General features: G+C 35.9%; 1 protein-coding gene across 1 annotated transcript; it reads left to right on the top strand.

The window, feature by feature from the left end:
* The first annotated feature begins 43,422 nt into the window (after nt 1–43,422).
* LOC127119003 (phosphoenolpyruvate carboxylase 4) lies at nt 43,423–69,944 on the top strand. Its single transcript, XM_051049215.1, has 20 exons — nt 43,423–43,699; nt 43,889–44,052; nt 44,116–44,230; nt 44,447–44,524; nt 44,655–44,723; nt 44,806–44,884; nt 45,179–45,255; nt 45,345–45,440; nt 45,895–46,033; nt 58,952–59,077; nt 59,596–59,663; nt 59,747–60,016; nt 64,417–64,542; nt 64,620–64,721; nt 64,783–64,929; nt 66,043–66,141; nt 66,498–66,586; nt 67,802–67,928; nt 68,017–68,223; nt 68,804–69,944. Exons 1-20 carry the CDS (start codon nt 43,544–43,546, stop codon nt 69,626–69,628), a joined length of 3,159 nt encoding a protein of 1,052 aa, XP_050905172.1. The 5' UTR covers nt 43,423–43,543; the 3' UTR covers nt 69,629–69,944.
* The last annotated feature ends 2,145 nt before the right edge of the window (nt 69,945–72,089 follow it).

Below are 72,089 nucleotides of genomic sequence, written 5' to 3'. Positions count from 1 at the left end.
CATCGTACCCGTGCCGAAGAAGGATGGTAAAGTCAGGATGTGTGTTGATTACCGAGATTTAAACAGAGCCAATCCGAAAGATGACTTCCCATTACCTCACATTGATGTATTGGTCGATAACACTGCTCAGTCCTCAGTTTTCTCTTTCATGGATGGATTTTCTGGCTATAATCAGATCAAGATGGCGCCAGAAGACATGGAGAAGACGACATTCATTACACCTTGGGGCACGTTCTGTTATAAGGTAATGCCATTTGGGTTGAAGAACGTCGGTGCTACCTACCAAAGAGCTATGACGACTCTCTTTCATGACATGATGCACAAAAAAATTGAAGTGTACGTGGATGATATGATTGTGAAGTCTCAGACAGAAGAGGAGCACTTGGTAAACTTGCAAAAGTTGTTCGAAAGATTGAGAAAGTTCAAACTGAGGCTGAATCCAAACAAGTGTACGTTTGGAGTGAGATCCGGAAAGCTGTTAGGTTTCATTGTCAGTAAGAAAGGGATTGAGGTTGATCTAGCGAAAGTAAAAGCTATTCAAGAAATACCTGAACCAAGAACGGAAAAGCAGGTTCGTGGGTTTTTAGGGAGGTTGAACTACATTGTGCGGTTCATATCTCACCTAACAGCTACGTGCGAACCGATACTTAAATTGCTGAGAAAAGATCAAGCAATCAGGTGGAACAATGATTGTCAAAAAGCTTTTGATAAGATAAAAGAATATTTGCAGAAACCTCTTATTCTTATACCTCCAGTTCCTGGGAGGCCTCTGATAATGTACCTTTCAGTAACAGAGAATTCGATGGGGTGTGTATTGGGACAGCATGACGAGTCTGGTCGAAAAGAGCATGCAATATACTACCTTAGCAAAAAGTTTACCGACTGTGAAACAAGATATTCGCTGCTCGAGAAAACTTGTTGCGCTTTGGCATGGGCTGCTCGCCGACTAAGACAGTATATGTTGAACCATACTACCTTGTTGATTTCTAAGATGGACCCAGTAAAGTATATCTTTGAAAAGCCGGCTCTTACCGGACGAGTGGCTCGTTGGCAGATGGTTTTGACAGAGTATGATATCCAGTACACGTCGCAAAAGGCCATCAAGGGTAGTATTCTATCTGATTACCTTGTCGAGCAACCAATTGATGACTATTAGCCGATGATATTTGAATTCCCCGATGAAGATATCATGTACTTAAAAATGAAAGATTGTGAAGAGCCTCTTGTCGAGGAAGGACCGGATCCCGATGGAAAGTGGACACTGATGTTTGATGGGGCGGTAAATTTGAATGGAAATAGTGTTAGGGCAGTACTCATTAACCCTAAGGGTGCACACATACCTTTTTCTGCCAGATTGACTTTTGAAGTAACCAACAATAAAGCTGAGTACGAGGCCTGTATCATGGGGATTGAGGAAGCCATCGATCTAAGGATCAAAACTATGGATATTTATGGAGATTCGGCTCTAGTGATTAACCAAGTCAAGGGAGACTGGAATACTCATCAGCCGCATTTGATTCCTTATAGAGATTACACTAGAAGGATCCTGACTTTCTTTAAAACAGTAAAGTTGTATCATGTACCCCGAGATGAAAATCAAATGGCTGATGCCTTAGCCACATTGTCTTCCATGATTAAAGTTCATTGGCAGAATCATGTGCCACACGTTGCTGTGAATCGACTCGAGAGGCCTGCGTATGTGTTTGCAGCCGAGTCTGTTATTGATGAGAAGCCGTGGTTTTATGATATTAAGAATTTCCTCAAAAGCCAAGAGTATCCTGAAGGAGCGTCAAAGAATGACAAGAAGACACTGAGAAGGCTAGCTGGAAACTTTTACTTGAACAAGGATGATGTGTTGTACAAGAGGAACTTTGACATGGTTCTGCTCAGATGCGTGGTTAGACACGAAGCAGACGTGTTAATGCAGGAAGTGCACGAGGGATCTTTCAGTACCCATGCTGGTGGTCATGCAATGGCCAAGAAGTTGTTAAGAGCCGGTTATTATTGGATAACCATGGAATCTGATTGTTTCAAATACGCTCGGAAGTGCCACAAATGTCAGATATATGCGGATAAAGTGCATGTACCACCAAACCCTCTGAATATTATGAATTCTCCTTGGCCATTCGCGATGTGGGGCATCAATATGATTGGAAAGATTGAACCTACTGCTTCTAATGGACATCGCTTCATCCTAGTCGCGATTGATTACTTTACCAAGTGGGTGGAAGCAGCTTCCTATGCCAATGTTACCAGACAAGTGGTTGCTCGATTCATTAAGAAAGAAATTATCTGTCGTTATGGGGTTCCTGAGAGAATCATCACTGGTAATGGTTCGAATCTCAATAACAAGATGATGAAAGAGCTTTGCAAAGACTTTAAGATCGAACACCATAATTCTTCTCCTTACAGACCAAAGATGAATGGTGTTGTAGAGGCGACAAACAAGAACATTAAGATTGTGCAAAAGATGGTTGTGACGTACAAGGATTGGCATGAGATGTTGCCTTTCGCTTTGCATGGGTATCGTACCTCAGTGCGTACGTCAACCGGGGCAACTTCGTTTTCACTTGTGTATGTCATGGAGGCGGTCTTGCTAGTAGAAGTTGAAATCCCTTCTTTGAGGGTGATGATGGATGTAAAACTTGACGAGGCTGAGTGGGTTCAAGCCAGGTTTGATGAGTTAAATTTAATTGAGGAAAAGCAATTAGCAGTTGTGTGCCATGGACAACTATATCAGAGAAGGATGAAGAAGGCCTTTGATCAGAAAGTGCATCCTCGAAGCTATCAGATAGGTGACTTAGTTTTGAAGAGGATCCTTCCTCCCGGTACAGATAATAGGGGCAAGTGGACTCCGAATTATGAAGGTCCATATGTTGTTAAAAAGGTCTTTTCTGGTGGAGCCTTGATCCTTACAACTATGGATGGTGAAGATTTTCCATCTCCTGTGAATTCAGATGTAGTCAAAAAATACTTCGCATAAACTGACCCGCTGGATAAAAAAAAAGTCTGGGCAAAAAAGGGGCATCCCGGCGAACCAAGAGAAAAAGAAAAGAAAAAGGTTCGGGCAAAAGTTAGGGATAAAGGATAAAAATATTATGTACACCCGGTGAGTCGAAAACCTGCAAAGGCGGCTTAGGCAAAAATGGGTATCCCGGTGGATTGAAAACCTGAAAAGGCGGTCCAGGAAAAAGAGGGATTAAAGTGAAGACTACAGTCTGAGTTATCTGTACTTCATCGCGTTTCAGTGTCTACCATCTTGAAGGATATGATCGGTCCAATCACTCTTCTCAGAAAGTAAAGAATTTGGGGGAAAGTGAAGATCTATGAGTCATAACAGAATTGGAAAATAGTGGAATGCCGTGTTCACATTGCCAATAGGATAGTTTATTTTCTCTTTTGGCGCAATTACCTCTTCCTAGGAATTGCTTCCTGATGTATTTTCCTTTACAGGCCATTTTCAATCAATAAAAGTCGTTATTCAGTCAAATTGCTCTCTTGTTTTTTATTATTCTACTGTTTTGTTTGCAAAAAAACGTCCGAATTTTTTATAAACATTGCATCTAAAAAACATGAAGGCTAGACAATGACGTGCGGAAAGATAAAACATCTGAAAATCATTTTTGAATGTTGAGTACACTTGAGTATATTTTGTCCATACGATCCCCTGGGGCATGTATGTCTGGCCGTTTTGCAGGCTACTATCTTTGATTGATGGCTAAAGCAGATGAGCCAAAGTTTGTTCGAAGGAAGACCATGTTGTTTCAACACTGTCCAGTCGTGTAAGAAGTTGGGTCGTCTAAGTCGAGTTCAGAATTTTTTTCCCCGGCATGGTCGAGAGGTTGGTGTTTTCCCAACAAGTGACTCCCCAATTGAGTTGGTTTCTCTACCTATCCGAGAATAGTATCCTCAGCAGAATTGTTGTATGTCCCCATAGAGTTGGAAGATCGAATCAGAAATGGTGTGCTCAGTAAAGTGATCATTTGCTTTCCCAGCAGGAGTTTTCCTCCCTTTGCATCTTGCATATAGTAATCATCATTTGCATTCGCATCCTCAAATCGCGTAGAATTTCCATTCAGTATGGAGCATTACGCCATAGAAAACTCAAACATATGCATACATGTATTAAACCAGATCGGATCATATCTCCGGAAGAGACGGATCATGTTTCAACGTCTGCGTAGCACATTTGCAGCAGTTGCTCTTGGCAACATTCAGAACCGATAATCCCCGTGAGATTTATTTTCCCACCAGTCCGTGAAAGGAAAGCTTGATTCTCTTCAGATTTAGTCACCAGTAAGTGTCTGCCTTATTTTGACATATGTAAATGTCATCCTTGCGATACCGGTAAGTGTCGTATTGATCCCCGTAAATGTCTGTGCTTTTCTTTGATGTCGGCGAACATCGTCTTTCGATGTCGGTAAACGTCGAATTCCAATCATTGGCCATCAGTAAATGGCATGCCTCTCATGGTGTCAACAAAAAAAAATCGTTCTGTCAACACCCGTGTGTGTCCTTTCCTTTCTTTGGTGTAGGTAAACATCATCGTTCGATGTCGGTAAACATCAGCCGCTTGTTAACCCTTGGTAAATGCTTTTGTCGTTTAAGATTCCCCAGCAGATTCGCTATCCGTAAATATCGAGTGTTTCATTTTCGCCATCGGTAAATGGTTTCGTTTCATAAGTGTATTCTTTCCTTGGTGTCTGTAAACATCATTGTTCGATGTCGGTAAACATCGAGTTCCTTCCCAGTCATCGGTAAATGTCTGGTCTTGTTTCACTTTTAAACATCATTGATCGATGTCGGTAAACATCGAGTTCCTTCCCAGTCATCGGTAAATGTCTGGTCTTGTTTCACTTTTAAACATCATTGTTCGATGTCGGTAAACATCGAGTTCCTTCCCAGTCATCGGTAAATGTCTGGTCTTGTTTCACTTTTAAACATCATTGTTCGATGTCGGTAAACATCGAGTTCCTTCCCAGTCATCGCTAAATGTCTGGTCTTGTTTCACTTTTAAATATCATTGTTCAATGTCGGTAAACATCGAGTTCCTTCCCAGTCATCGGTAAATGTCTGGTCTTGTTTCACTTTTAAACATCATTGTTCGATGTCGGTAAACATCGAGTTCCTTCCCAGTCATCGGTAAATGTCTGGTCTTGTTTCACTTTTAAACATCATTGTTCGATGTCGGTAAACATCGAGTTCCTTCCCAGTCATCGGTAAATGTCTGGTCTTGTTTCACTTTTAAACATCATTGTTCGATGTCGGTAAACATCGAGTTCCTTCCCAGTCATCGGTAAATGTCTGGTCTTGTTTCACTTTTAAACATCATTGTTCGATGTCGGTAAACATCGAGTTCCTTCCCAGTCATCGTAAATGTCTGGTCTTGTTTCACTTACAAACATCATTTTCCTCCCCAGCGAAGCCGCCATCGGTAAATGGCCTTGCTTTCTTTGATATCGGTAAATATCAAATTTGTTTTGAAGCCGCCATCGGTAAATGGCCTCGCTTTCCTTGATATCGGTAAATATTAAATCTGTTTTAAAGCCGCCATCGGTAAATGGCCTCGCTTTCCTTGATATCGGTAAATATCAAATCTGTTTTGAAGTCGCCATCGGTAAATGGCCTCGCTTTCCTTGATATCGGTAAATATCAAATCTGTTTTGAAGCCGCCATCGGTAAATGGCCCCGCTTTCCTTGATTAGTCACCTGCAGAGTGCAAATTCTCCGGTTCTTTTGGTATTCAATCCATATTTACCTTGAAAGTCTGATAGCCGCTGCTTTCATCCGTTCAGGTTCACAGTTGATTGAATAGGGTTAGCTATAGCACCTCAAATTTACCCTCCTCATTCATGCATTCAGTTTAGGTCATTTAACATTTCATATTGCATTCCATCATGTCAATCAGGATTAGCTCCAAGAGTTTATCTTCCAAGAAGCTCGGATATCATTCAAGTCACTTTGTGGGTTCTATCTGAAGGACCAAGCTTAATGGGCTCAGTACAGTTCAAAATTCAACTATGAAGCCAAAAGTCAACTGTTGGTCAACTGAAGGTGAAATGGCCAGGGAATGACTTGAGTCACTCCCAACATGTTCAAATGGGGTCTATTCATCATTCAAAATGTTAATCTTGAAGGAGCAAAAGTTTGTTCATGAGCTGTCATGCTCGCTAGGCGAGCAGAATGGTTCGCCTAGCGAGTCCCAAGAAGAGCCACCAGAGTCTGAACTGTCATGCTCGCTAGGCGAGCAGATTCTTCGCTAGGCGAAGCCCACGCGTTTTAAGAATATAACAGAAAAATCTTGGACTTGGACCTCTCTCATTTGAGCCCACCAAGCCAAGAAAATCAGGTTATAAATTCTAAAAATTCAGTGGAAAAACCCTAGAGATTCTAACTAATTCAGAGCAGCCTCCAGACACTGAAGAGAAAAAATTCACTCGGACTCTGAGACTTTTCACTCTGACTCACACACTTTTCACTTCCATCTCACACAAACCCTTACATTGCTTTGCAAACCCAACCGTGCATTTCAATTTCAACCGATCTCTCCAATCAGGTTTGCCTTATTCCCATTACTTTACGCTTTCAATCTGAAATTCCTGAAGCATGAGGTATTATGGTTGAATCCGGGAGAGTGGGTATAGTTAGGTTTTGCATGTGGGTTTAGATGTGTATGAATGTGTAGAACAATACCTTGAATGTTTAATCACTTCGCTTCTGAAATGGGTACCATAGGATTTGGGGTTTCGGAAATCGTAATGTTATCAAAGAAGAACCCAGAACCCGCAGGCATTCGCTAGCACCTCGCTAAGCGAACATGTAGCAAAGCTTCGCTAGCATCTCGCTAAGCGAAGCAGTAGCGATGATGACAGTAGCTGTTTTTTTTCTATTTGCTCTCTAATCCGTCTTGTGTTTGTTGGTTTTTCCTGTTTTCTATTGCATCCGTGCACTGTTTACCTGACACTGTTGTTGTTATATTTCTTTTGTGCAACTCTTGATTGCACCCCATCTTGCCATTCTAACTTGTTTGTTGAGTTTTTGTGAGGGCTCATATGACTCCGGAAGAGATAGCTTACTTGGTATTCCACTTTATTTGTGGTATACCATTTGGGAGATTTATTCTGATTACCTTGCTGACCTGTTTTCTTTGATGGTGCCAGCTTGAGAGATCACCGGGTTTCTTGCTTCTTTAGTTGTTATTACTTTAGATTTTTATCCGTGTGGTAGATCTCCTGATCCCTTTATCTTTCCCATATTTTACCGCTTTCTTAGCTGGAAGACCTCGATAGGAGGCGATGTTTTTGTGTGTTTATTTTTGTGCCCAAAGACCTCCAAGAAGAGGCACCAGTGCTAAAGACCTCCACGAAGACGCAATTGACGGATAAAAGGGATTAGTAGTCAATCCCCCGTTATTCACTGTGTCGTTCTTTATGCTCGCACTACATGTCGATGCTTCAGAACAAAAGCCCAAGATCTTTTGTTTGGTCAGTCAGTGGGGAGGGTTCCACCTTTCTGAATCCCCACTTTTTGTCATGAGCTCACCCTGTCCAGGGTTAAGAGCTATGAGGTCTTATCCTCATTACCCTTTTGATCTGTTCACCCTGACGTTCAGTGTCAGTGGTTAAGAGCCTGTTTGATTACCTTTCCATGGCTTGTTTGTCGAGGTTGATATGACCCCTCTTGACTAAAGCCCTACCCACGTATGTTTGAGCCCCCTTGTTGGCGTGTTTACTTTATGCATGTTTGTTTTGTATGGTGTGATCGTCTCCCCATAGGATTGCTAGGCTTCGTATAGTCTCTCGTTTGCATGTCAATTAAGGTAGCACGGTTCCTTTGTTTAGGACTTCCTTTTTTGCATGAGCATTCCTAAAACACAAACAAACTCATTGATTTTTCTTCTCCTAAGAACACGTTAACTCCTTCTACTACAGGCGATCGAGCATCCGGTAGATTGCGTAGTAACGTCGTTTACCTAAAAAAAACACAAAACAAACAAATAGGTCAGCCGAGCTACGAAGATTCTGATTCTCATATTCAGATGAGATACGTATGTAGTGGATGCGACATCCATGCGAGTCATTTTCTTTTGACCCCTCTTTTAGTAAATAGTACATTAGATAAACCCACACCCTTTAGACAAGAACAACAAGAGTGGATCCCGTAGAGTACTACGGATGCGTAGGGGTGCTAATACCTTCCCTTCGCATAATCGACTCCCGAACCCAAGATTTGGTTGCGAGACCTTGTCTTTTCCTTTCCTTTTTCCAGGTTTACTTTGAGCGTTTCCTTTCCCGCCTTTGGGATAAATAACGCACGGTGGCGACTCTTCTGTCCTTTCTTCTTTCGCCGGTTTTTTTTTTTCGCATTCCTTTTTTTAGGTTGCTACAATGATCTCTAACTTGTGTTTATTTGCCTATAGTTTTATTGATCGGCCTCAGATAGGTGTGACTACTACATTAGTCAACTTACGATTGCTTAACATAGCGCTACATTATCTTATGACAAACTAACATAACCATACTAATTACTAACTTTAATTTAAGTATTTAATTTTTTGCCCTTTACTTTAATGCCATTTATTTCTTGCTCATTTATTCATATTGCTTTTCATATTGCTTTTCATATTGCTTTTCATTTTGCTCACTTGAGCACATATTTTATGTTTATGTCATTTTCCTTTTTCTCATTTGAGCTCATTATTTTATATAAATATATTGTTGTCTTGTGATTGTTTTGTCTTTGTTTTGTGTGAACCTAATGCAAAAGGAGAAAGGACTTAGAATTAGGACAAACCCATGCTTAAAGGAGTTCAAGAGCAACTAGGCCCCATGCCTTTAGAATGCTAAATTTGTTGAAGAGCAATTAGGCCTCATGCCTTTAGAACGCTAAAACTTCAAAGTTGACTTTAAAGGACTTCTCTTCCAAACTCATTCTTTGTCCATTCCTCTTATTGTGTTGTGAACTTTTTGATGTTTGCTTTTGTGTGATAGGGATTCCATCTTGAGATAGTAAAGAGGACCATTGTCATGAGTAGCCAAGTTAAGAGAGGCAAGCCAAATGGAGATCCTAGGAGCTTGAATCTAAATTGTTTGATTGCTTGATTGTGTGCTAAGTCCAAAGGAAAGGAGCATCTTGAATCATCTCTATGATTTCAAGAAAAGGAACTCCAAGGGTTTTATCTTCTCCCTCTTATCTTTGCATTGCTTTAGGACTAGCTCTTCTCTTCTTCTCCCCACTCTAACCCAAGCCAAAATCTTTTCTTGCAAACTTTGACTTTGTTCCAAATTAGAAACCTAGGCCTTATGCCTTTGACTTTTCAAAACCATTTTCATTAATACTCATTGTGAATAAATCTTAATCCAACTTTGACTTCATTTTGTAAATAAATTTAACTTATGAATACAACTCACTTCAAGTTGTTTTTGTGGTTCCAATGGCCACCTTATTAAAACCTTTTCATAAACATCAGTCATCGATTTGAGTTATCATAGTGGTTGATGTAAACCTCACCTCATCCTTAGTGATTAGATTATAAGTCTTCCATACTTATTATAGGGTTAACCCCTCACTAGTATGTTGAAGTCTTCCTCACATGGTGGATTGTTGGTTTAGGTTGAGTTTTCTCCCTTTGATAACAAAAGACCTTAAGGCTTTTGGTCAAATCAATTCACCAATGTTTATGATTTTTACCCCGAACTACGAGGTTTTGATCCACCTTTGTGATGGTACGTAGGCAATGGGTTCATCCATTCAAACAACAAAATTTGTAAATATAATCTATTCTCTTCTCATCCCTCCAATCTTTTGCACATATTTTCACAAATACCAACCTACAACACATATTTTCAAAAAGGGTTCCCTTAGACTACTAAGGATGTTTTGGGTGCGTAAAACCTTCTCATTTCATAACCAACCCCCTTACCCAGATCTCTGACATTTTTATTAGTTTTTGATGTGATAAAACTTCTTACTTGGCTTTTGTTCGCTTTTTAGCCTTTCCTTTGGAAAAATAAAAGTGCGGTGGCAATTCGAATTGTATGTTTACTTTTGGTTTAGTCAATAAACCTAAAGGTAACGAAAACCCCGCTACACCAGGTGAGATCTGATGGCATGTTTCCGAGCGTGTGTCAGAGTGAGGTAAGCATGATCAGAGTCTTCAGATTTAGAGTCTTCAGATATCTCTTTCCAAAGTCTTCAGATAGAGTTCTCAGAATTAGATCATCAGAGCTTGAACTTCAGAGTCAGATTCTTCAGGTGATTGCTCCTCATATGCATTATGTTCAAAGTTAGATGTGATTTCTCTTTATGCTAGGTCAGCGCTTCTGGACTACTTCTGGTGCCAAATATTAGTTTCTTAAGAATCAGAAGGTGACTTATCAGAGTCATTTCTACTTAGAATCCTTTACACTTAAGAAAACTGTTAGGGTACCAAATTGTTTCATTCTTTGTTATCATCAAAACTCAGAGATACATTGCAGATTCAAAATCTTATTCTAATAGATTCTCCTTGCTGACCTTGTAATGAAAAGTTGCTTGTGAAGAAATACTTGACAATCATTCTATTCAAATTATGTTAAAATTTATGAATAAAGGTGAATACGATGAGCAACTGGGTCATTCATCCCGTATCTAAAGATATTCAGAATGAGGATAGAAATTCTCCACTCTCAGTCATTATCTATTGCTTAAGGATCATGGCACATAACTTGAATCATGAATGACAAGTATTGATATGCCTTTGTTGTGCTTGAACTGAAGTCCACTATGTCTGCAATGTGAAGGCCTTGTACTGACTTTGAAGTCTTGAACTCTTGGTCTTGAGCTCTTGAAGTCCAGTACAACTTGAATACAAGGGACTTGCCATATCAAGTGATCAATGGTCTTTGATCACTTGAAAAAGCTTGGGGAATTAAGCACAATGCAATGGATTTGGTTGATCAAAGTATACTTTGATCAACATAATCACTGGGGATGAAAATCAATTATGAACTATGTACAAAGGATTTCTAAAAAGTCTAAATAAAACTCTAAGAAAATCAAAGCTAAACAAGCATATCAATTTCTAAAAATTAATCTAAAATTAAAGTGAGCATATGTGTATTAAATTCTAATCAAATGGACTAATTTAGAATTAATCTTAATTAAAATGTAATTAACTGGCATGCATTGTTACTATTTTTGATTTAATTTTCTAAACATTTTTCATGTCAACAATATGTGTAGAAACAAGTATTAACATGCATTAAAATGAATTAAAGCATAAAAATGAAACAAAAGAATTAAAGAAAACAAGCATTAATTCAATAAAAATAAACTACCACGGAGGGTTGTACATGTCAGAAGGGAGTGCGGCTTAGAAATAGAGGCATTGGGCATAACAGATTGAGGCCCAAAGTCAAGTGTGGTTGTTGGGTTTAGAAAGTATGTTGTTGAGCAAAGCAGAGGTGCAAAAAGTAAAATATTGGGCTTAATGGTCTAAGCCCAATAGAACTTGCAAGGAAATGAGAGAAAAATTCAACAACAATGATTCATCATCTTTACACACCATATTAAGTTTTCATGTCAAAAACCACCACCACCGGAGCTCCGGCAACACCGCATCGGAGTTGGACTAAATCAAGAAATAGCACCATCTTTCTACTCATCTCAACCTCATCTATCCTAATATCTCATTACTTCTAACCAAGAGTTACTAAATTCTAAAAATTAGAGCATTAAAGCTAAGAATCCTAAGCACACAAACTGAAATTAAATGAAGATGAAGGAGAATCAAGCCACAAAACCATGGGGATTTGATTCTCCAATGCATAAACTACACTGTGGTATTAAAAATGCAGCAAACAAGGAAGGATAAAAAGTCGCCGACCTGCAAGATGGAGGATTGTCTTGGAACTTGCTGAATTTTGAAGGTGATGAAGATGAAGAAAACATAGGTATGCTTCTTTGATCTTCTACTTCCGCTCTTTAGTGATTTAGCTTTGAAAGTGTTGATCTGAATTATTGTTCTTGATGTTGATTTTTGTGAATATGAGTTGTGTGGAATGTAAGAGGTTTAGCTCAATTGATAACAAGATTCAATGTGAAGCTTGCCCCAATGGTGAGAAAGAAAGCTTTAGTGTAAGTTGAAGAATTGGAGAAGATCAAGTGATAGGAGAAAAGTTTAATTTGCAATGAGTGATTTGAGAGTGATTCTGATTTTTGGTGATTGCTAGCTCATTTTGATGAGAGTGATGAGTTGATATAGATGCAAGTTCCAACTATTTCGGTCAGATTTATGGGCGGCGACGGTTGAAAGTTAAGGCAGAAGTTATGGTTAGGTGATTCAATGAACAAATTGGTTAGTGATGTTAACATTGTTAGATTTTCTGTTAAGTGTTAATTGGGATTGTTATGAGATGTTAGAGTAGCTTAAATGTTTGGATTTTGATGACTTGAATTGTGTTTGGAAGTGAGTTAGTGCAGGGTAATTTTGCTGCATAATTGGATGCAAATTGTAAGGTGTATTGGACTTGGTCTGGGAGTGAATTGGGAGTGAAAACAATATTCTACAATGCTGAAAATTGCAATACATTTGTTGTTATCCCAGGTGTAACCGGTCATCTGATTTTGTGTAACCGGTTACACACTTGAAAACTAGTATAAAAATTATGATCTTTGTTTGTGTAATCGGTTACCTGATTTTGCATAACCGGTTACACACACGAAAACTTGTGTTTCTGGGCTGCTGAAAGTATTGAAAATGTATATGTAATCGATTACCTGATTTTTCATAATTGGTTACATACATGAAGATTTTTTTTTCTCCTTTTCACTATTTTGTGGCTGTAATACCCCAATTTTAACCCTAAGATCCCTCATGCTATCTCATCATTTGCATTGGCTTTGGGATCACACCTTGGCATCCTCCTTACCCCTCATTCATTGGGTTTGTATTGGGAGAGATCACCAAGAACATTTGATTGTATCATACTTTAATTTCTTTTATTTACTAACCAAAACACCAAAAATATGTCCATGTATAGTTTTGTTTCTTTTGTAGGTAGTGTGTGCATCCACATGTGCCCTACCAAGTTCACAGCTTAGGTTTGAAGCCCTCATGATAAGAGATCAATCAAGGAATGGTTCACAATGGTTCTAAACATTATATATGGATCCCAATTTTCTTTATTTATTATTTTGATCAAGAATTCATCAAGAGTTTGAAGCTTGTTTTCCTTGGAAGCCCTAATTTATCTGGGTATCTTGTGTAACTTCCTCAACAAGTTTCTTCAACAATTGGTCAAATATATCAATGGATACTTCATTATACACTATATCAAGCATATATGACACTCCATGAGCCATAAATATTAAGATAACTTCAAGTTTGCAAGTTGGTTCAAAGAGGTTGACCAGAGAAAGTCAACTGGTCAAAACTGGGGTTCCCTAGACCCTATCTCCTACAATTTTGGTCATATGAAAATGATTCCAAGAGAAAATTTACTCTTTATGACATTACAAACAACTTTCATGTTGGCATCAAGAGCTAATTTTTTTAGAAAGTCATTTTTTATGGTGAAACATTATAGGTCATTTTGTTTGTGCTCTAGTTAGGAGGTCAACTCCCAAGGACCATAACTTGCTCAATTATCATGATATGAAGGTCGTCCAAGTTTCATGATCAATTTCAGTATGTCTTATCCAACTTTTATTCTTTGCGAAAGGTCAAATTCAAAGAGTTTCTTTGAGGTCCTATCGAAGCAACTCAGATCATACACCTCAAACTTCAAGTCCACGTATCTTTCAATATATTTGGAATTGGGTGAAGTTGAGGCCAAATTCGAGCTCCTGAGCATTTTCTCTATAAAATAGTGTACTCACTTTTTATTTTAAAGGTGGTTAGTGGTCGACCATTCCTGTGAGGTCCACCGGAGAAGAAGATCAGAGATAGGGCGTCGGTGATCTGTTGGCATCTTCCCAACCACTTGATCATGTTCAAACGTTTTAATCATGGCCTTCGCTTCTCATTACCATGCGTGTGCACATGTTGACTGTGGTGCATGATGGAGCACGCGTTGTGACCATCAGATCTGCCACCTCAATTAATGAGGGAGATCTGATGGCCCTCGTTTTTTCACTTGTTTTATAATTTCCGATTTTCGGGTTAATTCATTTATTTTGTTTAATTCATAATAATTTCATTTTTAATCCAAAAAATATGGGACTTTCACCAAAAATATTTAAATATTTTCCTCTTCCATATTTTGAATTAAAATTATTTTTTGAATTAATTTTGATATTTTTCATGAATTAAATGATTTTGTACATATTTTTAATTATTTTAAAATACTTTTGACTTTCCAAAAATCATGAAATTTTTTGTCTAAGGTCCTTTGACCTCTTTTGATCTATAATAAATCCCTTGGCCATTTATTTGGTGTTTTGAATGGATTTGAGGTTTGAGCCCTAACCTCCCTTTTAATTTGTTTTCTTAATTGATTTAAATGTTTAAAAATTATGTTGACCCATTTTTATGGTCTTGTGATATTTGACTTTCTGTTTGGGCCTTGGTCATGGTTGATTTGACTTTTGTTTGATCAACACCATTGGACTTAGGGGATTGATGAAATGTACATTTCATCTCCCAAAATGAATGGATGGTATTGATTAGATGAAATTCCTTTCATGATCAATTTGTGTTTATATTTCCCCTTCCCTCTTCATCTTCATCCCTATTCTTCCCCAATCCCTCATTGACCGATGAAATCTCTTTATGTTTAATGTTAGTTGATTCATCAATGACCTTGTGTCAGATGAATCAACATGAGCCAGACTGAGATAGGTCATCCCCTTATTTCTTTTAGTGTGTGGTATATTTTAGGAGTTTGGTTCTTTGTACCAAATCTCTAACATGCATTAACACCTATACTTTTATTGCCCCGCCTCATATAGTTATGACTTCTACATAAGTCCATTTATGATTGCATAATATGTAGCTAAATTTTTCCCTTAAAGCATAACATTCTAGTAAGTGAGATTGTCAGTCTCCCATTCTTCATGGCATTGTGTGGGAACATGAGCTTTTCTCCATTCATGAGAGCTAGTGGCATACTTGTTTATTTATCCAAGTTGGATCCCTTCTCATGGATGATGTCTTGGTTCAAGGATTCATACTTGTGAATTAATGGTTGAGTGTTCTCCAAAGAATGACTAAATCAATTAAAACTCATCACTAACATTTGACTAACCATTGACTAATTTTTTTATTAATGTTGTTTTATTTTTAAGTCATTTACTTTATGAAATTTAGATTTCAAGTACCTTTATCATTCATTACCATTTCCATTTCATGTAACTTGTTTATGTTTCAAGCCCTTTTCACTTTGCTCATTTTAGCGATATCTTGTGATTATATATATATATTGTTTGTTTGTTTTGATTTTGTTTGTGGTCTTAGGACCTTAAAACACCTAATAACAACAACAAAATCTAATAAATATGTTGGCGAACTGTTGGACTTGATATGAACTTTTGGACTTAGAATTAGGCAACATTTCTGTGTTAAAGGACTTGGCCAATGCCAACATTTGAGACTGAGCTATCTTTGACTACGCCTTCATCTAATGCAAGAGCCTGGATTCCCTTTATGAATCATCTTCTACTTTGTCGTTGTGCTTAATTGTTATTTTGTTATCATTGTTTATGTCTGATGATTGGTTCTAGGTTGATCAAGGAACATTTCATCTGCTACATTGGAAGATATTGAAAACTGCTAGCTATTGGAATGCTTGCTTAGATATTATGGATATCTTTATTTGATGCCTTGGTCTTCATATGATGCTTAGATATTGCTCATTTCTTATTGCTTATTGATTTCTCAAGTCCAAAGGGAAATGGGTTTCTATATGACATTCTTGTTTATTGGATTGCATCCCATTGGTCAAATCTTTTCAACTCTTAACTTTTAATTTTTTGCCTAGGGTAGTCTCTTCATCTCCTCCCACTTCTTAAATTTCAAAATCTTTCCCTCTTTTCAAGAACTTTCTTTGCGTGTGATTTCAAACTTAGACATGTTTTAATGATTAGAAACTTTGGCCTTATGCCATTGAATTTTCCAAACCTTTCTTAAATCAAACTTGTAAATAAACTTAACCATATTGACTTAAATTTCAAAAGACAAAAAGAACTAACAATCCCATTTAAATCATTGGCCTTTTGTGCCTTTCCTTATTAAACTCTTGTTAAAAATAATTCACCAACTTCTTTGAAATTTTTACCACGAACTACGGGGTTTTAATCTCTCATTTTTATATTGGTATGTAGGCATAAGACCGAAGATCTTGTAAAAAACAAAAATATAATTAATGAATTCTTTTCTCATCTCCCTACTCTATATTTTATCAAACATCATTTAGACCAAAAAACATATGCATACAAAAAAGGGCTCCCTAGGAGTACCTAGGAAACTTTGGGTGCTAACACCTTCCCTCTGTATAACCAACCCCCTTACCTGTAACCTCTGGAATTTTATTATTTTTGATTGGAAAACTTCTTATATTTGGGTTTTTTGTTCGTACTTTTCCCTTTTCCTTTGGAAACAGTAAAAGCGCAGTGGCAACTCTGGTTTTACTAACGTCAAGTTTATCCGTAGCTTGATGATCACAAATTTATTGCTATAGAAATTAAGTGGTGACTCTGCTGGGGAATAGTACTCAGTGGGTTTAGCCTACTTTTTATGTGTATATATGTATATTTGATGTTTTTTGTATACATTGTTTGTGTGATATATTATGTCTGTTGTGCTTGGTGGTCTCTGTGTGGTGGGATAAGTTCTAACCCGAACTTGAGTGTAATCTAAGATAGGAGGGTGGTATAGTCATGTTGGCTCTAAAGGAGTAGTCATGAAAGAGTTGACATGAGATCCCCCACTCAATGGAGATCTCTTTAGAGTTACTGATGTCAGACAAGTAATTTGTGGATAGATATTACTTTCTCTAATTGGGGGTCCGAGAAGTCGAGGATCATAGAACATTTAACCTAACTTGGCCTATTTTTGGTGTAGTGTGGAGACTGTTCAAGTGTAGACTTGATAACAGTTGTTACGCGATACTACACTCAGACGAGTTTCTCTTGAGAATATTATGGGTTGATGAGTCAGTCATCCTAACCTATAATATCCAATAGATGGGATTAAGACTCTGGGAACTTTTGTAGAACATGATCCACAGGTTTTTATCCTTAGTACACTCCTTTGGGATGGTTCTTAACCCGACTCCATGCTCGTGACTCATAACAAATCCCTAGATTCTTGGTTGATCCGATCAAGCCTTGTCAATATCAATGGAACTTGGGTGTTGATAAGGTGAAACCATAATCCACCAAAATGGATGATTGATCTTGATGATGACTTGATCCATCCCTTGACCTTTATTTGTGTTTGCCTTGTGTGTGATCCCTTGTGTGTGATTATTGCATTCGTGCATACATGCACATCATGACATTCATAACAGAAAAAATAAATTTCAAGGAAACTAAGGTCTTATTTGCAAATATTTTCAGACCATGGATTGTGGACTAAGGAACACTAAAAAGTACAGTTTCAGATGTCCTGATTTGAAAGAGCTAAGGAAGTTATCATCTTTTGTATTAGATCCCTTGGACTTCAAGCAACGTCATGGGAAGCTCTTGTTTGTGTTATCTACTGGTGTGGTTGAAGGACTTTTGAGTGTTTTGGTTCAGTTCTATGACCCTCTTTATTGATGCTTTACTTTTCTCGACTATTAGCTTGTGCCCATGTTAGAGGAGTATACCATCTCTTAGGTATACCCATATCTACAAAGTACCTTTCAGTGGATTGGAGGAGATCCCGAGATCTCACGTCATAGCCGAAGCTCTTCATCTGAAGAAATCTGAGAGTGATGCTCACTTGGTGAAGAAAGAAGGTGTTCTTTGATTGACTTCTGAGTTCCTCATTGGTAGAGCCATTATTTTTGCTCAAGCCGGTAGCATGGATGATTTTGAAGCTATCTTTGTTTTTCTCATCTACGGACTAGCTTTGTTCCCTAGCATTGACAGTTTTGTTGATGTTAATGCCATTAGAATCTTTTTGATTGGGAATATTGTTCTGACTCTGTTGGGTGACATGCATTTCTCTTTGCATTTGAGGAATTCCAAAGGTGGTGGGACTATTGTGTATTGTGTTCCTCTTCTATACAAGTGGTTCATTTTTCACTTGCCTCATACGCCTGCTTTCTTGGAGAACCGACAATATCTACGGTGGTCCCAGAGACATATGTCTCTCACTAATGATGATATTGTTTTGTACGATTTTGCATTTGGTAACTTGGATATTATTGACAGTTATGGTGAGTTTTCTAATGTACCTCTCATTGGTACGCAAGGAGGAATCAACTCCAACCCAACATTGGCCCGTCATCAACTTGGGTTCCCCTTGAGAGATAAGCTTAATAACATTCAGGGGTCTGTCCTATCAGGAGGGTAAAGATCCCCAACTTTTGAAGAGTAGAATGGTGCATGCTTGGCATAATGTGCATAGGAAAGGAAGTTTCGAGCTTGGTCCATGCAACTGTGTAACTTTGGAAGCTTACACTATTTGGATGAAGAAAAGAGCTTTGGAGCTGAGGATGTCGTACGCTTGTGAGAGACCTATGTCTTTGGTTGTGGCTGAGCCATAAACTCTCCCTAACTAAGATGTAGAGGAGTTGGAAGATGCACTCACCAAGATGAAGCAAGAGAAAGACATGTGGGAAGAACAGTTCCATGCTTTGAGATGAAAGCATGAGGAGTTGCAGCTTGAGTCGAAAGACAAAGATGCACTTATTGAGATTCTTGAGGAGCGTGCAGTAAAGAGGCAGAGAGAGTCGGAGGATTTATTTTCCTCTAGCATGCCTCCATCTTCCGGTGCTTGGAAGAAGATTGTTGATCAGCTTGTCCTCGAAAAGGCTCAGATGAAGGCATCCTTTGAGTCAGAGATTCAACGCATCTGCAGGAAATATGCTTCCATAGCCAGATCATATGATGTAGTTGCTAAGGATCCTTAGGATGACATTTTCCTTTTCTCTTGTATTTATACTTTTGGTTTCTAAGATTGTACTCGGTGCAATCCTTCCAAATTTTATGAATAAAAAGAGTTTTTATGGTAAATTAAATTATTATTATTGATTATTATTATATTTGCAAATAAGACTTCATACATTCCTTGAAATTAAAACCAATAAAAAAACATTGCAATTTATGCATCATTTGCATAGCAGGTTTCTTTCGCCAGGTGTCTTATCAGTTCTTCTTCTGTGTACCACCCAAGCTGACTCACCACTATAATACTCGAGCTAATCGTTTGAGAAGAATAGAGCATCTAAAGCAAGAAAACATAAAGCTAAAGGATGAGATATCTCCAGACTTACGACATTGATGGAATCTATGATAGCTGCTCAGAACCAATAGTCTCCACCACCCGTAACTCCTCTTCCTCCTCAGAGGACTTTCATTTTAGAGATTGCTTCACCATATGTACTTATTACTGCTGCCAGCCAGTTTGTTCCTGCTATGCCAGCTGGGTTCCCTTGGAGAATGCCACTGAACTTTGTGCCTGAAGGGTAGGTGCCTACTTTTGCTTCTGTGTCGGCATCTAGCCTGGTCCTATCAGTACATCCTCCTATTGTTCATACTCTTCCTCGTGTCGAGGAAACTATTTATCACTCTGAGCCATCTGAAGGTCTAGATGTCTATGAGAAGATGGATGAAATGAAGGATAAATTTTTTGAGTTGCGCAAGGAATTGAAGACCCTGAGAGGAAAGGACTTATTTGGAAAGAGTGTTACTGAACTGTGTTTGGTTCCCAATGTCAAAATTCTAGTGAAATTCAAGGTCCCAGACTTTGAAAAATATAAAGGGAATACTTGTCTGTTGAGTCATCTTGTCATGTATGTCAGGAAGATGTCTACTCAAACTGATAACGACCGGTTGCTTATTCACTACTTCCAGGATAGCCTGATGGGAGCTTCCCTCAGATGGTACATGGGCCTGGGTAGTGATAGCATTCGTACTTTCAATGATTTGGGTGAGGCCTTTATCAAGCAGTACAAGTATAACATTAATAAGGCTCCAGATAGAGATCAGTTGAGGTCGATGTCTCAGAAGGACAAGGAGATATTCAAAGAATATGCCCAGAGATAGAGGGAGCTAGCTGCTCAAATTAGTCTGCCTTTGGAAGAAAAGGAGATGACCAAGATTTTCTTGAAGACGCTGAGTTCATTTTACTATGAACGAATGATTGCAAGTGACCCCAATGATTTTACTGAGATGGTAAACATGGGGATGTGATTAGAGGAATGAGTCTGGGAAGAGCGTCTGTCCAAAGATGAAGCGTCAACAAGTAAGAAGTATGGTGGGAGTTTCTCAAAAAAGAAGGAAGGAGAAACTAATGCAGTATCAGTTGGAAGGAAGAAGAGGCCTCATGTCAGGAAAAGTTCTCAATCCCGTCAGCATCAGTATCAAGTATCATCAGTGATTCCAGTTTTTTCCAACAATTCAACCAATCAATCAGTTCCAATTCAACAACATCAGCAACAACCATAATAACAAACCAACTACAACAACAACAATCATCAGCAAAATTTCGAGAGGAAGAAAGTCTCTTTTGACCCTATTCCTATGACGTATGCAAAATTGTACCCGTCCTTGGTAATCAAGAATCTTATCTAGCCGAGGAACCCTATGTAAATTCCTGAGCCACTACCACGGTGGTTCAAACAGAACTTACATTATGCTTTTCATCGGGGAGCCCTTGGTCATGGTATTGAGAATTGTTATCCGCTGAAATATGAAGTTTAGAAGCTAGTCAAGAGTGGTATGGTGTCCTTTGAGGACAGAGCACCGAATATGAAATCAAACTCGTTACCTCCTCATGGTAACGCTTCTGTAAACATGGTGGACAGTTGTCTAGGGAATTTCAGGGTATTTGATGTATGCCGCATCCGTAGGTCTTTGGTGGAGATCCAGAAGGATTTATGCAAGGTGAGCCATTGTGAACATGACCATGATGGTTGTGTCATTTGCAGTGTGAATCCTCGTGGTTGTGTAATTGCCAAAAGAGATATTCAGAGATTAATGGATGAGAATGTTATCTAGGTTCAGCAGTCAAGGTATATGGGTAATGATGGAATGTGATAGTGCTATTATTTAAGACCCCTGAGCGGGTAGTTATTCAATATGATAGCAGCAACAACAATAATGTCAGCAGATCGGTATTGCCGTTGGTTATACGGTTAGCGGGCCTTGTCCCCTACTCATCCGATAAAGTTGTGCCATACCAGTATAACGCCACTATGATAGAAAATGGTCAAGAGGTTCCTCTACCAGTTGCAGACTCATTGGTAAATATTGCGGATATTGCGAAGGTGACTCGTAGTTTTCGTGTGTTAAGTCGAGTTTTTCCTAAGATTGTGGAAGATGTTTCCGTAGGGAAGAAGGTAGAGATTCTTGCAGTTGATCCAGTTAGTGCTCCAACGTGTCAGTCTGGTGAATCCAGCAAGTTGAAGACTAACAATGATGATGATGTGTTGCGCCTGATCAAGAGAAGTGAATTTAACATGGTGGAGCAGCTGCTTCAAATACCTTCAGAGATTTATGTGTTGTCATTGTTGATGAATTCTAAAGCATATAAAGAAGCATTGCAGAAAGTGTTGGAACAAGCTTATGTGGAACACGATGTTACTGTGGATCAGTTTTACCATATTGTTGCCAACATCACTTCTTGTAACAACTTGAGCTTCTGTAACGAAGAACTTCTTGAGGAAGGCATGAATCACAATTTGGCGCTACATATTTCGATGAATTGCAAGGAGGACGCTTTGTCCAATGTTTTGGTTAATATTGGATCTTCGATGAATGTGTTGCCAAAGTCAACTCTATTAAGACTCTCTTATCAAGACACCATGATGAGGTTTAGTGGCGTGGTTGTTAAAGCGTTCGACGGTTCTCGTAAATCTGTCATTGGAGAAGTGGACCTTCTAGTGAAGATAGGTCAGATTGATTTCCAAATTACTTTTCAAGTGATGGATATCCACCCGGACTATAATTGCTTATTGGGAAGGCCATGCATTCATGAAGCTGGAGCTGTGGCGTCTACTCTACACCAAAAGCTGAAATTTGTGAAGAACGGAAAACTTGTCGTTGTTGGTAGAGAGAAGGAATTGTTGGTGAACCATTTGTCATCTTTTACTTATGTTGATGCTGAGGAGGAAGTTGGAACGCAGTTCCAAGCTTTGTCCATTACTGATGAATTGAAGAAAGTTGGGGCACCCATGTCTTCTTTAAAAGATACGCAAAAGGCTATTCAGGTTGGCAGTATTGATAAGTGGGGCCGTGTTGTGGAAGTCGTTCAGAACAAGAACAGAGTAGGGTTGGGATTTCAGCAAGGGATATTCAACGCCAATGTCAAGGTTATGTAACTAATTTTCTGTAGTGGAGGGTTAATTCATGAGGATGATCAACACTCAACTGCTATTATTGAAGACGGTGAGGAATATGAGGCTTGTGATAACTTTGTGACACATGGCGAGAATTGTAACAACTGGATTGTTGTTGATGTTCCTGTTGTTATGCACCGTTCTAAGTAATTTGTTTTCATTATTTTAAAGAAAAATAATTCTCCTATGCCTAAGGAGAAGTGAACATTGTTGGGCATTTTCCTTATTATCATCAATGAAATACAATTTTATTCATCCACATCAATGATGTTTTATTTTTACTTTTTTCTTTTTCTGAAAATGGTAATCACAAAAAACATAAATAAAAAATAATCTCTCCATCTGCATAATATTTGTTCACACTCCACTTCTCTAAAATCAAAATATCAAATCATTATGGAGGCTGGTTCTCAAACCCATTGAATATAATGATCCTACTCCCTCTCCAAACTTTGATTTCCTAGTGTTTGAAGCTGAGGAGGAGAATGATAATAAAGAAGTATCTGATGAGTTATCTCGTTTGCTTGAGCATGAGGAGAAAGCCATTCAGTCGTTTGAAGAGCAGATTGAACTAGTCAAGTTGGGTTCCAAGGATGATGTGAAGGAAGTCAAGATTGGGTCTCAACTGTGTCCAGAAGCTAAGAAGGGGTTGATTGATCTTCTTCATGAATATTTTGATGTGTTTGCTTGGTCCTATCAAGATATGCCTGGTTTGAATTATGAGTATGTGGAGCATATATTGCCTTTGAAGCCAGAATGCTCGTCGGTCAAGTAGAAGTTGAGAAGAACTCATCCTGATATGGTAGTAAAGATCAAAGAGGAAGTGCAGAAATGGATTGATGATGGTTTTCTTATAACCTTCGAGTATACGCAGTGGGTGGCCAATATTGTGCTTGTTCCTGTAAGACCCCAATTTTGACCCTAAGATCCCTCATGCATTTCATCATAAGCATTAGCATTGGGATCATACCTTGGTATCCTACTTACCCTTTCTTCATTGGGTTTGTTTTGGGGGAGATCACCAAGCACTTTGTGATTATATCATACTTGTATATTATCTTTTACTAACTAAAATACCAAAAATATGTCTTTGTAGTTGTCTAACTCTTTTGTAGGTAGGGGACATGATATCCTTGATTCATTGATCATATCTAGGGTTTGAGACCCTCATGAACAAAGAGCACAACCAAGAATTTATTCAAGAATGGTTATTATCATCATGTATGAGTCCCAATTGTTTTTACATGTTATATTGATCAAGTTTGCTTCAAGAGTTTGAGGGTGATTTGCCTTGGAAACCCTAGTTTGACTGGGTATCTTGAGTAACTTCTCCAACAAGCTATCTCATCAATTGATAAAATTTCTCAAGGGACACTTAAAAATTCATCATCTTATGCATATATCATCTACCATGAGCCTAGAAAGTCAAGAGATTTGGAAATTAGCAAGTTGGTTGATGGTGGTTGGCCAGATGAATTCATCTGATCAGAACTGGGTCTCCCTAGACCCTATCTCCTACAATTTTCACCATATGAAAATTATTCCAAGAGAAACATTACTATAAATGACATTATAAACAACTTTCATGTTGAGACCTAGAGCTATTTTTTCTTGGAAAATCACTTTCTATGTTGAAACATTATAGGTCATTTTGTCTAAACCCTAATTTGAGAGTCAACTTCCCAAGGCCATAACTTGCTCAATTTTTAAGAGATGAAAGATTTCCAAGTTTCACAATCAAATTCAATGTGTCTACTTCAACTTTGATGTTTAGAGTGGGAGCTAATTCAACTTCTTTGCACATGTGATATGAGGCTACATTATAGGTCACTTTTGACCTATACCATTGATCAAGTGATTTTGCCAAACTTCAAAAATGCATAACTCTATCATTTCAAATCCAAATGACATGAAATTGGTGACCATTTTGAAGGTATTTGAGAGATCCACAACTTTGATGAATACACTTTTCTCATTTGAAGCTAACATAAAAGGTTAAGCAAGGTGGAATATTGTAACATATTGCTTGACACTTCAAAAAAATTCAATATGTCAAATTTTCTCAAACTTCCACCTCAAATATCTCCAAGTTCCAAGATCCAAATGAAAAAGTGTTAAACATCAAACTTGTTCCTTTTGATCTCACCTTTCCAAAGAGCTAAAATTCATGCATTTTGGATGAGAAGTGCATAGGCTGCGCATGGCTTAAACAGATTGGTATCATGTGTCATGGATCAAACTTCAATCAACAATTCTCAATTGCCTTGCATTCCAAGCTTGCTTCAACATATTTGAACTTCAAATTTGGAATTTTAGCAATCATTTGATGTGCTTATGCGTGCCCATGCAGCTGCTTACCTCACTTTGCCAATTTTAGAAACTTGAATGGAGTGTGTAATTAATACTTGAATCCTCTATAAATTGAAGCTCAATTGTTCATAATCAACACACACACTACGCAAGCTTTGATTCCCCATAGAAAACCCTTCACATTGAGAGGATAAACCTGAGAAATTCAACTGAATTTGAGCTTGAATCTCCACTGTTTTGGAATTCAATTCTCTAAGAGTCCTTTGATTCTAAGCCATTCCATTCCTCTTCTGCAAGCTATTGGAGTGAAGCAAAGCACAATTTAGATCGAGATCTAGCAAGTTCAGACCTCCATTGAAGGTAAATTTCAGAAAATTTGATCTTTTCGATTCTCCTTGTTTCTTGCTCAATTCTCTTGATTATTGTGTTGGCTGAAGTCCTACCAATGTAGGCAGGGTGTTTGAGTTGTTTTGATGATGAATCGAAGCAACTCAGATCATGAACCTCATTTTTCAATTCCACATATCTATCAATATAGTTGGAATTGGAAGAAATGGAGGTGATATTCTTGCTCAGTGATATTTTCTCTTTAAAATCATGTCCCTGTTTGAAATTTTGGTGATGGTTGATGATGACCAGTCCGACGAGGCACGCCGGAGAAGACAACCGGAGCTCTGGCTCCGATGATGATGTGTCTAAGGTCCAGACCGTGTGATCCTTGCTCCACGTTATAATCTCAGTCGTTCCTTTTGATTAACACATTTGTCACGCAGTTGAATAAGGTGTTGGTGGAACGCACGCTGTGGATCATCAGATTTGCCACCTCAATTAATGAGGGAGATCTGATGGTCCACGTAATTTTGTAATTTCTGATTTTTCATTTAATTCCCTTATTTTCAATAATTCATAATAAATTTAATATTGATCCAAAAAATATGGGACTTTCACCAAAAATTCTTAAATAGTTTTCTCTTTCATATTCTGAATTAAAATTATTTTTTGGATCATTATTAATATTTTTCATGAATTAATTGATTTTTCATTTGTTTTTAATTGTTTAAAAATATTTTTAAGTGTCTCAAAATTATGAAATTTTTTATCCAAGGTCCTTTGACCTTGTTTGACCTATGATAAATCACATGGCCATTTATTTGGTGTTTTGATGTGATTTTAGGATTTGGAAAAAACATATTTGAATTTAATGCATTATTTTGATATTTTTAATTGAATAAATGCCATTTTTATTGTGTTGACTATTTGGATTGACTTATTTGAGTTTCTCATTTGTTGTTGGACCTTGGTCAAGGTTGATTTGACTTTGTCAAATTAATATTATTGGATTTATGCGGATGATGGAATGTACATTCCATCTCCCAAAATGAATGAATAATATTAATTTGGTAAAAGTCCTCCTTTGACCAATTTGTGATCGCATTCATCCCTTTCCCTCTTCATCTAATTCCCCTTCTTCATCCATTCATTTCAATTGGCCAATGACATCTCAAAAATCCTAATGCTAGTTGATTGAAAGATTAACATGAGTATGGATGAGATTAGGCCACACATTTGCATTTTTTTTGTGTGGTATGTTTAATGAGCATAGTTCTTAATACTATGTCTCCAACATGCATTAACACCAAAAGTTTATTGCCCGACCTCAAATAGTTGTGACTTCTACATAAGTCCAATTACGATTGCTTAACATAGCGCTAAATTGGTGACCTAAAAAGGCATAAGCATTCTAGTTAGTGAGATTGTAAGTCTCCCCTCTTCCATGGTATTGTGTGGAAACTTGGCCTTCTTTCCTTCCTTTGGAAGATGTTTTGGTTCAAGGATCCATGCTTGTGGCAAGTGGGTTGAGTGTTCTCCAAGGAATGTCTTGAAATCGAAAGCAAAACAAAACTAACTATTAACTTACTAACCATTAACTTTACTTTCAAGCTTTTATTTTTAATACAATTTACTTTTATTGTTCTATTATCATTTGTCATTGTACATATCATTCTAATTGTTTATGTTTATGCAATTTTCACTTTGTCCACTTGGACCATATTGTGTGATATACTTTGTTGCTTTGTTTGTTTGATTGGTCTTTGACCACTAATGCACATAATAATAACAAAAACCCTAAAAGACAATTTGAGTGGACTGTTGCTTTGATCTCCCCAATTGGACTTAGAATTTAGGCAACATTCCTTTGCTAATGGACTTGGCCAATGCCAATTTGTTGAAAGAATAAGTACTTGCAAGTTTGAATTCATCTGATACATCATTCAAGATCTCTCAAGATTCATCCGCAACATTGATCCCTGTTAAGTTGTTATGTTGAACCTGTGACTTGTGGATTTCATCTGCTACATGGGCTATTTTGGAAAAGATCTTTGAAGTGGATAAGCTTGGATGAGGCCATATTTATTTGATGCCTTTGCTCTTCAAGATTGATATAATTGTGCATTTGTATGTTGCTTAATTCTAAAAAGTCCAAGGGAATTCTGGGTTTCTATTGACATATTTGTCTATTGGATTGCTCCCATTTGGTAAGATCTTTTCAACTTTAAACTTTTTAAATTTCTTGTATCTAGGGTAGTCTCTTCATCTTCTCCCCATTTCTTTAATTTCAAAATCTCTCCCTTCATTTTCAAAACCTTCTTTGTGTGAACTACTTTTTGTTCTAAACTTAGACCACTTTTGCAAAAAGGTAGAAACTTTGGCCTTATGCCATTGCATTTTCAAACTTATTTTCTTAAATCAAACTTGTAAACAATCTTAACTATACTTTATTTAAACTTTCAAAAAATGCCAAAAAGAACTAACACATTCAAACCATTTTAGGCCTTTGTGTCTTTCAAACTTATATTTTGTTAAAACCAACATACTCACTTTGAAATTTTTAGCACGAACTACGAGGTTTTGATCCCTCATTTATATGTTGGTACGTAGGCACGAGATCGAAGGTCTTGTCAAACACAAAAATATAATTAATCAATTCTTTTCTCATCCCCCCATTCTATTTGTTTGTAAACATCACTTTGTACAAAATACATATGCACACAAAAAGGGCTCCCTAGGAGTACCTAGGACACTTTGGGTGATAACACCTTCCCTCTGTGTAACCAACCCCCTTACCCGTGATCTCTGACTTTTATTAGTTTTTATTTTAAAACTTCTTACTATTTGGGTTTTGTTCGCATTTTTTCCCTTTTCCCTTGGAAACTATAAAATCGCGGTGGCGACTCTTGTTATTTGATCTTTAGCTTGTCAATAGCTTAATGATCATGAATTTCCCGCTACAGTTCATAAGAAAGATGGAAAAGTCTACATGTGTGTTGATTATAGATTATTAAATAAAGCCAATCTGAAATATGATTTTCCTCTGCCACACATTGATATGTTGGTAGACAATATAACCAAATTCAAAGTATTTTCGCTTATGGACGGATTTCCCGGTTATAATCAAATCAAGATGGAACCTGAAGATATGGAGAAGACCACATTCATTACACCCTAGGGAACATTATGTTATAGAGTGTGCCTTTCGGTTTAAAGAATGCTGGTGCAACGTACCAGAGAGCTATGACCACTCTTTTTCATGATATGATGCATAAAGAGATTGAAGTTTATGTTGATGATATGATTGCTAAATCAAGTGATGAAGAATAACATGTTGAGCATTTGTTGAAGTTATTCCAGCATTTGAGGAAGTATAAACCCCGCTTGAATCCCAATAAGTGTACTTTTAGTGTTTGCTCTAGTAAGTTGTGGGGATTTATTGTAAGCGAGAAGGGTATTAAGGTTGATCCTGCCAAGGTCAAAGCAATACAAGAGATGACTGCGCCCAAAAATGAGAAGCAAGTCAGAGGTTTTCTCGACTGCTTGAACTATATTTCGAGATTTATATCGCATATGGCTGCCACATGTGCACCTATTTTCAAGCTTCTTCGAAAAGACCAGTCTTGTGATTGGACCGAAGATTTCCAGAAAGCTTTTGATAGTATCAAGGAGTATCTTCTTAAGCCTCTGATTCTATCTCAGCCTGTTAAAGGAAGACCTTTGATCATGTATTTGATTGTGCTTGAAGAAAGTATGGGTTGTGTTCTTGGTCAACAAGACGAATCTGGGAAGAAAGAATATGCAATATACTACCTCAGTAAGAAGTTCACCGACTGTGAGATTCGATGTTCTATGCTTGAGAAGACATGTTGCGCATTGGCTTGGGCTGCTAAGTGTCTGCGCCAGTATATGTTGAATCATACTACTTGGTTGATATCCAAAATGGATCCAATTAAGGACATTTTTGAGAAACCTGCTTTAACAGGGAGGATCTCCCGTTGGCAGATGTTATTATCTGAATATGATATTGAATATCAATCTCAAAAAGCTATTAAGGGTAGTGTCTTGGCTGACCATTTGGCTCACCAACCTATTGAAGATTACCACTCAATGCAGTATGATTTTCCTGACAAAGAGATCTTGTACTTGAAGATGAAAGATTATTATGAACCATTGCTTGAAGAAGGGCTAGAACCTGGTTCTCGTTGGGGCATGGTATTTAATGGGGTTGTTAATTCATATGGTAATGGCATTGGGCGGTGATTATTACTCCTCACGGCACTCATTTCCCGTTTACAGCTAGATTGACCTTCAAGTGTACAAACAATATGGCTAAGTATAAAGCTTGCATTATGGGGCTTGAAGAGGCCATTGATCTCAGAATTAATTATCTTGACGTCTATGGAGATTCAACTTTGATTATGAATCAGATCAAAGGTGAATAGGAGACAAATCAACCCGGTTTGATACCGTACAAAGATTATGCGAGGAGGATTTCAACTTTCTTTACAAAGGTTGAGTTTCATCATATCCCTCGAGATGAAAACCGGATTCCAGGTGCTCTTGCAATGCTAGCATCCATGATTGTGGTGAATTTTTGGAATGAAGTGCCTAATTTGACTGTGATACGTCTTGATAGGCCAGCTCATGTGTTTGCTGTTGAAGAAGTCAAATATGAAAAGCCATGGTATTATGATATCAAATGTTTTCTCCAAAGTCAGCTTTACCCGTCTGGGGCATCTTTGAAAGATAAAAAGACCTTGAGAAGATTAGCTGGAAACTTCTACATAAACGGTAATGTGCTTTATAAGAGAAACTTGAATATGGTTTTGCTCAGATGCGTGGATAGACACGAAGCAGACCTGTTGATGACTGAAGTCCATGAAGGTTCCTTTGGTACTCATTCCAATGGACACACTATAGCAAAGATGTTAAGAGCAGGTTACTATTGGCTGACAATGAAATCTGATTGTTGCAAGTTTGTGAAGAAATGCCACAAGTGTCAAATTTATGCGGATAAGATTTATGTTCCTCCGACACTGTTGAACATCATTTCCTCCCCATGGCCCTTCTTCACGTAAGGAATTGATATGATTGGCATGATTAAGCCCAAAGCATCAAACGAATATCATTTCATTCTGGTGGCTATTGATTACTTCATAAAATGGGTTGAAGCGGCATCATATGCAAATGTGACCAAGCAACTTGTTGTAAGGTTTATCAAGAATCAAATTATATGTCGTTATGGTGTACCAAGCAAGATCATTACTGATAATGGATCGAACTTGAATAATAATATGGTGGAAGCTCTTTGCAAAGACTTCAAGATTGCACATCATAATTCTTCTCCCTACAGGCCCAAGATGAACGGGGTTGTTGAAGCTGCAAACAAGAATATCAAGAAGATTATCCAGAAGATGGTTGTGACATACAAAGATTGGCATGAAATGCTCCCATTTGCTTTGCATGGGTACCGTACATCCATCCGCACTTCAACAGGGGCAACCACTTTCTCTCTTGTTTATGGCATGGAAGTTATGCTCCTTGTAGAGGTTGAGAACCCATCACTGCATGTCTTGATGGAAGCCAAGTTAAATGAAGTTGAATGGTGCCAAACTAGATATGACCAGCTCAATTTGATTGAAGAAAACATTTGATAAGAAGGTCAGGCCTCGTGTGTTTAGAGAAGGTTACCTCGTGCTCAAGAAGATTCTATCTTTCAAACCTGATGCTAGGGGAAAATGGACTCCTAATTATAAAGGCTCATACATTGTTAAGAGAGCCTTTTCTGGCGGTGCTTCGATTCTTACAATTATGGATGGTGAAGAGTTCACTTGTCCTGTAAACACCGATGCAGTCAAGAAATACTTTGCCTAAAAAGAAAAGAACAACTCGCTAAGTTGAAAACCCGAAAGGGCGACTTAGGCAAAAATGAGCGTCTTGGTGGATTGAAAACCCGAAAGGGAGGTCCAGGCATAAATTAGAGACATAAAACAGAAAATTCATCCTGGTAGATTGAATACCCCACCTTAGGGCAATCTAGGAAAAAAATAGGGACTATGGCAAGTAACTGCATCCGGCTGGTCCAAATCTTTGAAGCAGTTTTGAACTGTCATTTGGTTCTGATTCATCATTCTCAACCGAAGACAAGCACTGTGGATTTTGAAGTTGGTAGGGAGAATAGTGATCATTGTATTCAAGGTAGCCCTTTTCCCATGTAAATGACCATATTTATTTTTAAGTTTGTAAAGATCCATGGAGTCTCGCCATTTGCGGATTACCATTCTATTAAATAAAGTTGAGCTTTTATCTAATTATTTGATATTCTTATTTGTTTCTGTTTTAAAATTGAATTTTCATGATGATAATTTTGGAATAAATCAATGAATAATTATTTTTTGTAAAATAATAAAAACATTCACTTTAAGAATAATCGATTTCAATAAGGAATGTCAACAAAAATCTAAGAACAGGTAAGTCTTGAGATGTGTGAGACATTGTTAGTCTTCCCCAAGCAGTTGGTTTGGTAACTTTATCCTCCCCAACAATTTTTCGTTCATTCCCAGCATGGTTAATAAGTTGTTCCCCAAGCAATCTATTATCCCCATTTTAGCTGGTGATGGGTCCCCTTTGCAGTTCATCTTCCCTGGCTGAGAGTATGCATTCCCCAGTTCGTGACTTAATGATTGAACCCTGGCTATCTCGGAACCTTTATTTGGTCTCCAAATCCCTAATTGCATTTTTTTGTGTTGTATAACCACGGTAGTTTCTCCCCTGTGTCACGGTCTCCCCAATAGTTTGCCTGATTCCTCATTCAGAGTTTTACCTCTTGAAATCCCCGGAAGAGTTTCGTATTATGATGGAAGTTCCCTTTGTTCCTGGAAGCGCTTGGTTCTGAGCAGTTTTGATTAAGTCCCCTACAAGGTTGTCTCCCATTTGATATGGTGTTGACTTAAAATTCCCCACAATGTTGACTCATTTTAGGATCCTTATTAGATTCATCTTTATCCTTCAGCAATGCTCTCTTCCCCCGCGAAGTTTGCCATGATTGGCTGGATGCATCTTCTCCATGCCTTTCCCCAGCCAGAGTTGATTTATTCCGAGCTAGATGATTTATTTTCATCCCTAGAAAAATCTCCAGTGGTTGTTTCCATTTTGTTGAGATTAGCCGTTTGTTTTGTAGTGATGATTCAAATCTTCGTTATTTCTATCCTTTGTGCTATTTTGTCAGCATACTAACATACATACATATTCATGCATATAACAAAACATCAAATATTTCATTGTGCATTTTATCACATTGATTTTTCTTTTGATCCCCTTCTTTGGTGATATTATTTACCCATGCAAATTTGTTGTGTATGTCCTCCTTCAATTGTAGAGTGTCATCCCCTTAAGCAGAAAGAGTTTATCCTTTCTCATTCCCCATTGAGTTATTTCCTCGTGGATGATTATTATTTCAGTTTCCGCCTCAGTTTATCATCTGGATGGAACTATTCCCCCTGAGTTATATCCTCATTGGGTTGAGTCTTTGATTGACTGTTTCTTTCTAGTTATTGCCTAAATAGATCTTTTGGTCCCCGAGAGTTTATTACCCAGTAACTGGTAATATTATTCTTGATAATTGAGTACTTTACCTTCACCTAATAACCGGTAAAAGGTAATTTACCCCTTTGTTTTCCCCAGCAGATTCGTTTTCACGTTTCCCCGACAAGTTTATCCTTGATATGTTCACCCTAACCGGTGACGGATATTCTTCCTGTTTGGTATTCTACCCAATAAGAAGGTAGTCGTAATCCCTATTTTATTCCCTAGAGAGTCTATCCTTGATATGTTCACTTTAACCGGTGACAGTTTTTCTCTTCTTTGCGGTCTTCTACCTAGTAACTGGTAGATGTAAAATCATATTCTCCCCCTATGAGTTTATCCTTGATATGTTCATCCTAAATGGTGATAGATACTCTCTCTTTGGTATTCTACCCGGTAACCGGTAGTCGTAATTCCTATTTTTCCTCAACGAGTCATCCTTGATATGTTTACCCTAACCGGTAACGGATGTCCCTCTGTCATAGTCTATTATTTGAAGGAGAAGAGCGATCCAAAATGCAACGGAATTTAAAAAAAAATCTCCTTTATAGATCCTTACGAATGGGCATGATCGGTTATAGAATCGTTACCTCTTGTGGCGATTAAAACCTTTGATGCAAATCTACGGAGCGATCACGAATGTTGAATGGTGACAACACCTCTACTAAGTCCACACAAATGAATTCCTTCAATCTCAGTGTTAGCTGCTACGAATGAAGGCTTTGAGTGTGTGTGTGTGTGTGTGTGTGTGAGAGAGAGAGAGAGAGAGAGAGAGAGAGAGAGAGAGAAACGAAATTGCAACTGCACAAATGCTTCTGCACAAGGGTTCTATTTATAGAACCACTTGTATGGGCTGCAAGCAAAAAAGCCCACTTAAGTGTATGTGGCCCATATCTTATAATATTCCAAAATCACTTAAGCGCGTCGTACCTTACCATATTTCGTATTCTACTTAAGTACACTGTACCTTACGATGTTCTACAATTCACTTAAGTGCATTGTACCTTACGATGTTCCTTAGTTACTCTATCTCTCATTAATCCGTCCTTTTGTGTGTGACCCTATAGGTTTTCGCGGCATTGGCAATTATATTAAATCACGTATTTAACATAATAAACAGTGAGCGGTATCTAGCAACACATCACTGCTACCCAAGACACGAAAATGTCATGTGATATGACAAATCCTTTTTGTGATAATACTTATGTGTACAATCACCCTTTTGCCCCTATGTCTATATTGAACACAAGGCATATACCGTGTCATCCTTGTCCAATTCAATATTAGGCTCATAGACATTTATCCTGTTACATAGGATGGGCAAATTCCATCTAGGTCACTCATGTCCCATAGCATGCTTCGTGGAGTACCCATCAGTTGTCTTTATGGTCATCCAGTTACAGACAATGTTTGATCAGCAACAAGGCACTCGACTCTACATCTAGGGTCCATAGTGGTTTCAGGTCGAAGGGTCGTATACACCATTATCACCATGAGAATAACTTATGACACTTTGCATAACATTCTATATAGTATTCTCATAGCGGGTCAATCCAGTATAAATATTACTCTTAATATTCATACCTATGTTTAAGACTTGATAACTCCTTATCCATGATCCATGAGATGTGATCATCAGTCTATATACATAATAGTCTTAATGCTTTAATGTTATCTCTCTTTATAATAAAGCTCGACTACGGATACTTTAAGAATAGTGTCCTTATGTTTAATGGGATCTCATGATTAAGTCACACTTGATACATTAAACGGACTAACTATTCTAGGGACTTTATTAAACAAACATAATAAAGAAAAAGCCTTTTATTATTAATAAATAATTCGATACAAGTACCAAAATTATTGGCCTCTAGGGCTTACACCAACATTATCTTCTTACCTGGTAACCGGTAGTAGATAATATGTCTCTTTTACTCCAATGCTGAAGTTTTTTCTTCCCTAGTTGAGTTTGAGTTCGTATTTATTTGTGAAATCAAATTCCCTTTTGGCTTAAGTATTTCGGTTTTGTTCTGATCTACTCTCATCCCCTACAAATTCCTTTATCCCCAATCCGAGTCTTTCCATTGATGTATTTTCATGGAAATCCCTTCGTGTCTCCCATCAGTTTTTCTAGTTATAGCCTGGCCTATGCATAACTTTTATTCCCCAGAGTGTTTGTCTCCCTAGTGAGTTTTCCTTACGGAATAGATTGTGCTCCTGTGGACTTTTAGTTTCTCCAGATTCTTTTCCTTTGTGGCAATATATTCCCTATAAAGATTATTTTAACATTCATATCATATGCATCATGAGGTCTCTTAGGGACCAAAATTTGTTTCTTGATGTTGTTATTTAAGTCCATTCTACTGAGCTCATACGGAGATTTTAAAATTCATATCCTCAGCTAGAACGTACTTAAATAGGGGCAGTTGTAGAACCCCAATTTTGACCATAAGATCCCTCATTCTATCTCATCATTTGCATTGGCTTTGGGATCACACCTTGGCATCCTCCTTACCCCTCATTCATTAGGTTTGCATTGAGAGAGATCACCAAGCACATTTGATTGTATCATACTTTACTTTCTTTTGTTTACTAACCAAAACACCAAAAATATGTCCATGTATAACTTTGTTTCTTTTGTAGGTAGTGTGTGCATCCACTTGTGCCCTACCAAGCTCATAGCTAGGGTTTGAAGCCCCCATGACAAGAGATCAATCAAGGAATGGTTCACAATGGTTCTAAAAATTATATATGGATCCCCATGTTCTTTATTTATTATTTTGATCAAGAATTCATCAAGAGTTTGAAGCTTGTTTGCCTTGGAAGCCCTAATTCATTTGGGTATCTTGTGTGACTTCCTCAACAAGCATATATGACCCTCCATGAGCCCTAAATATCAAGAGAACTTCAAGTTTGCAAGTTGGTCCAAAGAGGTTGACCAGAGAAACTCAACTAGTCAAAACCGGGGTTCCCTAGACCCTATCTCCTACAATTTTTGTTATATGAAAATTATTATAAGAGAAAAGTTACTCTTTATGACATTCTAAACAACTATCATGTTGGCATCAAGAGCTAGATTTTCTTGGAAATTCATTTTTTATGATGAAACATTACATGTCATTTTTATGTGCCCTAGTTAGGAGGTCAACTTCCAAGGACCATAACTTGCTCAATGTTTATGATATGAAGTCCATACAAGTTTCATGATAAATTTCAAGATGTATTCTCCAACGTTTATTCTTTGAGAAATGTCAAATTCAACTTTAAAGGGAATGTGCCAAGAGGAAACATTATAGGTCATTTTAGGCCATCACCGTTGAACAAGCAATTTTCCTCAACTTCTAAAATTCATAACTCCCTCATGACAAATCCAAATGATGTCAAATTTGTGACAAAATTGAATAGGAACGAAAGAGATACAACTTTGGTGAAGAAACCATGTTCATTTGAAGCTCATAACAAAAGTTATTCCAAGGTGGAAAAAGTGGTCATTTGACTTTGTACTTAGAAAATTTTCAACTATGTTTGATTTCCCCCACTTCCACCTCAAAATTCATCATGATCCAAGCTCCAAATAGAAAAGTTTTCAAAATCAAAGTTATTCCCCTTTATGTCACCTTTCCAAAAACTACAATATCACTTCATTTGGACAAGAATTGAGGGACTTACGTACAGGTGTAATGCATGACCCTAATTGGAAAGTTCATGATCATTTTTCAAATACATGTTGCATGGATTCATGTTAAAGTTGCAACATCATTTGAAAATGAATTTGTACCTATTTATATAATTTCAAGGGCCTATCACATGCCCATGCAAGCATACGCATCACATTACTATTTTTCGCCAAAGTTTGAAAGTGTCTGGAAAGCAATGAACATGGCTATAAATACATTGCCCTTGTGATCAGAATGTGGACGCCTTTTCCCAAGCTTTGAGATGCATCTTCCCTAACCTCTATTGATAGGATAACCTTGAAGATTTCACTTGAAATCAAGATTCAATTCCACTTCTGTTTTGGGATTGAAACTCCAAGGATCCAAGCCTTTTGATCATCCCTTTCAAATCGAGCTTCATCACCGCAAACAGAAGGTGAATTTTGTGAAACTTTATCTCTTCAATTCTCTCTCAATTATCCATTATTTCAAGTAGTTTTTGGTTGGCTGAAGTCCTACCAATGTAGGCAACAAGTTTTAGTTTCTTTGAGGTTAAATCAAAGCAACTCAGACCATGCACCTCAAATTTCAAGTCCACGTATCTTTCAATATACTTGGAATTGGGTGAAATTAAGGCCAAATTCGAGCTTCTGAGCATTTTCTCTTTAAAATAATGTACTCACTTTTTATTTTAATGGTGGTTGGTGGTGGACCAGTCTGGTGAGGTCCACCAGAGCTAGGGCTCCAGTGGTGTGTTGGCATCTTCCCAACCACTTGATCATGTTCAAACGTTTTAATCCTAGCCTTCGCTTCTGATTACCATGTGTATGAGACATTTAATGTGGTGCATGATGGAGCGTGCGTTGTGTCCATCAGATCTTCCACCTCAATTAATGAGGTAGATCTGATGGCCCTCGTTTTTTCTCTTCTTTTTTTTTAACTTCTGATTTTCTGTTTAATTCCTTTGTTTTGTTTAATTCATAACAATTTCATTTTTAATCCAAAACATTTGGGACTTTCACCAAAAATCTTTAAATATTTTCCTCTTCCATATTTTGAATTAAAATTATTTTTTTGGATTAATTTTGATATTTTTCATGAATTAAATGATTTTGTACATATTTTTAATTGTTTTAAAATACTTCTGACTTTCAAAAAATCATGAATTTTTTTGTCTAAGATCCTTTGACCTTGTTTTACCTATGATAAATCCCTTGGTCATTTATTTGGTGTTTTGAAGGGATTTAAGGTTCTGTGCATATAAAAATGCATTTTAATTCCCTTTTAGTTTGTGTTTTTAATTGATTGAAATGTTTAAAAATTATGTTGAGCCATTTTTATGGTCTTGTGATGTTTGACTTTCTGTTTGGGCCTTGGTCATGGTTGATTTGACTTTTGTTTGATCAAAACCATTGGATTTAGGGGATTGATGAAATGTACATTTCATCTCCCAAAATGAATGGATGGTATTAATCAGATGAAATTCCTCTCATGATCAATTTGTGTTTATATTTCCCATCCCCTCTTCATTTTCATCCATATTCTTCCTCAATTCCTCATTGACCAATGAAATCTCTTTATGTCTAATGCTAGTTGATTCATCAATGACCTTGTGTCAGATGAATCAACATGAGCCAGACTGAGATAGGTCCTCCCCCCATTTCTTTTAGTGTGTGGTATGTTTTAGGAGTTTGGTTCTTTGTACCAAATCTCTAACATGCATTAACACCTATATTTTTATTGCTCGACCTTAAATAGTTGTGACTTCTACATAAGTCCAATTACGATTGCTTAACATAGAGCTAAAATTGTCCCTCTAAGCATAACATTCTAGTAAGTGAGATTGTAAGTCTCCCATTCTTCATGGCATTGTGTGGGAACTTGAAATTTTTCCATTTATGAGAGCTAGTGGCATACTTGTTGATTTATCCAAGTTGGAGCCCTTCTCATGGATGATGTCTTGGTTCAAGGATTCATACTTGTGAATGAATGGTTGAGTGTTCACCAAAGAATGACTAAATCAATTAAAACTCATCACTAACATTTGACTAACCATTGACTAATTTTTTATTAATGTTGTTCTATTTTTAAGTCATTTACTTTATGAAATTTAGATTTCAAGTACCTTTATCGTTCATTTCCATTTACATTTCATGCAATTTGTTTATGTTTCAAGCCCTTTTGACTTTGCTCATTTGAGTGATATCTTGTGATTGTATATATTGTTTGTTTGTGGTCTTAGGACCTTAAAACACCTAATAACAACAAAAGACTCTAAAAAATATGTTGGTGGACTGTTGGACTTTATCTGAACTTTTGGACTTAGAATTAGGTAACATTCCTTGTGCTAAAGGACTTGGCCAATGCCAACATTTGAGACTGAGCTATCTTTGACTATGCCTTCATCTGATGCAAGACCCTGGATGCCCTTTTTGAATCATCTGCTACTTTGTCTTTGTGCTTAATTATTATTTTGTTATCATTGTTTATGTCTGATCATTAATTCTGAGTTGATCAAGAAACATTTCATCTGCTACATTGGATGATATTGAAAACTGCTAGCTATTGGAATGCTTGCTTAGATATTATGGCTATCTTTATTTGATGCCTTGATCTTCATATGATGCTTGGATATTTCTCATTACTTATTTCTTATTGGTTGCTCAAGTCCAAAGGAAAATGGATTTCTATATGACATTCTTGTCTGTTAGATTGCATCCCATTGGTCAAATCTTTTCAACTCTTAACTTTTATTTTTTTTGCCTAGGGTAGTATCTTCATCTCCCCCCACTTCTTAAATTTAAAAATCTCTCCCTCTTTTCAAGAACTTTCTTTGCTTGTGATTTCAAACTTAGACATGTTTTAATGATTAGAAACTTGTCCTTATGCCATTGAATTTTTCAAACCTTTCTTAAATCAAACTTGTAAATAAACTTAACCATATTGACTTAAATTTCAAAAGACAAAAAGAACTAATAATCTCATTAAAATCTTTGTCTTTTTTTGCCTTTTCTTATTAAATTCTTGTTAAAAACAATTCAGTAACTTCTTTGAAATTTTTACCACGAACTACGGGGTTTTTATCCCTCATTTTTATGTTGGTACGTAGGCATAAGACCGAAGGTCTTGTCAAACACAAAAATATAATTAATGAATTCTTTTCTCATCTCCCCACTCTATATTTTATCAAACATAATTTATACCAAAATATATATGCGCACAAAAAAGGGCTCCCTATGAGTACCTATGACACTTTGGATGCTAACACATTCCCTCTGTGTAACCAACCCCCTTATCTGTAATTTCTAGCATTTTATTAGTTTTGATTTAAAAACTTCTTATCTTTGGGATTTTTGTTCGTACTTTTCCCTTTTCCTTTGGAAACAATAAAAGCGCGGTGACGACTCTGGTTTTACTGACGTCAAGTTTATCCATAGCTTGATGGTCACGAATTTACCGCTACAGTGGTATGTTGGGACCGCGACTTATTGTGTATGTTTTTTGGTATGCTTTTGCAAGTATGACTCATGATATGGTATTGATCAACACTCTGACATGGTGTAGAAGCTTGAATATGAGGGGCTCATGGAGAAACGAAACTAGTAGGGTCTAGTATGGTCAGTTGACTTTGGTCAACCATTTGACAAAAAAGTCAATGGTTGACCAGAAGTCAACTGTGGTTCAAATGATGTAAAAATATTTAATTTGGTTTTCTATGACTCTTTTATATGGAATGAGACATTTTCTTTTTGTAAAGAGAAAGAGCTTTCTACCATGTCTTGTATTGAACATCTGAATTTGTGTTTGAATGGAACTTGCATGAAATAATGAATTATTTGACTTGAATCTGATTTGCACAGCCTTGTCTCGAATCCATATCAAATGGCCAACTTCATAAAAGATTAATCAATCCCGCTTACAGTTCATACCCAGATCTGATGCCATGATGCAATCCACCTGATCCACAAGCATGTCAGACCGAAATTAATCGTAATACCAAAATACCACATGGTTGGTTTTTAAGAACATCCTAATAGGAACTTCCCAACACTTTAAACATAAACACCATCCTCTGAATCAATAATGCACATGGAAGAATATGCCATGAATATGCAAATGAATATACAAACGAATATGTGAATGAACTTAGGGTCAAAAGTCAGATGAATCGTAAGAATTAGGTAGGGAAAATTTTGGGGTATGACACCTACCCCTAAATTTCCTTGGATTGTCATCTCTATGGACTTTGTTTTAGGGCTTCCTAGAATAAAGAATGGAAAAAAAATTATACTTTTGTGGTTGTTGACAAATTTTCGAAGATGTCACATTTTATACCTTGCAAGAAAGTAGATGATGTTTGTCATGTTGCTGGTCTCTTCTTCAAAGAAATGGTACGCCTTCATGGAATGCCAAGGAGCATTATTTAGGATAGGGACACTAAGTTCCTATGTCATTTTTGGAGGACTTTGTGGGGTAAAGTTGGTACTAAATTACTTTTTTTCACAACTTGTCATCCTTAAACTGATGGACAACAGAGGTAGTCAATGAAACTCTTTCTACTCTTCTTAGAGGCGTTCTTAAAACGAATTTAAAAATGTGGGACGAATGGCTGTCCCGTGTGAAGTTTTCTTACAATATGGTTGTTCATAGTACTACACAATTTTCACCTTTTGAATTATGTATAGCGTTAGTCCATTAACACCTCTTAATTTATTGCCATCGCCTAACACTTCTCTTTTGAAGCATAAGGATGGAAAAGTTAAGACTGACTTTGTAAATAAATTACATGAGCAAGTTAAAATATAAATTGTGAAGAAAAATGAAAGTTATGCTAAGTATTCAAATAAAGGCATAAAGAAATTGGTGTTTGAACCCGAAGATTGGGTTTGGGTTCGTACGAGGAAGGAAAAGTTTACTTTGCAAACAAAGTCCAAATTACAGCGAAGGGGGGATGACCCATTTCAAGTGCTTTCTAAGATAAATGACAATGCCTACAAGATAGAACTTTCATGTGAGTATAGTGTTATTGCCACTTTCAATGTTTCTTATTTATCTCCTTTTGATGTAGGTGATGATGATGTCAATTCAAGGTTTGACTCTCTTCAAGAGAGAGGGGATGATGAGGAAATGGAGAATCAAGACTTAAATTAAGTAATCCAAAGCTTATGAGGTCATATGACAAGGGCACATGCTAGGAGAGTCAATGGTGCTCTAATATAATTTATGAACAAACCAATTGGAGCAAGGGACCAATTGAAAGGAAATGGGTTAAGTCTTTTCATTTTGGTTCGAACTAATAAAGAGGGCATGCCATGTGGGCTTGTTGAACCATTTTGATATTTTTAATCAATTATGTTGTAATAAAATGTGTTAGGGCCCAACTTGTCAAATTTTGGTAAAAAAAAACTTGTTTATTTTTTATTTTTTGTGTGTTTTAAACATTCTAAAGCTCTTAAAGCTTTAAAATTTCGTGGCTTTTATGTTTCTAAGTAAATAATGGGCTGAAGAGATGAATAGGTAAAGCTTTGAAGGAGGGAGAAAGAGAAATGTGGGGTGCATTAATCAAAATGATTATAATTGCTATTTTTCATCAAGGCAATGAATATTCACTTTCTCCACCAACTTTAGTGTGTGACCTTTCATTCCCAAGCCATTATTATTAAGTTAGTGGCATGATGTTATAGAATTTCTTGAGTTGTTATGGTAAGCTATCATTTATCTATAAATAGGGAGCTAACCATGAATGAAAAATCAAATTGAATTTTGTTAAACAAATACTTTGTGTGATTTTGAGAGCTTTGCTCTTTTGGTTATGGATTGGACCAAAATTTTGATCTTATCAAGAAACCATATTTCTTGTGGTGGTCTTCACTTAAGCTTATCATCTTTTCTAAATCATAGAAAGAGTGTGGAACCCCATTTCTATCCATTTCCATCTATTTCTTTCTCAAGTTACTCTGTTTCAATTTTGTCTTAACTCCAATACTAAATATAATTTTGTGATCTCTCACTTATCTTATCACGTTAAAATCACAACTTTTATAAATTAATCCAATTATGAGAAAAATAGTTGAAAAATAAGTCATCACAAAGGGTTAATTTATATGATTGGATTAGACATGAAATAAATGGCGACTTTATTCTTTTGGCTGCTTATTGGTGGTTGTGGCGCGTTGGGAAAAATTATGTATTGCTAATGAAGTGATATCTTCCTATACTTTGAAACTCATCTTAGTGAATTATGCTAATGTGTTGTCTAAATGTTCTCTCAAGCATAATTTGTCTCATACAGCGAGAACGGTCACGTGGAATTGTACACAAAGACAATAATATGATTTTGAATGTTGATGGCAGTAGCCTCGGTAATCCAGGTGTCTCGGATTTTAGTGTATTGATTTGAAATGCTGACGATGCTTGGATTTACGGTTTCGTGGATAATATTGATTATTCCATCCTTCACACTGAGTTGATGACGCTATATCACGATTTGGGTTTGTTCCGTAAACTTGGTATCAAAAACTTGATTTTTTATTTTGACTCTAACTCTGTTATAAAACTTATCTCAGAGACGGTTAATGTTTGACATCACTATGTCGCAATTCTCAATAGAGAATGACGAGTTCAAATATTTCATAATCTTAGGGAGGGGAGTATTTGTGATGACTATCTAGCAAAATATGAGGCCGATAATGATACAGCATAATAATCTTCTGCGAAGCCTCCTATAAGAATCATCAATCTCTTGTTAGCCTGATGCTAGTTTCCACTTTATTTTTCTAAATAATTTTTTTTCCACTTGTACCAAAAAATAATATATTGATTATTCAAATAATTCTAGAACAGTCGCTGGATGTGTTGATTATATATAATTTATTTTGTTTTTATGTTTCTTTTATTTTGGTATTGATTTTTGTTTTCTTGCAAGACCATTTTTAGTTATTTAACTAAACTAGTTAAGTAAACAAATATTTTTTAATAAATTTTGATACATGAACAAATATGGTTTTTAATTTGAAGAGTTTATTACATTCGTCAAGAAGAAGAGGAGCAGTGACAATTTCACAACGATCCCTTCGTCCCCGGCTTGGGTGCCAGTTGTTAATTATTGTTTTACCACTATATAACATAACATGCCGCATTCTCCTCTTGTTTGCTACTACCACTACTTTCGATCGCTTGGTCGAGTGAATCATGACGGACACCACTGATGACATTGCAGAGGAAATATCCTTCCAAAGCTTCGACGATGACTGTAGATTGCTCGGAAATCTTCTCAACGACGTCATGCAGCGGGAAGTTGGCAATGTCTTTGTTGAAAAACTTGAAAAAATTAGAATCCTTGCACAGGTTACTTTCTTTTTTTTAAATGCCTTTTGCATGTTCCTAAATACTAACTTCATAATAATATTTACGGATGCCAACAAAGAAGGAATAAAATTAACCTAATTTTGAGTTTTCTTTGTTATATGTAAATTTTATTGCTTTTTGAAACCAAGTTGAGGTTAGCAAGGGTGAATGTTTTTCTTTTTCCACCAGAGTGCTTGTAATATGAGACAGGCAGGGATTGAGGACATGGCAGACATGTTGGAGAAGCAGTTGGCTTCTGAGTTATCCAATATGACATTGGAAGAAGCTCAAACACTTGCCCGTGCCTTCAGTCACTATCTTACATTGATGGCCACAGCAGAAACCCACCATAGGTAATTTAGTACTTTGTTCTACAAGTTGCCAATTTATATGACTCATAAATAAGTTTTGTACAGGGTTCGAAAAGGCGTCAACATGGCAAATTTTGCAAAATCTTGTGATGACATCTTTCGCCAGCTGTTGCAGGATGGAATTTCCCCAGATGACCTTTATAATACAGTTTGCAAGCAGGTATGTTTTGTACTTTAATACTTTGACAAATGTCTGGAGATTCATCATGACCATTTTTTGGATCTTAAATATGTGGAATGTAATGCACATAACATTTTTTTGGATGTTATAATCTGATTTCTGGATAACTGTTTTCTTATTAATTCACTGAAACATTATGTTATTATTGATGTAGAATCTTTCATTAGTAAATGTCCAATAACTTTGATGCAACAGGCGGTTGAAATTGTTCTTACAGCTCATCCCACACAAATTAATCGACGTACCTTGCAATACAAACACATTAAGATTGCTGTGAGTTCAACTTCTATTTTAGAAAAACTGTTTACCTTTGATAAATTACTAAATTAGTTTTGAGCCTTGTGAACTTTGAATCTCAAATACCAAATGTGCTGTGACGGACTAATTATTACCCTTCACGCAGCATCTTTTAGATTATAATGACCGACCTGATCTTGGCCATGAAGATCGAGAAATGGTGATTGAAGATCTGGTATGATTCATTAACTATATTTCCATTCGACTGAAATAAACCACCAGTGTTCTATTCTCATAATTCTTATTCGGCTTGGTAGGTGAGAGAGATAACTTCCATATGGCAGACAGATGAACTTAGACGTCAGAAACCTACTCCAGTTGATGAAGCTAGAGCTGGTTGATTATTATATATTATTTACTTTTATGTAAAACCATTATATATATAACCCTTCACCAACACGCTAAACTTTTCAGTTATTCCTCAACAATAGTTTATGGCCCTCTGTGATTGAGTAGTCACAAGATTGGTTCTTCTTGCCACTAAAAGACTGTTTATCAATATTTAAACGCCTAATAGTTTAATTTTCTTATGGGGCCTGTCCTAGACATGATAAATGTGAGATGTTGCTTGAATTGATTAACTGTCAAAAATTCCTTAACTGGGTTTACATTTATTTTCAATTCTACCAGGATTGAATATTGTGGAGCAGTCGCTCTGGAAAGCTGTCCCTCATTATTTACGTAGAGTCAGCAATGCTTTAAAGAAGGTCTATTTGTCTTTATTTTATGTCAATCAACTTGTAAATCCTTTCCCTTTCAAAAGATTTTCACTACAATTTATTGTCTTTCCTTGCAGCACACGGGGAAACCACTTCCATTGACTTGCACTCCCATAAAGTTTGGGTCTTGGATGGGAGGTGATAGAGATGGAAACCCAAATGTGACAGCAAAGGTAGCATTTTCAAATATTCATTCATGTTATTATACTCTTACTACTTGCGTTTGTTTTTTCTCATAACTACATTGTCTTATTCAAAAGGAAAGATGTTTCTAATAATCGAAGCATAGTTGAATTTTGTAGAATTTTACATAGAAAATGCAAATTTTGTAGAATTTATTTTGCAAGGATGAACAAAATGGTGTATAGATAATATGGTTTTTGACAGGGCCAGGGGCATTAGTTGATCCATGTTACCCACACCACCTAGTAAAGAATGATTGATTGATTGTTGTTATAGTTTTATTCAGGATATGGCAGGATGTGCGTTTCTCTTTCATTTGTTGACAACTATTCCTTGAAATGAAAACATTATCATTAGACTACTATAACTTTCTACATTAATATGATCCTACAAGTCATGAAAAAATATAATAATTCTCAACTTGGGTTTGCTTTTCTTCTTTAGGTTACAAAAGATGTTTCACTTTTGTCAAGATGGATGGCAATTGACCTCTATATTCGGGAAGTAGACAGTCTGAGATTTGAGCTATCCATGAAGAGGTGCTCTGATAAGTTGTCTAGATTGGCACATGCAATTCTAGAAGGTTTGTCAGTTTTGTTTTGTATTTGGTGATATCTTCCAAATGTTATTGGAGATTACATAATATGACTACTGAATACTACTGTTTGTCAAGAAGTAACGTGGTTATTTTCGTACATACATATCATACAAACTTGATACTCCTTTTTAAAGAATGGTGTAAATAATATATTCTTTATAAGGGAAATGCCAACGAGTGCCCCCGACATCGATTAAGAGATTAAAAAGAAAAATAAAGCATTATTTAAGAGATTAAAAAGACAAATTTTTTTAAAAAATATGTATATTCAATGCACTGAAAACAAAAATAATCAATTTTTTAAGAAATATTGTGTGTATTTAATACACTGAATCTAAGATATTTTCTTTATTAGTAATTCTTAACTAGTGCCCCATGCCCCAATATAACCCTTTTTATAATTAATGTAATTGTAATGATTTGTATTCGGCCCATTAACCAGACCTATTAAGTTAGATTAGCCTAAATAAACATATTAGTGTTTGTACATTTGACATTACATTGAAATGCATCATAAATATGTTTCTACAGGGTATCACAAGCTCCCTTTTTTGAGGTATCCGATAAACCCTAGCCGTCTTTAGGGATTCCTTTGTTTATTTCCATCTTCATCGCAACCATTGTTTATTTTCCGAGCAAAATACATCTATGTTTATGAAACTACAACCATGAACAACGCTGTGTTTTTTGATTTACTACCACAACTATTTTTATGTCGACCCTCACCTCAAGAACTCTTAGTGCGTGAGACATTTTTAGTGAGGAGAGAAAAAATGAGGCGGAATAAAAATAAGGATTGATATTATTGAATCATAATTGTACAAACTGAATTATAAAATATGTGTATTTATATACAACTAACTTGTATATTAAGTAGCAAATCCTAAACCCTAATTAACTTTGGGCTTGTGCTACACAACTTGGATTATATCACAACATACCCCCTATAATCCAAATTGTCAAACATACGTCAATCATAGTCGATCGATCTGAACTATTCCTAATTTCTTTCTCAAATTCAAGAATCTGTCGATCTTCAATCCTTTGGTGAAAATATCGGCGATCTGTGTTTCACTTGAGCAATGCCTTATTTCAAGTGTACCTTGATTTTCCTTCTCTCTTAAGAAGTGAAATCTAGCTTCGATGTGCTTACTCCTTCCATGCAAAACTGGATTCTTTGCAAGATGTATGTCTGACTTGTTATCGTTTGCAACACTAGATGTTTCTTCACTTTGACCTCAATCTCTTCCAGCACAGATCTGATCCAGGTTGCTTGACACATAAGATAGGATCCTGCTATATATTCAGCCTTACATGATGACAATGCCACCACAGATTACTTTCTCGAGCACCATGAGATTGGACCATCAAATACTTGAAAGAAATAACCCACTGTGCTTCTTCGATCTTCCTTATCTCCACACCAATCAACATCTGAATAGCAAGTAAATAACTTATTTACTTTCAGAGTCTCGTCGAAATAAAATTACATAGTTTATCTATCCTTTTAAGTATCTCAGGATTCTTCTTACAGCCTTCATGTATGACACCCTATGTTCACTCATGTATCTGCTTACTAATCCGACTGATAAACCTATATCAGATCGACTATTGCACACATATTTCAGAGATCCGACAATTTTGTGTTTAAATAAAGTTGCATCGACTTTGTCTTCCTCTCCATGCTTCTCCAACTTCAAATTTGGTTCGACAAGCGAAGATGCAGGAGTCGAATCATCCATCCCGAATCTCTTGAGTATCTCTTTGACATACTTTCATTGATGCAGCACCATACCTTGCTTCGATATTTGAAATTCCATGCCTAGGAAATAAGACAAGTTTCCCAGATCCGACATTTCAAATTCCCTTATCATCAGCTCTTCGAACTTCGACAAGTTCTTTAAGTTATTTTCAATTACCAGCAAGTCATAGACATATAAGCAAATGATTGTTATATCTTGTGCCAGAACATGTGCATAGACACCATATTCAGACCTGCATTTTACGAATCCCAAGTTGACTATGTATGAGTCGATCTTCTTGTTCCATGTCCTAGGTGTCTACTTGAGTCCATAGAGCGCTTTGTACAACTTATTCACTTTCCTTGCTTCCTCCTGTATCACGAACCCATGAGGTTGTGTGATATAGACTTCTTAGTCTAAGGGACCATTCAAAAATGTTGATTTCACATCTAAGTGAAATGTCAACCAACCTTGCTTGCATGCCAATGCTACAACCAATCTGACAGTCTCCAATCTTGTGACAGATGTATATACTTCAGAATAATGAGTCTTGCTCTCTGAAGAAATCCTCGAGCGACCAATCTCTCCTTATGTCTTGCTAACGACCTATCAACATTGTGCTTCAACTTGAACACCCACTTCACTTTGATAGCTTTTGTATTTGCTGGTAATTCGACTAAGTCCCATGTGTTGTTTCTTTCTATTGCTTGTAACTCTTCGACCATAGTAGACTTCCATTTCATATTCTTTAAAGTCCCACTATAGTTCATTGGTTCAACACCTGCAAGTAAAGAAAAATGAACTAATTTTCCATCTGGCGTGACTTCATCATCACCAGTCACTTCGTAGTCTTGAGGTATTGCTGGACGAACTCTAGTTCTTTGAGGTCTCTGGCTTGCGCTAGCCATACCCTCTTTGACTTCGATTATGTCGGGAATGTCAGCAACTGCTTCGACTAGAATACCGACAATTGCTTCGACTTTGACTTCATTGGTTTCTTCGTCGATGCCATACCTCGTCAATGGCTTGTTAATTGGATAACCAGAATTCCAATCCCAGACAGAATTTTCATCAATAACAATATCTTGACTCATCATGATCTTCTCATGGATTGGATTGAATAACTTGTATGCTCCAGTTTTGTGATATCCTACCAGAATCATAGGTTCACTCTTGTCATCAAGCTTCCTTCTTCTCACATCAGGAACATGCTTGTAACAAATAGAGCAAAATACCTTCATATGACTCACTGATGGTCGTTTTCGACTCCACACTTCTTTAGAAACCTTGTTCTTTAACTTCTTGGCATAGCACTTGTTCAGAATATAAACAGCAGTGGAAACAACTTCACCCCATAAGGATTTTGACAAATTCTTCTGCTTCAGCATGCATCTCACCATGTCCAATATGATTAGGTTTCTTCTTTCTTCTATTCCATTATGTTGAGGCGTGTAAGGAGCAGTTACCTCATGATCAATACCATGCTTTGCACTGAATTCTTCAAACATCTTTGATGTATATTCGCCACCTCCACCTGTTCGCAGAACCTTGATCTTCTTTTCACTCTGATTTTTGACAAGTATTTTGAATCTCTTAAAGATTGCTAATACTTCGTCCTTTGGCTTGATCACATAGATCCAAATCTTTCGGCTATACTCATCGACAAATGAGGAAAAATACCTGTTTCCACCAATGGTATGATCCTCAAACAGGCCACATACATATGAATGTACTACTTCTAGTATGCAAAAGGAACTCATTGACATATTCTAAATGAAATACTTTCTAGATTGCTTTCCAACTAAGCAACCTTCACAGTGTTTGTCAGGTTCTCAAGACTTGGTTTACCAATTACCTTATCATGAGTAATTAGTTGATTGAATGATCGAAAGTTCAAATGTCCAAATCTCAAATGCCACAACCAACTATGCTTGTGGTCGACAACAGTTTTTAGACATTGTACTTCCTTCGAACTGATCATGGTCCTGAATGTCCTATTTTTCGACAAAGGAGATTTCAAGACCAAATTATTCTGAGTGTCGAACAGTTCCAAGGCTCCATCTTTAATAATCACTGAGAAACCTTTTTCGACTAGTTTTCAAACACTTAGCAGATTGCACTCATTCTAGGTACATAAAGTACATATTTAATCATAGCTTTTGTTCCTTTGAATAACTATGTCGTCAGTACCTTCTGCTTGCAACGGGCTATTATCAGCAAGTTTGACCTTGCTCTTCTTCGATGAGTCAAAATCTGCTAACCATACTTTTCGACCAGTCATGTGATTCGAGCAACTTGAGTCAAGGAACCAGATCTTGGAGTCGACATGGTCATCTGCAACTGTAGTCATAACCATCATATCTTCAGAATCATCTGAATCTTCGCATGCAAGGTTAGCTCCTTCCTCCTTGCTTTTTATCGCTCTCTTGTCTTTATTGTACCAACAATTCTTGACCAAGTGACCCCACTTTTCATAGTTAAAACACTGCTTACCTTTTTTTTTATCTTTCTGATAGGAGTTTCCTTCTCCTCTTTTCAAGGATTCAGAAGCCCTATCATCAACCTTACGCTTTTGAGGGTTCGACCAAGACTTCTTGCTCTGAGTCTTGTCTCCTTTGCCTTTGAACTTGTCGGAACCACCACGATCCTTCCAAGCTTGAGCCTGCAATGCTTGTATCAAATCTTGAATCCCTTTTCTTTCGACAATCCTAATCTTATGCGCCTCCAACGAACCAACCAAATCTTCCAGTTTCAGAGTTTCAAGATTTTTGGATTCTTGAATAGCTACGATCACGTGATCAAAGTGAGAGGTCAGCATACACATTACCTTCTCAACTATCATCTTATCAATTAGGGTTTCACCACAACCCTTCATGAGATGGACAAGATTCTGCTCCTTCGACACATAACCTACAATCTTTTTATCTTCTCCCATCTGCAGCAATTCATACTGCGGTTGCAAAGTCTACATTAATGTTGGTGATACTATTATTACACAAGATCATTAAATTGAGAGACAAATGCTCAAAGAGAAATTATCAACAACAGAATTTAAAATGTATGACTCTAGACAACTCAAATATTTTTTAGGAATTGAGGTAGCCTACTCAAAACAAGACTTCTTTTTTATCTTTTAGATCAAATATTTACTTGATCTTTCGCAAGAAAGCGGCAAGCTTGGATGCAAACCTGTGAGTGCCATATTGAGAAATATTGCAAGATAAGTTGTAAAAAGGAAAATATCAAAGTTGACGAGGTACAATATTTGAGATTATTGGGAATTTGATTTACACGAAACACATTAGGATGAATTTGGATTATGTTGTTAGTGTGGTGAGTCAATTCATGCATGATCCAAAGGCCAAATGTTTGCAACTTGTAGACCAAGTTCTACATTATCTCTAAGCCACTTTGGAAGAAGACTTCTATTTAAAAGACGTGGAAGCGTAACTATGGAGGCATACAATAATGCTGATTATGTAGGGTTATACCATGTCAATAATTCTTGGCTTGATGCCTTTTTCATTGTTATTTCTCGTATATATAAATGTTACATGGCTATACAGGTAATTACACTAAATAATTACATTTAATAAGAACAAATCAATTTCTGATTTATTTTCCTTATTCTAGGAACAAACTAATAAATATAATTAAGAGGACAAATAAACTTTTTATTCATATTAGTAAGTAATCGGATATCTACTTTTGCCTATTATACTTTCTTGTGTGGGAACCTTGTCGTTTGGAGAAGTAAGAAACAAAGTATAGTGGCTTTATCAAGTGCTGAAGCAAAATTTAAAGCTCTGATACTAGAAAGTTGTAAACTATAATGGATGAAACTTGTGCTAGAAGATTTGAGGATATAATATAAAGGTCCTACGAAACTGTTATGATAATAAATCGGCCACACATAATAATGTTCAGCATGACATAATAGAGCCAATTGAGATTGACTAACATTTACAACTACGCTCCTTCTAGATATCACCTTAAAAATGTGTTAATAAATGATTTATCAACCTAACGATTCAATCAGTTTACTTTCAAACTTGGAATGATAGATATTCTGTTAAAATTAATGTGTTGTAACCACCATCTTTAGTATGTATTATGAGAGAATTATAACCATCACATTATAATAATTGTCTTTATTTAGATTTATGGTAGAGTTGTATCATTAAGATTGAGAGAATCAAAGAGTCCTCATCTTGATTACCAACTTTTTGTCTCCTATGTCAGTTTCCTTTAAGCCTATATAAAAGTGAGTGTGTGGTGGATTCAATAATATAAGAGTATCCAAAAAAAAATATTTTTTCTTACTCTAAATTCTGCAACAATATAATTTATCATATACCACCTCTAGAATACCACCAACAATGTGGTATCAGAGCTGCAGATCCTTGCAGCTGCAGCAGAAACAAAAAAAAAGGCTTCCACCAGCAACTCTTCTACAGTTTATAGCAATGTTAAAGTTCCTTTGTTTGAAGGAGAAAATTATGATTTTTGGGCTGTTAAAATGGAGACTCTATTCACCTCTTTGAATGTCTTGGAGTTCGTCCAAAACAGGTATGAAGATCCATCACCAACAGAGGCTGAAGAATCAAGCCAACGACTTGAACAATTGAAGAAGAAAAAGAAGATCAAAAATGCTGGAGTTCTCGGGATGATTCAAAGAGCGGTCTCCATATCCATTTTCCCAAGGATTATGCGAGCAAAAGCATCAAAGGAAACATGGAATATTCTACAACAAGAGTTTGAAGGAGACTCAAAGGTGAGAACTGTGAAGCTTCAATCTCTTAAGAGAGACTATGAAAATGAAAGAATGAAAGAGAATGAGAGTTTGAATGAATACTTTAATAGACTCTCTGAATTGGTGAATCAAATGAAGTCACATGGAGATACAATAGATGATCGCATAATTGTTGATAAAATTCTGATTAGTTTGACAGAAAAATTTGATCTTATGGTGACTGTTATAGAAGAAACTAAGGACCTATCAACTATGTCTGTTCAAGGGTTGATGGGGTTTTTGAGGTCTTACGAACAAAGGTTGTTACGACACTCTGAAAAATCAGTTGAGAGTGCCTTTCAATCTAAACTCAACATCCAGCCCAACAATGGTGAAAATAAGCCCCTAATACAAAATAGAGGTGAGTCTTCTAGAGGTGGCAAATTTGGAAGAGGCATGGGCAGAGGAAGAAACTCACGAGGAAGAGGAAGAGGCGTGAATGGCGGAAGATGGCATGAAGGAGCATCAAATAAATGGTGCAAAATCTGTAAGAGTAACACTCACAACGAGAATGATTGCTGGAACAAGGGCTAACCACAATGTCACAATTGCAAGAGATTCAGGCATATTCAAAAGGATTGTCGTTTTGTCAATCAACAACATGCTTCATTTGCAGAAGGAGAAAATGATGAAGGTAATTTTTTCTTTGCTTGTCAAAAAGCATTTCAAGAAGATAAAAATGTGTGGTATTTGGATAGCGGTTGTAGCAACCATATGACCGGAAAGAAATAGGCTTTTATAAACATTGATTCTTCATTTGGCTCAAAAGTTAAATTGGGAAATGGAGAACATGTTGAAGTAAAAGGAAAAGGCAACATTGGAGTTACAACAAAGCAAGGAAGCAAAGTCATTCATGACACTCTTTATGTGCCAGAGTTGGATGAGAACTTGCTAAGCATTGGACAACTTTTGGAGCATGGCTATTCTCTAAATTTTGAGAATTGTGAGTGCAGAATTTTTTATTCAAAGAGAAGAAATGTTGTTGTTATAAAATTGACTAGTAATAGAAGTTTTCCACTTTCTCTTAATTATGAAAAAAAATTCAGCATGATGGCTAGAGAAGAAAATGACTCTTGTTTATGGCACAAGAGACTTGGGCACTTGAACAACAATAGTCTCAAGTTGCTTTATCAAAAGAAGATGGTGTATGGGCTGCCAATAATTGAAGAAAAATCTGGTGTGTGTGAAGGATGTATGCTTGGCAAACACCACCGCCAACCATTTCCAAAGGAATGAGTATGGAGAGCCAAACAAGGGTTGGAACTTGTACACACAGATGCGTGTGGTCCTATGAATACTTTGTCTCATGGAAAAAGCAGGTATTTTATCTTGTTTATTGATGATTTTACCCGCATGACATGGGTATATTTTATGAGACAAAAATCTGATGTTATTGTAATTTTTAAGAAGTTTAAAGCTTTTGTTGAGAAACAAAGTGGTAGTTTTAGAAAATGTTGAGAAGTGACAGGGGGAGGAGTACACCTCGAATGAATTTCACAAATTTTGTGAAGATGAAGGTGTTGAAAGACAACTCACTGTTGGCTATACACCTCAGCAAAATAATGTATCTGAAAGAAAGAACCAAACCGTGATGGAGATGGCGAAGTCTATGCTACTTGAGAAAGGTTTGCCTAAAACCTTTTGGCCTAAGGCTGTTAATACTCCTGTGTATTTGCTGAATAGATGTCCAACAAAGGTTGTATGGAATAAGACTCCATTTGAAGCTTGGAGTGGAAGAATACCTTCAGTTAACCACCTTAAAGTTTTTGGGTGTGTTTGCTATGCTCAAATTCCTAAACAAAAGAGGACAAAGCTGGAAGAAACAAGTGAAAGATGTGTCTTTATTGGCTATAGTTCCATGTCAAAAAGCTATAGACTTTACAATTTAAAGACAAACAAGGTGATCATTAGCCGGGATGTTGTATTTGATGAGAAGACTTATGGGAATTGAGAAGAAGACAAAGTGAAGGAGAAAACAGTCCCTGCAATTTTATTACAACAAAATCCAGCAACTGAAAATGAAAAACTAGCCCCATGTAGACCAAGTTCTTCATCCTCTCCAAGTTCACCAATTTCAAGTTCATCATCTCCCAGCTCAACACCAATAAAATTGAAGGACTTGAGTGATATTTATGCAAGGTGCAACTATTGTGTTGTGGAACCAGAAAATTTTGATGAAGCAATCAAAGAAGATGTTTGGAGGAATGCGATGCAAGAAGAAATAAATGCAATTGAAAAGAACAAAACATGGCAGCTAGTTGAAAAGCCAAATGACAAAGAAGCTATTGGAGTAAAGTGGGTGTACAAATTGAAACATAATCCAGATGGTTCAATCCAAAGAGCCAAGGCTAGGTTAGTAGTCAAAGGCTATGCACAACAACCTGGAATTGACTATAATGAGACTTTTGCTTCGGTTGCACGTTTGGACACCGTGAGAACAATCATTGCGTTAGCAGCTCAAAAAGGTTGGAATTTGTACCAACTTAATGTGAAGTTAGCTTTCTTGAATGGAGAATTAAAAGAAGAGGTGTATGTGCAGCAACCTCAAGGCTTTGTGACTAAAGGCCAGGAGGAAAAAGTTTACAAGTTGAAGAAAGCTCTCTATGGGTTGAAACAACCCCCTAGAGCGTGGTATAGTGAAATTGAGAACTACTTCATTCAGCAAGAATTTCAAAGAAGTCAAAGTGAGCCTACCTTGTATGTGAAGCATCAAGGGAAAGATGATATTCTTCTTGTTGCCCTTTATGTTGATGATTTGGTGTATACGGGTAACAACAAGAAAATGATTGAAAATTTTAAAATAGAAATGATGAAAAAATATGAGATGAGTGATCTTGGCTTGTTGCATCATTTTCGTGGTATTGAGGTTTACCAAGATGAATATGGAGTTTTTATTTGTCAAAAGAGATATGTCGAAAATATTTTGAAAAAGTTTGGCATGTATGGCTGCAAACCTATTGATATTCCTTTAGTGGTGAATGAAAAATTAAAGAAGGAAGATGGTGGAAGATTAGTAGATGCAAGCATGTATAGAAGTTTGGTTGGAAGTTTGTTTTATCTTACAGCTTCAAGGCCTGATTTAATGTTTGCTGCTAGTTTACTCTCAAGATTCATGAGTAAACCAAGTCATTTACATCTCGGGGCAGCAAAAAGAGTTCTAAGGTATGTCATGGGAACCATGGAGCATGGAATCAGATTTGAGAAGAATCCTAAACTTGAAGTTAAAGGCTATTGTGATAGTGATTGGGCCGGAAGTGTTGATGATATGAAAAGCACTTCAGGTTATGTATTCAACCTTGGTTCAGGTGTGATCTCTTGGTGCTCAAAGAAGCAAGATACTGTGGCACAATCTTCAGCTGAAGTTGAGTATTTAGCAGCTGGTTTGGCTACACAACAATCACTTTGGTTGAGAAGAATATTAGAAGATATTGGAGAGAAATAAGAGGGAAGTCTACATCTTCATTGTGACAACAAATCAGCTATTGCCATGGCAAATAATCCTGTTTTTCATAGCAGGACCAAACACATTAACATAAAGTATCACTTCATTCGAAGTATGGTTGAAGAAGGAGATGTGCAGTTAGCTTTCTGCAGTTCACAAGAGCAGCTTGCAGACATTTTTACTAAAACACTACCTAGAGGAAAATTTCAGTAACTTAGAGAAGCAATGGGAGTTAAAGAACAACACATTAAGGGGGAATGTTAAAATTAATGTGTTGTAACCACCATCTTTAGTATGTATTATGAGAGAATTATAATCATCACATTATAATAATTATTTTTATTTAGATTTATGGTAGAGTTGTATCATTAAGATTGAGAGAATCAAAAATTCCTCATCTTGATTACCAATTTTTTGTCTCCTATGTCAGTTTCCTTTAAGCCTATATAAAAGTGAGTGTGTGGTGGATTCAATAATATAAGAGTATTAAAAAATATAATTAGATTAGTGTTATGTCAGTTTACTCTAATTTCTGCAACAAAATAATTTATCATATACTACCTCTAGAATACCACCAACATATTCATTCACCAATTTGAGAATGTATTTATATTATATTTTTTTATAATTATTGTAATGATTCATATTCGGTTCATTAACGAGACCCATTAAATTGGATTAGCCTATTTAATTAGATTAGTGTTTGTACATTAAACATACAATTAAAATACATTAGAAATGGTTTTCTACGCTTAATGTTATTATGTCGGTGTTTAGAGGAGTTATGATACTATACTGTGTATACATATGCTCTTGTGGTAATACATTTGATCCATGCCCTATCATTTTATGCATTACTCGCATGGTACATTGAAGAATTTTTCTCTTGGTTTGGAAATGTCTTTGATGTTAAATATAGGGGTTTTCGTGGTTTATGAACTGCACTGAACCAACCACATTTATAGTTCAATTGAGTTTATAATAATCATTTTAAAAAAATACAGTTAATTATTAAAAGGGTTTCAATTCAGTTTAAAACTATTTTATAACCGGTTTGTATTTATAAACTAGTTTATAATTAATTTGCAATTATAAACCAATTTTATAATATGAATTCTTTTAAAATTAATTTTTTTAATTTCATAAAAAATAATTAATTTTAAAAAAAAAGATATTTGAAAATATTTATTTTTAAAAAAAAACTTTTATTTATAAAAATTAGTTAAATTTTTTATTTTTTTGAAAAAAAAATCTGAATAGATAATTTTAAAACTCCATGAAAATTTTTTTTTTTTTTAAATTTTAATTTTAATTTTTCGGGGAAAAGATCCAGAATAAATTTTTTTGAATTTTATTTTCGGAAAAATAAAAAAAATTTATTTTATTTTTATATTTCAAAATTTTGGAAAAAAATTTTACTACAAAAATTATTTTATTCTGAAATTTTTGTTTTTCAAAAAAAAATATTTTTTCAGAATTTTTTTATTTCAAAAAACAATAATTTTATATTTTTCTGAAAAAAAATTATTTTTTATTTTATTGAATAAAAAGTATTTTATTTTCAGATTTTTTTTCTAAAAAAATTATATTTTTTTTATAATTTTATTTTTAATTTTCATTAAAATATTTTTTACTTTTCATAATTATAAATATTTTTAATTTCCATTTTTTTACACTCTCAATAATTCATCTTTTTTTATTAAAAAAAATTATAACTAAAGCAGTTTATAAAAGAAAACTGGATTATGAACCGGTTTTAAACTGAATTATAATTGGTTAATTTAAATAGTTCAGTTCATTAACCATTCAAATGATTTAATTATTTTATGGTGCAATGCAATTCAGTTTAGTCATATAGTTTGGTGCTAATAATTCAAACTTACTAAAACTTTCTTGTGTTTGTATGCTTTCTCTTATAATTTTTTGTTTATTTTCTAAGTCATTTATGCCAAACACACTCAAATTCCATTCAATTTATAAATATGAGACCGACTCTAGTTGATTTTGTGAGTTCACATGTGAGAACTTTTTTCTTCTATTGTTTTCTCAGAATGTTTTTTTACATGTTGTCCAGTATTTCATTTGTTTCATACTTTTGGTATGAATCAAACAGTGACATAGGTATAATATGATATTTGATGATGCAGTGAAAATAAAATGGTCTTTTGATAGAAACAATAGTGGCAAAACAGAAAAGAAAATGATAACGAGTCCAAGACTCCTATTCTAGAGCAAACTCCTAACCAGAGATAACTCTCATATCAAACTTCTAACAATATTTCTGAAAGAACCCTCACTCTCTCCTCGTTCTCCTTATATACCCTCGCACATTCTAACAAACTGCCACATCAGCAACTATTCCTCTAACTTCTCTATTCATCTTGGTTATCGGGCTTAGGCCCAAAACCAGTGTGCTATCCTCTTTTGTATACAGTGCCTTTATATGACATAAGTGGCATATAATTCTGCATGTACATGTTTTCATAAAGAAAAGAGTTTGTTAGAGAAAATGTAATGGTTGGAATTTCCGCCTTCATTGCCGTCTGCTCCTAGTTGCATAAATTGGGGTGAATTTAGTTTCACATTGCTTAGAGGAATGACATGTGTTATGTTTATAGTGAGAGCATTTCTCACTTTATAAGCCGATTTTGTAGGGATGAGTTATACCCCACTTACAAATTCTAATTCTAAGAGTACTCAATTGCAATTACATAAACGATTCTGCATGTACTATGTTGTATTTTTCTAGGTTCTGGTATGTCATTGATGATTATTCTGCATGTACTATGTTGTATTTTTCTAGATTCTGCATGTACTATGTTGTATTCTTCTAGGTTCTGATATGTCACTGATGATTATCCTCAAAGATAAGTTTAACACTTTTTTAATCCACATTTAAGAATTGTTCATCACTTATTTTGATTCAGATGCTAACCACGAGACTCAACGAGAGAATTGGAATCAACCAGAGAGCAGAAGTCAGTCAAAACATCCGACGGCTTCATTACTTCCATCTAAACTTCCAGCTAGAGCTCATTTACCTTCTTGTGCCGGTACACATAAACATACGCTCAAATTTATATCTACTCATTTATTTGCATATCATGTTTTTTAATGACATTTTTTTTATCTAGAATTAAACAAAAATATTTAAATTATTTAATGGGTTTGGCCTGATTTATAAATAAAGGAAACAAATTTTAAGCTTATTAAGAAAAATAATTAATTGCATTTAATGCTTTTGATTTCATAATTATTAATATACCCTCAATCAAGTTGTTATTTTCTCGTAATACTAAATAATTAATGAAATTATAATTCTTCAGAGTATTTTTAAAAGATTCCACTTGCTGAATGATTGCATGAACTGTGAAATTGAATCCCGACCGGTCATTCCTCATTCATATGCAATCTTTTATTAACTTTGCTGACGTATCACCATAAATTTTTGTATTCCACAAATGGGCCATGATTTCTTGGGAAGATCTCACCATTTTATCTATTCATTTAATTGTTTATGTGTATCTTCTTTCATCCATTTACCTTCTTATTTGAATGTGTTCTTTTTAAGTAAATGGTGAATCTGATCAACCAAGACTCGACATCCCTGGTTCTGATTACAAACAACTCAATCACAAGGTAGATCAATTTAGTAATTTTAGGGTTTTTGAATTTTCCTCTAAACCTTAGAGAATATATATTGTACACATTTTCACATATAGGATGGTAAGACTTCAACTACAAAGGTGTGCAATGCTGAAAGTTCCGGTAGCCATTCATCCCCAACTTGTTCAGAGAGTTCCAATACTTCATCGATTTCAATTCCACGCTCTCCTTCATTCAACTCTAGTCAACAACTTCTTGCTCAAAGGAAATTATATGCAGAATCCCATATGGGAAGATCTAGTTTTCAGAAGCTTTTGGAGCCAAAGCTCCCTCATCTTCCTGGAATTGCTCCTTACAGGGTTTTCCTCGGGAATGTAAAAGATAAGGTATCACTTCTCATCTACTTGAATAATATAGTTGATCGTACATCTCTATGAACCCTTATTTATGTAAAAACGGAATAATATATTTGAAATATAAATAATGTACAACCAATAATCTCTTTATATATATTTAGGGGTGGCAAACAGGCATGCCCGCCCCGTTTAGACCCGCCCCGCAAAAGCCCACAAAACTTAGGCCCGCCCCGCAAAAAAGTGAGGGCGGGGCGGGGAAAGCCCGCGAGCACTGCACTCTTTAAGCCTAAAAATGCAAACATTTATGTAAATACATGTGCCCGCAAAAGTCCGCGAAAAAAACGGGGCGGGGCGGGGCAGACACATTAGAGGGTGAGAGTATAAATCCTTGGCCCGTCCCGCACTAAAGTGAGGGAAAAACGGGCATGCCCGGCGGGTCAGGCCCGTTTTGCCACCCTATATATACTATTTTAATCATAGACTAAAAGTTCCAATATAAATTACTATTAATATTCAGCCCCTTAGTTTGAAGTTCTTTAAAGCTCTTTTTGGAAAGAGACATATAGATGAACTATTAATATTCAGCCCCATATTAATATTCTACCGTTAAGGAATTCTAATTGTACAACATTTATAAATACTAATATAGATAAATTTACCATCAGTTAATGTCATTTAGGTAATAGTATTGGTGGGAAATTATTTTTCTGATATTATGCACGATTAGTGTATTAGATCAGTTCCTTGTATTCTATTTATACATCATTTGTATCCGTTCTAATATATAAAAAAGATATACCACAAAATTATGGATGATATCATAGATCTGAACCATCTCTAAATTTAGTACTGTCACACATGGAAGAAAGCAAATAAGACAGTTCAGCCAACAACTTGGTTTAGGGAAACTTTCTTCCTATCACTAGTTACAAATTGAATGACCAAAATTACAATAAATGAGGGCGATCAGTCAAGATCAACCTTCAAGGAAAAGGGAAGGAAGGTTATATCAATATGAGACTCCAAAAGACCTGAAAATAAGGATCCCAACCTCGAGAAATGACAGCTGAAAAATAACTTAGTAATGTCATGGATTCTCAATACCATGACTAATGAAATGAGAGAAAATTTCATATACTATGACACTGTCAAGGAAATGTGGGATGTAGTTAAGAAACCTATTCTGATGTAGACAACATGTCTGCAATATTTAAAATCAAAAGCATACTTCATAAATTACGATAAGACAACCTATAATCAAAAACATTTTAATACTTAGTCGTCACTAACAACTACAAGATATGTATGACGATATCATGTCTGCAATATTTGAAATCAAAAACATACTTTATAAATTGTGACAAGGCGACCTATGGTCATAGAGCATTTTAATACTTAGTCGTCATTGACAACAACTAGATGTATATGACGAAGTTGAATTGAGTTTCAATGAGGATATGAAGTATAAAGAATTGGTGGAGAGAGAGAGAGAGAGATTTTACACATTCCTAGTGGGTTTGAACACAACATGTATTAGTTCTAAAATATAAAAAATTATACCACATAATTTTGCATTTAGCCTTTATTTATTTATTATAATAGTATTCTCCTAGAACATTCTCCTAGAATGTTACTTTTGTATATGAAGTTGTAATCTCCCTATTTATACCAATCATTATTGAAGAATACTATGTAACAATATTCCCCATACTCTAATATGATATCAGAGTCTTAGTTAGGGTTTTCCATAATTATTGAGAATACTCACCACTATACAACGACGATGTGTAGGAATACTTACCAATATACTACAATGGCTTGTGGGAATATGCACCACTAGAAATTGGCACCGTATGACTTGACCTAATTCAGTGGCAGCGAATCCTACTTGATGACAGGTAGCTTTGTATAATTCGACCTTGAGCAACAAGAGCAATGATATTCAAACAATTGGCACTGACTACGACGAAGTCAGTGACAATGGCAGCGACAACGGCGGTGGCCGCAATAACGGTATCATCGAGGTCCGTGGTAACAACCACAACAACGACAAAGGCTACGGTAACAACAACTGTAACACCCTAAACCCATGATACAAAAATTTCTTTCTTTATAAAGACATTGCGCAATATAAGAATATATGAGAAGGGTCTCACACCAACATAATACCTAACTTTTTACTTCGAAATAGAAATTGAAAACATAACAATAAAGTACTATTATTTGATTTAAGACAAAGTAGAGAACATAGCAAAACAATCTCAACCCCGATGCTACAATATCAGAGTTGTTATTCTAAAATAAACTAATAGTCAACTTAAGATCCGGCGAAACATAAAATAAAAGCAAGCAGTCGAAGTGCCCATCTACACTATCTTCCATAAATAAACCACAACAACCACTCCTTAGTCTCAACCTCAGAACCACCTACACAGGTGTTCACATAGAGGAACATAGAAACAAAAGGGCTGAGAATACATTCGATAAAATTATATGGTATAATAACAAAAAGGATAACATTTAAAATACCAGCGCACCATTCACAATCAATCACAATAACACAATACCACGAGACATATACAAGAATAAGTATGTAATGCTCATCTCCTATACCCCCATGCATAAGGTACTATCATCGGATTCAAAGTTATTTTAATGAAATCCTAAAACACTGGACCGAAGTCCTAAAACACTGGACCGAAGTCCTAATCTAACTCCGAAATATATGATGCATGATGCTTCAAACAAATGCAATCTTCCATCCAAACCTCCAAAAACACAAAATTTAACATCGCCTGTTAAGGCTAACACCATTTCTTGTGAATCTAATAACACTGCCAATTGGGCTAAAACACCGCTCTTTCGACCCTAAAAATAATCAACTAAACATGATTAACATTGGTTCTTATCTAACCTCAGGGTATTAACATGATTATTTACAGCACACCTTTATAACACATCAAAATCGAATTTGTGTCCTAACCTGAACAACTTAACTCATATACATATTATCAAGATATTAGACTAAAGTCTTAAACATTGACAACTTAATTCACACTCGTTATCAAGACAGTAACTCATATATTACAACATTCACAACCTAGGTTACACATGTATTCATCGAGACACTAGACTTACGTCTTCAATATTACGTCACTTACGCAATTAATATTTTTCCACATCGTTCACACATTTAAAACCTCATGATACATTACCTTAAGATATCTATATTTGTTATCTTTCCAATGCTTCAAACCGCGCCTCAATCAGAGTCACGAATCTCAAGTTATGTTATTTCCAAATTCGGCATTTTTTTACACAGTCAGTGGTAACCGGTTACCACCCGTGTGTAACCGGTTTCAGATATGAAAAACAGCCAAAAGCTCATTTTTGGGTAACCAGTTACCAACGGCTAGTAACCGATTACGTCCAGAGTCCAATTTCACTTGTTTTTCGCAGGAATTTCACTCATAAACCCAATTTCTTCAACCTAAATCTACACAATTTAAATTTTAACACCTTATACCATTGATTTAACATCTATTTCTTCAATTACCATTATCATCAATTAACAACATCATGATAGCATCAATTAACAACATCATGATAGCATCAATTAACAATAACATTATATCATCAATATAACCTGAACACAACATCAACATATCAGGATTACAAAAATTTACAGTATCAATCATGACATAAGATTAAACCATAGACATCACACATAGTTATTACAAACATAGAAAGTTTTGCTTAAAACCTTAGAATCTCATATTTATCATTAGTCAACATAAACCTAACGGGGGTTAAGGGAAACCCCATTATCCTATTGCCAAAATATCGATTATAGAATAATTCCCCCCTTATTTTGTTATTGTAGAAATTTTTCCTCGATACTCTCAACAATAACAACAACTCTTCCTTGCACAATCTCTATTGCAATTTCCTTGGTCAATTTGAAACTTTCTCTAAAAGATGGTTTTCTTTTTTGGAAAAGATGGTTTTCTTTATGGAAGAAGAGATTGACTAGTTTTTTTTTCTCCTTTTCAAAAAAATAAATGTGTTATACATTTCATATACAAGGATAAAGGGCATCGTTTTGTACTGGAAACACTTGTTGGTGAATAGAGCAATGTCTCTATTTTAGAAAGGGAAAACATTGGAGGAGAGATCCCGTCTTATTCTTGTTCTTTTAATATTGTTCTCTCTATTCAATTTCTTTCGTTACAAAAATACCTGTTTCTCAAATTTTATTTGAAAAAGTTTCCACTTGTTGTGCTGTAAAAGAGTGATTCATATCTTGCTTTTTTTTTGGTTCTAGGAATTGGTAATATTTTATTGTCATGTGAATTGGTATTGTTAAATTGTCAATCAAAGGCACGTTAACGTTAGTAAATGTATTATCTTCTTCTGTTCCATGTTTTTAGCTTCAGAGAACCCGTAGGCGGTTGGAACTGCTTCTCGAGGATTGTCCATGTGAATTTGATTATTCTCAATACTATGAAACAACAGAGCAGCTTTTGGAACCTCTTCTCATCTGTTATGAATCAATGGTACCCTTTCCTCTTCTCCTACCCGTCTTTCACACATGTTTTTCCATAATGATTGTTTAGCTCTTAATTTCCTCTAGCAATCTTGTGGAGCCGGGGTGTTAGCTGATGGTCGACTTGCTGATCTGATCCGTAGAGTTGCTACCTTTGGCATTGTGTTAATGAAGCTTGACTTGCGTCAGGTATGATTTAATGTGTTTTGTTCATAGTGTCTATTGTGGGCTGAAACTGGCAGTGCGACAGGAATCTGGAAGACATGTTGATACACTTGATGCAATTACAAAGTATTTGGATTTGGGTACATACAGTGAATGGGATGAAGAAAAAAAATTGGACTTTTTAACAAGAGAACTTAAAGGGAAGAGGCCACTAGTTCCTCCTAGTATAGAGGTAATGTATACTCATTTCCAAGTTTTAAAACTTCTGCAATCATCTCGTATCTAGTATGTTGCCAAAACTTTTTCCTTCCAAATGGGGTGAAGTTGGTATTTTTTTTAAATATAAAAGCTATTTTGTTTTCATCTTTCTATATGATTAAGTGAGATTTTAATTTTTTATTTTGAAAGGGTTGAGATTTCAATTTTATAATTTGTTTATATTTCTTTGATTTAAATGTATTTTTATCTCTTATTTTAATTTTTTTAGTGTTTTAATCTCGATTTTAAAAGTCAACCATTTGATCCTTATTTAACAATTTCTGAAAATTTCTAGATTCCATTAAATTTGCAAAGTTGGCATTTTCTTTTTATTTACTTTTAATTTATTGCACTAATTTGTCGAGCGCCAACTAAGTTAAATTTGATGTATCACTTAATTAAAATTAACACAATGTTATAATATCAAACGATACATTTAATAATAGAAAAATTATTTTATAAATTAAAGTTTAAACAATATAAATGTTTAATCTTTATAAAATTCATATTTATTAATTAAAATGTAAAAAAATCATAAAAATCATATCTTCATAATTAAAAATCATAAAAATCTTGTTAATCTGTATTAATCTCACGTTACTCCTTCACGTCTTCTTCCTCTTCCCAAAAACAACTGAAAACCTCTTACCACCCACATAATCCTTAGATTTACCACTGTCCATCGATTTATATGATTTTAATTACGAAGATTTGGTTTCTTAAAAGTTTTCGGGTTTTAATTAAAAAAAAATTATGAAGATTAAAACTTTTTTTTTCTATTTTTATTATTTAAATGATGATTAAAACTTAAAAAAAATAATTAAAATAGCGGAAACAAAAGTTATTTAATTTTTTTTTTCTAGATTTAAAGTTGAATAGAATGATTATTTTGATTCTAAACCCAAGATCTGTGTAGATTCTTTTGTAGATCATAGCTAATGCTACAATTGAGGAACTTGGTTAAATTTCATGAAACTGGAAAAAACAGGATTTTCTGCATGCTCTTGACATAATATAAAAAGTTCTTCCTCTATTCTATATCACTGACCTTGTACTTTTTATTGGCATTTTAATTAATTCTTTTTAGGTTGCTCCAGATGTTAAAGAAGTCCTAGATACTTTTCGAATTGCTGCCGAGCTAGGGAGTGATTCACTTGGAGCCTATGTGATCTCTATGGCCTCTAATGTACATCAACTGCTATTATTCTTACAAATTATCCACGGAAACTGTCACACAAACTGTTTGTACAACATGCCTTGCCTTTTGAAATTTCGTAATTTCTTTGGGATTTGTAAAATTATCACTGCCTTTCTTGTTTCTTCATCTTTTTATTTTCTTCTTGTTTGGTTTTGCATGAAAATATTTATTTTTGCTGCATATATTTTGCAGCTGAATTGTTAAATTTAGGTACTTAATATCATTTTTGTATCGTAAACCTATAATGGTACAATAGTGAAAGAAAGCATCTTGGAATACAGTGATGTTCCAAAATTGTCGTTCCAGTTGATATTAAAGATTTTGGACTTTGGTTTTTTTGTCAGGCAAGTGACGTCCTTACAGTAGAGCTCTTACAAAAGGATGCACGTCTTACAGTTAGTGGGGAATTAGGAAAAGCATGTCCAGGTGGAACGTAAGTCCATCTTGAATTATTTGTATAACTATACTGGAACTTATCAAAGTTATGTTTATGCTTATCAGATGAAAATTTGCAATTTTAAATTGTATCTTGATTAGTATAGTACTTTTCAATAAAGAAACTGGAATAAATTTGAGTCATGCATATTGCCTGTTACCTTTATACAGTACGTATTTACCTTTATTCATACATAGTCTGCAAATTTTAGATCAAAGTTATGTGCCTCTTTCACTTTCAAGAAGTTTAAGCTCAGCTTTCATGGTAGTGTTTGGAAATTGAGTAGCATAGCATATCATAGCATGACTTTCTCAATCTTATGAAATAGGATTAGGAAAATACAAGTAGTTGCATTGTTTCTTATATAGCTAGAAGTCACTATTTAGGGTGCCTGGAGAAAAAAGATATTTCATGATTTCTGTTAGGATCCCAAAATTCCGAAACAGAAATTAATAACGAGAAATAGATTACTGACGGAAAAAAATGTATTTAATTGATTGATTGATAAACAAAGAAAACTTTTGAAGGGAAATAATTCCAATGTACCCAAGAGTTAAGCTCCTCATAGAAATTACTCTCTCTGCCTAACCATAATGCTTCTCTCAATAAACTTGGATAAATAACACAATTCACTCACCTTACTAATTATACTACTAAGACATAACAAACTTGCCAACTAAGCATCCTACTCCATTATTTATTTACCATATATTTTTACCACACTCATTATTACATAATTCTCCTTTTTCCCTATGACCTCTACTCGGGTCTCTATCAATTTCTCTATGACAAGTTTGCACAAATATTTTGGACAAATTGTGCAGAGATTCTCCTCTGTACTCCTAAGAATATTGAGAAATGTTTGAATTTAATATCATACATACATGTGTCCAACATAAGCTTTGGGTGGTTGCTCTATTTTAAACTGTTTTCTAGAAGTTTAAGGTCAATTTTCATGCTAGTATATGGAAATTGAGTAGCAGAGCATAGCATGCATTTCCTGATCCTATAAAATAGTTGGTTGCATTGTTTCTTATATAGTTAGAACAAGTCACTATTTAGGGTGCCGGGAGAAAAGAGATATTTCATGATTTCTCTATGACAAGTTTGCAAAAATACTTTGGACAAACGGTATAAAGATTCTCCTCTATAGTCAAAAGAATATTGCAAAATGTTTGAATTTAATATCATACATACATGTGTCCAATACAGGCTTCGGGTGGTTCCTCTATTTGAAACTGTCAAGGACCTAAGAGGAGCTGGTTCAGTTATCAGGAAACTTTTATCAATAGATTGGTACCGCCAGCACATTATTAAAAACCATAACGGACACCAAGAGGTTATTTATGATAATGGCATATTCGTTTCATTTATGTTCTAATATTATGGGGAATACATGTGGTAATATTATAAATGCCTATATGCAGGTTATGGTTGGGTATTCTGATTCTGGTAAAGATGCTGGGCGCTTTACTGCTGCTTGGGAACTTTACAAAGCTCAAGAGGATGTAGTGGCTGCTTGCAATGAGTACGGTATTAAGGTTACACTGTTTCATGGCCGCGGAGGGAGTATTGGTCGTGGTGGAGGCCCAACATATATGGCTATTCAGTCCCAGCCACCTGGCTCTGTGATGGTAGGTTATGCATCTTTAGCCTTAATTATTTCCCTAGCCTAAAAGGCTAAGTTTAAGTCCCATATTCATATAAAGTATGTCTGAAATGTATCCTATTAATATATGTTTCTGTTAGTGTTTTGGAACGTGCGTAGAGTCTAGAATAACACTCGTAAGGGACTGCTAGAGTGTTATTTTATTAAAGGATGTCATTACTCTTGGTCATAGGGAAGTGGAATAACATTTGAACTATTGAACTGCTGATAGGGTAATGGTTAATGAACATTCGTTTTTTTAGTTTCCTTTATTCAAACTGTTGAGGTGTTGGCTTTCACATGTCTGAGACCTTGAAGTTAGATCGAATATTTGTTAAAACACTGTAAGACAAAGAATGCTTTATATTAAAAGAACGTCTTGAATTGGTTATATAATTGAAGCCAAGTTATATGGTCGATTAACATGAACTAGATTATAGATCATCTTTCCATAGAGTCTGGAAAATATTGTTGTTTTTCATAAGCTGTTATCAGCATTGACATTGAAAACCCAAAAGATGCATCAAATTATATCAATGCACTAAAATAAGTGATGCTCCTTGCAGGGAACACTTCGGTCAACTGAACAGGGAGAGATGGTGCAGGCCAAGTTTGGGTTGCCACAGACAGCTGTTAGACAACTTGAAATATACACAACAGCTGTGCTACTTGCTACCCTTCGTCCACCTCTCCCACCCCGAGAAGAAAAATGGCGTAATCTGATGGAAGACATATCACAAATCAGTTGCCAGAGTTACCGCAGTGTAGTCTATGAAAACCCAGAGTTCTTGACCTACTTCAACGAGGCCACTCCTCAAGCAGAGCTTGGGTTCCTGAATATAGGTAGCCGCCCCACGAGGAGAAAGGCCACTACAGGAATTGGACACCTTCGTGCCATTCCGTGGATATTTGCATGGACACAAACCAGATTTGTTCTTCCTGCTTGGCTTGGAGTTGGAGCAGGTTTGAAAGGTGCTTGTGAGAAAGGACTAACAGAAGAGCTAAAAGTGATGTACAAAGAGTGGCATTTCTTTCAAAGCATAATAGACCTGATTGAGATGGTTTTGGGAAAAGCAGATATTTCTATTGCTAAGCACTATGATGAAGTTCTTGTGTCAGAGAAGAGACAAGAACTTGGTCGTCAACTAAGGAACGAGCTCATTACAACTGGGAAGTTTGTGACAGTTATTAGTGGGCATGACAAACTTCTGCAGAATAACAGAACATTGAAGAGGTTGATTGAAAATAGACTTCCTTTTCTTAATCCCATGAACATGTTGCAGGTTGAGATACTTAAAAGGTTAAGACGTGATGCTGATAACCTTAAAGCAAGAGATGTTCTCCTTATCACCATTAATGGTATTGCTGCAGGGATGAGGAACACTGGTTAACTTCTCCTCCCAACTATATCATTTTCACCTCTCGGTTTCTATTTAACCACCCTTTATGTTATCAAGCATGCTATGCTAATGAAGATTAATATAGGCATAACCATAACTTTACGTGCTGTAGTACTCTGGACAAGATAGTATCCAATTATAGTATAAAATTTTATAGGTCTAGCTAACTTGTGTGTTTGGGACACTATTAAAAAATTTGTGTGGAATAAAACAAAATTGTAAGTTTCAAAAAATCAAATGCACGCGTTCCAAAAAAATATTTCTATAAATGTATCATTAACTTGTGCTCTTGGGGCACATGTTAGCATTAGCCAAATTTTATTTCCCTTTATCTTATTTCATTCCACAAATGTGAATTTGTATGGATATAATTATAATAATGCAAATTCAAGTGATATCGTGGCTATTTGATTTTCTCAAGGATTGAATTCTAAATTTTCTACAATATTGTCATCAATGATTTGTTGGGGTATTTAATTCAGGGGTTTAACATGAGGAATCATTTTTTATTCATTAGGTCTTTTTCTCTATGAGCAACACATCTTGTGAGAGACATTTCACATATTCATCAAAAACTTTAAGGTGATAGGTATGTGAGTTCTCTCACTTATAAATGCTCAAGTCTTCACTTTTCTAATCAACGTGAGACTTTCACACACTTTGTTTCTCAAAGTTTTTGACTCACTTGCTTTTCATTCAACACTCCCCCTCAAGTGTGAGTCTATCTGTTGACAATTCACCAAAATCTGTTGAGAATTCTGCTGCAATCTTGATGAATAAGATTCAATCACATCAATCAGATTTCTCTTATTCTTCACTCTTTACTTGAGTGAATCAATCAATCTTGGTTCAAGATTATTCTCGCTGCAGAATTGTTAATGGAAGAAGAAAGAAAAGATGAAATTGAAGAAGAAAGGAATTAGGGTTTAGACAAAATAGGGGAAGAAGAAAAGATTTTCTGTAGAGCTTATATCTGCTTCCAAACTGGAATTTTATTCTTTGCAACCGCAAGTTCTATACAATGATAGAGGTTACTCCATATTTATAGATTTTGGGATTGCTTACTCCTTAAGCAAAGGCCAAAATACCTAATTATGCTAACACTACAAAATTAGACCTAAATCAAAATTCCTGTCGAGGTACATTACTTCGAAGTTTCGACATTTACATAGTTCAACACTTTCTTGCTTCTGTCGAGCAACCTGCTTCGACACAAAGAATTAAAATTCAACACACGGCCTAATTCATTGTGTCTAAGCTATTTACATTCATCATAGACCTTAACTTCTTGAATACTTTGGTCTGCACTCCTTTCGTTATGCTTTCTGCAATATAATTCTCAGTTATGCAATGTTTTGAGTTTAGCTTCGCTTCTGCTACTTGCTCTCGAAGATAATGGAACCTCATTTCGATGTGTTTGCTTCGTCCATGCGCTGTCAAATTCTTCGCCAGATTGATAGCATACATGTTGTCAATCTTCATGGTAATTGCTCCATGATTGTTCCTTATAATCTCTTCGATCAAATTCACCATCCACGTTGCTTGACATGCATAGGGATAAACAGTTATTTATTCTGCTTCACATGACGACAATGTCACTACTAGTTCCTTTCTTGAACTCCAAGCAATTGGTGCACCACCTAGCATAAATACATAGTCAGTTGTTGATTTTTTATCGTCAACATCACCACACCAACTTGAGTCATTGTATCACACTATCTTTCATTATTTTCCTTCATCAGCTGCAGGAAAAAAATTCCATAGTCGAGAGTTCCTTTCAGATACCTCAGTATCCTCTTCGTTGTTGCTAGATATGATACATTTGGCTTCTGCATGAATCTGCTCACCATACCTACACGGTATGCAAGATCAGGCATTGTGTGACAAAGGTATCGAAGTGATCCAATGAGTTTTATGTATTGTGTTGGATCGACATCATCTTCTTCATTGTCTTTCGACAGTTGCAATTTGGGCTCAAGTAAAGTCGAAGTTGGGTTGCATTCTTTCATCTCAAATCTCTTGAGCATTTCATCTGCATTTCTTCTTTGGTGCATCATCAATCCTCTACTACTCTTGTAGAATTCGTTGCCAAAGAAGTATGAGAGATTTCCCAAGTCTGACATTTCAAACTCCTCACTTAGGTCATGTTTGAAATCTTCTATCTCCTTCCTACAACTTCCTATTATCAACATGTCGTTGACATATAGACATAGTGTCATATCCCAAAATTTTCCATCCATTTTTCTCAATTTGATTTGCACACATAACATCATATCATGCATCATCATGACCATTTCATTTGGTCATTGGCCCACAAGCATGGCTATATTTTGTGGATCAATCTTAACATTAGGATTTTTACTTTTGTTTACTTATCAACTAACCCAAAGCATCATAGGAGATGATACTTATTTCTTCCTTTGTTATGTAGGTGATCATGTCTCAAATCAAG

Source organism: Lathyrus oleraceus, chromosome 2 (genome assembly GCF_024323335.1).
Source record: "Lathyrus oleraceus cultivar Zhongwan6 chromosome 2, CAAS_Psat_ZW6_1.0, whole genome shotgun sequence".
NCBI lineage: Eukaryota > Viridiplantae > Streptophyta > Magnoliopsida > Fabales > Fabaceae > Lathyrus > Lathyrus oleraceus.
This window is presented reverse-complemented; position numbering and strand designations above follow the sequence as displayed.

What these genes read in the sequence shown, in the direction of transcription:
- LOC127119003 (XM_051049215.1), top strand. Translation starts at nt 43,544, where the DNA reads ATGACGGACACCACTGATGACATTGCAGAGGAAATATCCTTCCAAAGC. An exon ending in ACAGCAGAAACCCACCATAG is followed by an intron (nt 44,053 to 44,115) that starts GTAATTTAGTAC and finishes AGTTTTGTACAG; the next exon opens with GGTTCGAAAAGGCGTCAACA. An exon ending in TCAGCAATGCTTTAAAGAAG is followed by an intron (nt 45,256 to 45,344) that starts GTCTATTTGTCT and finishes CTTTCCTTGCAG; the next exon opens with CACACGGGGAAACCACTTCC.